The sequence below is a fragment of the Eschrichtius robustus genome, chromosome 17 (genome assembly GCF_028021215.1).
Source record: "Eschrichtius robustus isolate mEscRob2 chromosome 17, mEscRob2.pri, whole genome shotgun sequence".
NCBI classification, from domain to species: Eukaryota; Metazoa; Chordata; class Mammalia; order Artiodactyla; family Eschrichtiidae; genus Eschrichtius; species Eschrichtius robustus.
This window is the reverse complement of record NC_090840.1, coordinates 28948529-29006315: the sequence shown is the minus strand read 5'-3', so window position 1 is coordinate 29006315 and position 57787 is coordinate 28948529. Positions and strand designations below refer to the sequence as shown.

The 57787-nt window shown below is 38.6% G+C and overlaps 2 protein-coding genes across 9 annotated transcripts; one reads left to right on the top strand and one right to left on the bottom strand.

The window, feature by feature from the left end:
• Window positions 1-23077: 23077 nt before the first annotated feature.
• RBIS (ribosomal biogenesis factor) lies at window positions 23078-28204 on the top strand. 8 transcript variants are annotated; one of them, XM_068525777.1, is made up of 5 exons: window positions 23078-23190; window positions 23805-23913; window positions 25364-25480; window positions 27670-27786; window positions 28075-28204. In XM_068525777.1, exons 2-5 carry the CDS (start codon window positions 23905-23907, stop codon window positions 28144-28146), a joined length of 315 nt encoding a protein of 104 aa, XP_068381878.1. In that variant the 5' UTR covers window positions 23078-23190; window positions 23805-23904; the 3' UTR covers window positions 28147-28204. The 8 variants fall into 8 exon arrangements, with proteins under 8 accessions (XP_068381878.1, XP_068381876.1, XP_068381879.1 ...); XM_068525775.1 differs by having other exon boundaries at window positions 23802-23913; XM_068525778.1 differs by having other exon boundaries at window positions 23078-23197.
• E2F5 (E2F transcription factor 5) lies at window positions 28201-57165 on the bottom strand. Its single transcript, XM_068525774.1, has 8 exons — window positions 56701-57165; window positions 36979-37088; window positions 35926-36087; window positions 34577-34620; window positions 33255-33319; window positions 31896-32163; window positions 29978-30025; window positions 28201-28961 (listed from the first exon to the last, which is right to left on the bottom strand). Exons 1-8 carry the CDS (start codon window positions 56932-56934, stop codon window positions 28852-28854), a joined length of 1041 nt encoding a protein of 346 aa, XP_068381875.1. The 5' UTR covers window positions 56935-57165; the 3' UTR covers window positions 28201-28851.
• Window positions 57166-57787: the final 622 nt, after the last annotated feature.

The window sequence follows — 57787 nt, the reverse complement described above, 5'->3', positions numbered from 1 at the left end:
TACTTGGAGCCTAGAGGTCCCTCTTAAAGAGGAACCGATCTCCGCCCGCCCATTCTTGCTGCCCCCTTCCCGTAACGCTCACCCTCTGCGGGCCTGTGGCTTGGGGAGTGAGGGACCCAAGCCTGGTTACTGATACTCGGCCCTGAAATTCTGTTGCCCTTTTGACCCTGCAGGGATGCTTGGTAGGCTTTCTGCCCTAGATGGACGACGGAACTGACTGCAGAGCCTTGAATTTCTGTCCTTGTGTGGGTGTTCTGGGCTCCCAATGAAAAATAAACTGTGTGACCTGCCAGGATTATAATTACTGTTCCAGCCGTGTACAGGTTTGGGTTAGATCTATGTGAACTTTCAAATTGAATTGTGCAGTGTTACTTATAGACAAACTAATGCAAAGAGCTTCTTAATTGGCATGAGCCTTCCATAAAAGACTTAAGAGTGGCTGTTTAAATATCTTTCATTTTCTCTTGCCATCCACATTGCAGCTGCATAATGTGGTAGTTGCAAGTCCCAGGAAGTCCCTCTTTGGGTAACCACTGCATTGTTCAGGGACCACTAAATAAGGATCAATTTGACTATTCTTCTTTAGACCTGACCTAAATACCCCACAGTGAGCCTGTAGCTCCTTCTGCTTATATAGATCTTAATGAGGTTAGAATGAAACAGAAGAAATGCTGCACTTCATATAGCATTAAATACAATAAACTTTATGCTTCTCTTGCACCTAGGAGAAGGCCTAGGCTTCCATATTCCACATTCTGTGGCACAACTGGGTTCATTTATGCCAAGAATATAATAGGAACCAAACTTTTAAGAGTAAGGTCTGATCTATATTCATTTTCACCACAGAAGACAATATGCATATATATATTTATATGCACACACACATATGGGTGTATATAAAATATATAAATACAATACATGTAAGATACATAAGACATATATAAGTATCTTAAATTTATTTAAGAATGTTATCTTGAAAAGTTAAGTCTGGGTTACTTAGCTAAGCACCCTTATTCTCCACTAAGTCTATAGATATAGTTGGGGATACATGTATGCACTGTATGAATGCAGTGAAAGAGATCGCGAAAGCTCAGAATTCCATGAGCCATTTTCTCACGGTGCCCTTGTCTCAGATCAACTGTCTCATATTTTATAAACCCAAGGAACCTCTCTGTAAGGAGCTTAGTACACCCATTTTCAGTAACTCAGATGATTAGCACATCAAAGTGGATAATGCTCTAAGTAAATGTCAGTTCCTAATGCTCAAGAATAGTTCTTGAAGGAATGAATAAATGAATGAATGGACCAAAACTGTTAAAGAAGTTCCAATTAGTGGGTTTCAAATCCTTCCCAAATTGTTACTTTTACTGCTTGGGTACACAATTTCCTCTGGCTTGAATGTATTGTATAGTCTATCCAATTTTCCAAAAGAGCAACCTAACTATTGGAAACAATCAAATAACCATTTATAGAAACTGTATAGAAACTGTATAGAAACTGTTAGATAATCTGTAGAGCATCCACACAATGGGCTACTAACAAGATTTGAAAAGAATGAAGAAAATCTCCATGAACAGAGATGGGGTGAGTCCTGCGACAGATTTGGTGGAAAAAAAGGGGAAAAAAAAGCAAAGGTGCAAAAGAGTGTATATAATATGCTACATTTTTTATAATTTTAAAAAAGAAAAATAAGAATTTGTATACATACTTGCAGATTTTCTCCAAAAAAATTATGGAGGATAAACCACAAGTTAACAAAAATGGTTCCTTACAGAGGATGGTTGGGGATGGGGTCTATAGGGATGAAAGTGAGATTTCTCAGTATTTCTTTTTAATTTTCTAATCATAAATGTTTTATATTTTCAAAAAAATTAAAGATGATTTAAAAAACACTAAAATTTAATTTAGGCAGAAACAAATGAACTTAACTGTATATTAATGTGATAATATAACCACACAGAAAAAAAAATATGTTTTGAATAGAGTACTCTGGCTATATATCCTTAATAGAGTATATTACATATTAAGAAGAACTGCAAAACAATCTTGAACTTTACTGCTAGATTTAATTTTGGTAGTAATATCAGTGTTGTCATTGTGAAACCATTTTTGTGTATACTTCTTATATTAAGAAAGAACAATGAGTAAATATATTGATAACCTCTGGAACCAATGATTTTCACTCTGGTTTATACAAATATGAAATGGCAAAAGCTAAGATGAACACTGTCGTACTAGATTTGAATATTCTGTTCACTGAAAGATGCTAAAAGCAGTAACACCCCAATGCCAGTGAAGCTAAAAACACAAACTTTATGGCTCCTCACTTATGGACTTCTTATAAGGCCCTATACCTAATTTTATATTTGTAATTTTGTATTCCTCTTTAAAAAAAAAAAGACAATTCCAAAATTATATTAGCTTCAGGCTCCACAAATCTGCATCTACCTCTTGCTGTGGGACACCTGGCCCCCAGATTTTGATTTCTGAACTCCTTTACCCTTTACAAGGAATCAGAGCCCCTTGGAGAAGTGGCTGGTTTCAGAAATGGAACAAGGAAAGATCAAGGTGAGAGCCTAGAACATATTTTTTATGCCAGAAAGCTAGAAAGTGATCAAAAACTAATGAATCAAGAGAATGAGACACAAGCCACAGAATGGGAGAAAACGCTTTCAAAAGACACATATAATAAAGGGCTGTTATACAGCCTTTATACAAAATACTCTTAACCTTAACAATAAGAAAATAACTTGATTTTTAAAAATGTGCCAAAGAACTTAACAGGCACCTCACCAAAGAAGATATACAGATGGCAAATAAGCATATAAAAGATGTTCCACATCATATGTCATCAGGGAAATGCAGATTAAAATGAGATACCACCTATTCAGAATTGGTGAAAATCCAGAACACTGACAACACCAAATGCTGGCAACAATCTAGAGCAATAAGAACTCTCATTTACTGTGGTGGGGATGCAAAATGGTAAGAAGACAGTTTGGCAATTTCTTACAAAACTAAGCATACTCTTACCGTACGATCCAGCTATTACACTACTTGGGATTTACCCAAATGAGTGGAAAACTTGTGTCCACACAAAAACCTGCACATGGATGTTTATTGCAGCTTGATTTATAATTGCCAAAACTTGGAAGCAACCAAGATGTCTCCTTCAGTAGGTGAATAGATAATTAAATTGTGGTATATCCAGACAACAGGATATTATTATTATTAAAAAGAAATGAGCTATCATCATGAAAAGACGTGGAGGTAACTTAACTGCATATTTCTAAGTGAAAGGAGCCTATCTGAAATGGCTACACAGCGTATGATTCCAACTATATGACATTCTGAAAATGACAAAACTATGGAGACAGTAAAAAGATCAATGGTTGCTAAGGGGGTGCTGAGACGAACAGGCAGAGCACAGAGGATTTTCAGGGCAGTGAAACTATTCTGTATGATACTATTATGATGAATAAATGTTATTATAAATTTGTTCAAATCCATAGAATGTAAAACACCAAGAATGGACCCTAATGTAAACTATGGACGTTGGGTGATTATGATGTGTCAATGTAGGTTCATCATTGGTAGCAAAGGTACCCTCTGGTGGGAGAATGTTGATAACGGTTGAGGCTATGCATGTGCGCTGGTAGCGGGTATTTGGAAACTCTCTGTACCTTCCTCTCAATTTTGCTGTGAACCTAAAACTGCCACCCCAAAATAAATTATATTAAAAAAAAACAGACCCATAAAATAGACCCATAAAAAAACTAATGGGGTCACGTAAAACACATACACACACACACCTCCCACAGGAGCTAGCTTACAGGAAGTCCCACTGCCAGATTTGGGACAATTTGGCCACCAGAAAGAATAATGATAATAATACATTAATCCTCTCCCTCAAATATCTATGAGTCCATAGTGGTACAGAATGAGAGAGAGAGTGAACTTCTTTATGAGAGAATACAGATGAAATGACAGAATTTTAAACAACCATTTTTGCAAGGACAGTATTTCAGGCAAGAATCCGTAATGGGCGCTAAAACTTCTGGGTGAAAGGTTTGGCTATTAGTGAATAAAATATTCACACAGTCTAGGATTAAGAGACAAAAGATACATAACAACAAAACATAATGTGTGACCCTCAATTAGATCCTAGATTGGGGGAAAAGCTGTAATAGATGCTTTGGGGACAATTGGAGAAATATAAGCATGGACAGTATGTGGTATTATTGAAATGATGTTAATTTTCATAGGTGCGATGATGGTACTGAGAATACTTTAGGAGATGAATGTTAAAGCTATAAGGCCGAAGTACCTTGATGTCTGCAACTGATTCTCAAATGTCTCAGTCAATAACTGGTGACGCTAGTTGAGGCATGTTTGGGGGCTCATGATGCCATTCTTAGAATTTTTCTGTGGGTTTTCGTTTTTTCAAAAGAATTTGGGGGGCCAAATCAATGAACCCTCAAATCAATGGACCTATTAACTTGCTAAGTAACCTTTTATAACTTTGTGTGGACTTTCTCCTTAACAAGGAGCCTCTGACTCTGGGATCATAGCCATCAAGTGTAAACAAGTAAAGTGAGATTAACACTGGCCAGAGAACCCAGGATATGGTCATCAACTCCATTTCACTCTTGAACCAGTTAGATCCAGTACAAGCTTCCTTCGCAGAAAAACATGCTTAGGTCACCTCTCCTCAATGAATCAGATACTGTATGTATGAGAGGCACTTGTAAATTACAACCCTAGCCATACAAATATTCAATTAAGTATAGTAACATATTAAAAAAATATCAAGGTATGAATTAAAATTCTTTTGTTAGGGGACATATGCAGATTCTTCCTCAGAAATACACTTTTTTTTTCCCCCAGGGACTCTTTTTACAAATTCTATATGTGAACTGAAGTGGCTGTTTTCATCTGACTTTTACCCAGCAGGAAACTGACATGAGCAAGGTTCCTCATTCCTCAGTTACCTAGAGAAGCAAGCCTCACTGTCAGGAACACGGCCCCCGTCTGCAGAGTCCCACGTCCGAGGTGCTCTCACTTTGTACCCATTTCCTTCATTCATCAAGTACTGTGATTTGCACAGCTGGGACTGATTAACCACAAGACTTGTCATTTGATTCATTTGATGTCTTGTGGAGAGTGTTAATTTTATGGAGCTGATACTATATGTGGTTTCAATTTCTTTAATTTCCCATTGCTAAGGTTATGCTGGGTTAGAATTGAACAAGGCAAGCTCTCCAGATTACAATGAGGCCCAAAGGGGCTTAAAGGTCTTGCTCAAGGGACAGAGGTTTCACGCTAGGATGAGAATTCTCGTACCAGAATTGGAAAGGTGACTAAAAGGAATCACGTCTTAAGTCACTTCTCAGATTATAACTTTCAGAAACTAGAGCAAAACATTTTGTCCCATATTGTCAGACAAGAGCACATTGCTAAAACCCTGCCTGCTATATTTTTGTTCTTTTGTTTAATCTCACACTGTTTTCTACAGTAACAGAAATGTATCCATACCCTATTTTATAGTACTTTGTGTCTTATTTGAACATATTATAAGAGTAGATAAAGTGTGAAAAAGGAGAGAGCTAAGATTACTTAAAAGAAAATGAAGCTGTATAAACATCAGAACAGTGTTGAAAAGTCCAGATAATTCATGCCAAAATAATAATTCAAAATAATCAACTAAAAGAATTTAGTTAATTGTTCCTTGGTTTGGAATGAACAAGTCAATGTCACTCTATTCCTGCCAACTCTCTGAAATATAATGACAGAGAGAAATTAGGGTGCTGACAGACATTCTGTCATCAGCTCTTCTAAAGTTTATTTATCCTTTTCTGTCCTCTAGGAAAGGACAGTCTATTCTATCAAGAACGATTCCCATATCCCCATCTCAGCAACAAGGAAGGTTTCATACATCCTCACTCCAATAAGTTCCCTACCTGGATCCCACCATTCCGCCACTGAAAGCTTGATGCACTAGCCTTGGACACCTAGCAAAACCTCCCACTCCCATCAAAAACATACCATTATATCCTTTATTAACCTACGCTACCAACTCCACTCCTTCTTTGTCATTGCCATCAGCATACTAATGTGTTCTAGAATTTTCTCTCTTTAGGAAAAAGTTTCTTGCAGAACATACATACAGCTCCCATTTGCTACCCACCTTTCCTCTCTGGTGTTCCTTGAGTTTTTCTCTCTATACTCAACTGTATTAGTAAGGTTTCTCCAGAGACATAGGACCACACACCGTGCACGCACTTGTGTGTGTGTGTGTGTGTGTGTGTATGTTATAAAGATATTTATTATAAGGAACTGGCTCACACAATTATGGAAGCTGACAAGTCCCAAAATCTGCAGGATGAGCCAGCAAGCTGGGGACCCTGGAGTGTCAATGGTGCAGATCCAGCCTGAAGGCCAACAGGCTAGAGACCCAGGAAGAGCCAGTGTTTCAGTTCCAGTCCGAGGGCCATAAAAAGTTAATGTCACAGTTCATAGGCAGTCGGGCAGGAGGAATTCTGTCTTACTTGGGAAAGGGTCAGCCTTTTTGTTTTATTCGGGTCTTCAGTTGAAGGATGAGACCCACACACATTAAGAAGGACAATCTGCTTCACTCAGTCTACTGATTTCAATGTCAATTTTATTCAAAAACACCCTTGCAGAAAAGATCCAGGATAATGTTTGACCAAATATCCTGGCACCCTGTGGCCCAGTCGAGTTGAGACATGAAATTAACCATCACACAAACCTTTAAATTTGGGGGCTTGGGGCTTTCCACTAGGATCTCTCCTCTCTCTACACTCTCTTCCTAGGTACTTCTATCACTTTCTAGGATGTAATCTACATAGTTCAGCTATCTCTTCCAGCATTATCCAAGTTTTACATATTCAACTATTTACATTAAAAAAAAAAAAAAGTAGGAATTCCCTGGTGGTGCAGTGGTTAAGAATCTGCCTGCCAATGCAGGGGACACGGGTTCGAGCCCTGGTCCGGGAAGATCCCACATGCCGCAGAGCAACTAAGTCCATGTGCCACAACTACTGAGCCTGCGCTCTAGAGCCCGGGAGACACAATTACTTAAGCCCACGTGCCTAGAGCACATGCTCCGCAAAGAAGAGAAGCCACTGCAATGCGAAGCCCATGCGCAGCAACGCGGCCAAAAATTAATTAATTAATTTTTTTTTAAAGTAAAAAGAAAAGTGAAATTTGTTTAAATCATGTATCTTATTTAACCCGACATATCCAAAATATTGTTTCAACATGAATTAATAGAAAAAAATTAATGAGTGTGCCAATTATCAATTTATAATTAAATTGAGTAATATTGAATTAAATATCATTATGAAATTCAGCATTAATTACTGCTCTGTGATAAAGGAGCGTTAAGAATTTCTTTGCAGCAAGCACAATGTTAATGTTTTTTCAGTAGAGGGACATTGCAGGAAGGGAGACTGTTTTCCTGGTTCTGGCGTGCTACATTTTTTGTTTTCTTCTTGCTCCTCTTGGGCTGCTGGCAGGAACACATGTGGGTGGACTTGCAGGGGCACCCTGGTCCAGCCTCACACCCAGAGTGTGCAGTCCCTTGGCAAGCTCACAGCCTCAGCCCCAGCCCAGTGACAGTCTCACTGCACTGCCTGAAGCAGGCACCACATACCCCAGCTCTCATGCCACCCTGCTGGCAAGCAGATGCCCCAGCTCCCTGTGCACACCAGCCCACCAGCCTCAGGCAGCCTGCACCATGACGGTGTCTGCCGTGGTGCTCTTGACCCAGACCTGTGCATTCTAGGCTGTGCATCACCCTGCCAGAGAGTTGGTGCCCCATGCTCGGAGTCCCTTTGCAACCTGCATGCCAGACTTATCCCACTGTACCCTGGAGGGGCGTTTTCTGCTTGCCTGGCAACCCTGGACCAGCTCCTATCTGGGCCACCCTTTAAACTCCTCTGCCATCTAGTGGGCTGCAACCACACTTCTCCAGAGAGATGAAATCCTAACCTTGGAAAGGAGGCCAACTACCAAGTTTGTCCTTCCTTCAGAACTCTCCCTTAGCCTAAGGGTATTCCTTAGCATTCTCCTTTACATCTTATTCCCTGTTAGAGTTAATAATTCTTTACAGTAAACTTTTCTTGTACAAGTTATTGTGTGATTTCTGTCTCTTGGTTGGACCTTAACTGACACAGTATATCTTTTACATTCTTTTATTCTTACTAAGTGTTCTAAATCTAGTTTGTATTTTACTGTTACAGAATATCTCAATTCTGGCCAGCCCCTTACAAGTGACTGATGGCTGTATGTGGTCAATGGCTACTACACTGGGCAGCACAGTTCTAGATCTCCCGAACTGATTCAACTTCTGCAACTTCAGGTGTCCAGAATGGAATTATTTATTCCTCTCCCCATCCCAATCTCCTTCTCAAAAATTTTCCTATCTCATTAAATGGCACCACCACACACTTGGTTGCACAAGTCAGAAGCTTAATACTCATACTTCCTGTTGGTCTTTTTCTCCCCTCACCTCTAAATTTTGTTGATTTTGACTCCTAAACAATCAGTTAATATGACAAAACCAGAAAAGAAAGAAAACTATACTTTAAGCATTAAATCCAAATCCAAAAGATGTATAATTTTATAAAAGTTCTTATGCCATTCCTTCCTAATCAAAGTTTCAGTTTCTTAAAAAGTATCAACATTCCATATTAATTAGGATGCAGTGAAATAGGCATGTTCATACTCTGTTGGTAGAAACGTAAAATATATAATATTTCTGGAAACAAGTTGGTAACTTAAATCAAGTATTTTAAGTATTTGTAATCTTAGATCTTATTTCTAGTCATTTTCCAAGAAAATATTAGGAGATTGCTCAAAGGTTTATGGAGAGGGATGTTCATCACAGTGTATTTATAACAGAAGAAATCAAGAAACAATGGAAATGCTAATGATAAGAAGAGAGTTGAAATAACATCGAACATCAAAAAGGTGTAACTTTAGAAAGATATTAAATATATTTTTAAATATACTTAGTATATATGTTTACATTTATAGATTATACACTTTTATCTAAAGAAAAATTCCAATTTTTAATAAACAACAGAGTATATTTGCTTAGAAAAAAAGGTTGCCAAGAAATGTATTTTAAAAAATCTAAGTGGTGGAATTTATTCATTGTTCAAAAATATTTGTCAGGTTCCCTCTATGTGCCAGACACTGTTTTAGGTACAGGGGATATAGCAGCTGCACTAGCCAGCTTCCAAGATAGTCTTCAATGATCCTCATCTGGTATTCAGCTCCTTTTGTAGCCTCCTTCTTCACTGAATAGGACCAGCACGTGTGATTTTAAAAATACAGTGGGGGACTTCCCTGGTGGCGCAGTGGTTAAGAATCCACCTGCCAATGCAGGGGACACGGGTTTGAGCCCTGGTCCAGGAAGATCCCACATGCTGCGGAGCAACTAAGCCCATGTGCCACAACTACTGAGCCTGCGCTCTAAAGCCTGCGAGCCACAACTACTGAGCCCATGAGCCACAACTAATGAGCCCGTGTGCCACAACTACTGAAGCCCACATGCCTTGAGCCCGTGCTCCGCAACAAGAGAAGCCACCACAATGAGAAGCTCATGCACCACAGCGAAGAGTAGCCCCTGCTCACCACAATTAGAGAAAGCCCGCGCGTAGCAACAAAGACCCAATGCAGCCAAAAATAAATAAATTTTTAGAAAAATAAATAAAAAAATAAAAATACAGTGGAAGCGATAGTGTGTAACTTCTGAGTCTAGAGCATAAAAGACACAGTTTCTCCCTTGATTTCTTGGATCATTCAGTTTGGGGGTAGCCAGCTTCCACAGCTGAGGATACTCAAATAGCCCTGTGAAGAGACTGTCCTGGAGAGGATTTGGGGTATCCTGGCCATAGCCAGCACCCACCTGCAGCCACGTGAGTTGCTTTGCAAGAAAACCCTCCAGCCCCAGGCAAGCCTTCAGATGACTGCAGCCTCGGTCAACATTTAACTGAATCTCATGAAAGACCCTGAGCCAGAACCATCAAGTCAAGCCACTCACAAATTCCATACCCACTGAAATCATGAGAAAATAAATGATGAGTGTTATTTGGAGCAAATAAATTTGGGGGTGAGTTGTTATGCATTAGAGAACAAATATAGCAGCAAACAAAACCAGATAAAAATGCTCTGCTTCTATGGAACCTACATTCCAGCAGGAGGAGACAGATAATAAGCAAAGTAAATACAGATATGGGATGCTATATGGTGATAATGGGATAGCGGAGAAGGAGGGCAGGGATGTAGGAGGACTTGGAATTTTACAGAGGTAGTCGTGGAAGCCCCCCACTGAAAAAAAAATGGCATTTGAGAGAAGACCTGAAAGAGGTAAGGGAGGAGCTTTGCAGCTATTTACGGGGAGAGTGCTCCAAAAGAAGGGTCGAGAAGCAAGAGCACGCCTGGCATGATTACAGAAAAGTAAGAAAGCAGTGGGGGCGGTGGCGAGGGTTGTCAAATAGGGCTTTGCAGGCCATTGTAAGTACTTTGGCTTTATTCTGAGTGATGTGGGAAACACTGGAGGTTTTGAGCTGAGGAATGACATAATCTGATTAACATCTTAGCAGGATTCCTCCCGCTGCTGGGTTGAGTAGAGATTAAAGCAGGGGAACAAGTTAGGAAGCTATTACAGTAAATACAAATGAAAGAAAGACGGTGATGAGTTAAATCAAAATGCAATAATTGCTGGTTGTTCACATCCTTCTTTATACTTTTCTGAATTTTCCAAATTTCTACAATGACTCTTCATGACTTTTCTAATCCAAAAGAAAAACAATGTTCATGAAATACCTTACAGTCCTCAGTATTTTCTGTTGTATTTATCATAATATAGATGCCGATGTAATTCTTAGTAGGATTTCAATACAACGGAGTTGCTGTAAAACATCACAAAAAAAGAGAGTCAAAAACTGTCAGCTTTAGTCTGTATAGACTCTGAACATAGTATCAACTGAAAAACAACTCAAAATCATTTTTGAGCTTTAGACAACTTGAGTGTTTACATTATCAGCTAAACTTGATAATTACAAAGCACAGCAGCCTTTCATTTTTTTTTAAACACTGCTGAAACTTGGAGTGTCAAATGTTAATTTAATAGCTCACTGCCTCCTTTGCAGTTACCAATTTTCTGAGTTTTAAACATGCACCTGCTAAATATTTCCCAATTCCTATAATTTTTAACCACTACTTACATTTTAACCTAGCATCACAAAAAATGTGAAAGGACCTCATGCACTCTTTGAATATTTTTATTGCCTTTGTGATATGGATTTGACCGTTTTCACCTTCAGATATTTCATGTGTAAGCTGTCCTTTATGACTGTAATCAGTTCAGGTTCAGGATTTCTAGGCATTTGGCCAGATTACTCTGGATAAAATCTGCTTAATTAAATTAAAAACATATTTGCCAAGCATCTATCACTTCCAAGTAACAGTACTACAAGAAGATAAAAAGAAGTGTTCTTGTAGGTATTTTTCAGTCATGCTAAAGATGATAGAGATTTAAAGTCATTTTTACTGTATTGGCTACAATCTCTTCCTGCTTTTTATACTTCAAGGAATTTTATTTCATTCAGCAAATGTTTATGTCACACCTCTCATGCACTGGAAATATGGAATCCTGGATGGAAATAACAAAGGTGAGTAATGGATCCGGCCCCTGAAAAGTGCATGGACTAGTTGAGAGACCAGTAATATGATATTTGAATTTAAATTATAGAAAATAAATAATAAAAATATAAAGCCTGTGATCTACCTCCTACAGCTTTATAATAACCTGAGGAAGCGAGTCGTTTTTCCTACACTGCAAAGAGTTAATCATCTCTTTTCATTTACTGGTTCTATTTTCCAGATATTTCCAGGAATTTGACCTAAACAGAAAGGTTGAAGGTCCTGTCTGCTCTGCTCTGCTCTGCTTTACTATATAGAATATGTTATAGATGTTTATTCTTAGTCTGAAAATAAATGCTTCTGTCACTGAAGGGTTAAAGGAAGAAAAGAATCTCCATTTCTATAATCAATCATGAAAATTTTCATGATAATTGGCTCCTCACAAGAAATGCAGATTTCACTGAAGGGTAGCTTTACTATTTATTTGGCCCACAAAGAAACTATACAGAAAGGAAGAATGTATATCATTTTTACTGACTGTTCTTCAAGAATTGGATACACAAAGGAGCCATAGCAGGGACACCAACATCCCAGGTTCTCCATGTCTTCATTACCCCTCATCATTTATTTCCTGGACCATTGCCTCCCTGCCTAAAACCATCCCTTCTTCCGAACTATTTTTATGCTGCCAACTGAATTGGTTCCATACACAAAGCCATAAAACTCGCGTGTGTGTGTGTGTCTGTGTCTGTGTGTGTGTGTGTGTGTGTGTGTGTGTGTGTGTGTGTTGGGTGACACAGAGGAAAAGGGACTCCTTCAGTCCCCATAGAATAAAATCCCAAACTCTGTTATTTGCTTGTCTTCCTTTTTTCTCTTCCTTCCTCATTCCTTCCTTCAAAATTCAGTCTAAAAGACATTAGGTCTTAATAAAGGAGGGAAGGTGGCAGCAGGCTAGGGAAGGTCACAGCCTGAGCAGGGTGAGGAAGCCATATCTTCAGATGGCAGCAGCCAGAGCAAATTTTGCAAGCCCATTAGGAGTTAGGAGGGAACCTGCATAGGGTGGAGGTGGGGGGACTGGCAACAGTGAAGGAAGATTTGTTACAAGCAGGAAGATGAATCAAATGAGTACATATATTTAGAATAATAGGAGTCCGTTTTCTCATTGATGGAGAAAGAAATTACAAATATGGAAAGGTAGAAAACTAAAATAAATCCTATGGTATTCAACTGGAACTGGAATAATTGGAATTGGAAATATTGGCATGAACTCATGGTTTGCACATACAGAAATACATACAGTTGGTGAGGTGTGTGAATGTATATAGGTAGGTAGCTAGACAGACAAATGGTATAAACATACATGCATATATTGCCTAGCTCTGCCCACTGAGAAGACGTGGAAGCATCAACAACCCAGATTTTGGTTTCTAAATATTAATCTCCTCTAAAAGGAACCAGGGCTCCATGGAGATTTGACTGATTCTAGGACTAGAAAAGTGTAGGTCCTAGATGAACCTGGAATGCTTTGTTGTGCAAGAAAGTACAGAGGTAGTCAAGGAATGGTGGGGACAAGTAAAAAGGATATACATGAAGGAGCACTCACTTGTCAAATATGGGGCAATGTGAACATCAGAATAAATTATGAAAATAATATCCATTGAATAATATCCACTGAATAAAATAGCATCTCATGAGCCCATACTTAAATAAATAAATAAATAAATAAATAAATAAATAAAGGAGAAAGTTTTTACTTACAATGGAATGTCAACTGATGACTGTAGAAGGAATGATGGAAATAAAGAAATTATAATTTCACAGTCATCATAGTAATAATTAATTCATCCAAGAAACATCAATGTGTACCAAAACCAGCATATAAAACTTTGATGAGGAATGGGATACTTACATAATTCCAAATACCCCTCACAAAATACTTATTGATTAAAATGAGGAAAAGAGTAACTTTATAGTGAAGAAAGCTGGTGGGTATCATCTTAATTAAGTGACCAGAAGTTACATCCCCTATAATGGGACAAGTCAAAATCATGTACCACCTTATAGGATGCAATGAGAAGATCACAGTATCACTTCTGTGCTATTTCTCCCCCACCAAAAAAAAAAGTATGCATTCTGAATTTTATGATAAAGAAACAACAAAAAAAAAAACCAATTAAGAACATTCTACCTGGGGGAATTCCCTGGCAGTCCAGTGGTTAGGACTCCACACTCTCACTGCAGAGGGCCTGGCTTTGATCTCTGGTTGGGGAACAGGGATCCTGCGAGCCACACAGTGCAGCCAAAAAAAAAAAAAAAAAAAAAAAAAAATTCTGTCTAATAACTGGACTATTATTGTCAAAAGTGTCAAGCCAAGAGAACCGATGCAAGATTGAGGTGCTGTTCCAGATAAGAGTTGACTAAAGAAACATGGTAACTACCTGGCAAGGCTATCATTCAGATTTGATGGGGAGAGAAAGAGTTTTACTGACAAGCAAAAGCTAAAAGTGTTCAGCACCACTGAAACAGCTTTACAAGAAATGTTAAAAGGACTTCTCGGAGCAGAAAAGAAAAAGCCACAACTAGAAATATGAAAATTATGAGAGGAAAAATCTAATTGATAAAGGCAAATATACAGTAAAGGTAGTAGATCAACCACTTATAAAGATAGTAGGTAGATTAAAAGACAAAAGTAGAAAATCATGTTATATCCCCAATAAGTACTTAAGGGATACACAAAACAGAAGATGTAAAATATTATATCAAGAATGTTAAATGTGGTGGTGAGGGGAGTAAAAATGCAGGGCTGTTAAAATGAGTTGGAACTTAACAGATCATCAACTTAAAAATAATCATGTATATACATATGATATACATATGTATAAATATGTTATTTATATATATATATATATATATATATATATTGCCACATATAAACCTCATGATAACCAGCAACCAAAACTCTATGATAGATACACACACACACAAAAGAGAAAGGAATCCAAACAACACTAAAGACAGTCAACAAATCACAAGGAAAGAGAAAAAAAAAACTATAAAAACAACCAGTAAACAATTAACAAAATGGCAACAAGTACATGCTTATCAATAATTACTTTAAATGGAAATGGACTAAATTCTCCAATCAAAGGACACAGAGTGGCTGAATGGATACAAAAATAAGACCCATATATATGCTGTCTACAAGAGACTCACTTCAGATCTAAGGACACACACAGACTGGAAGTGAGGAGACAGAAAAAATATATTCCATGCAAATGGAAACAAAAAGAAAGCCAGGGTAGCAATACTTGTAACAGATAAAACAAACCTTAAAATAAAGACTGTAGCAAGAGACAAAGAAGGACATCATATAATGATAAAGGGATCAATCCCAACAAGAAGATTTAACAATTGTAAATACATAAGCACCCAACATAGGAGCACCTAAATGCATAAAGCAAATATCAACAAACATAAAGGGAGAAACTAACTATAAGAAAGAGAAATTAAGAAAAAATTCCATTTACCATTGTATCCAAAAGAATATCTATATTTCATTGTTAGTGTCTAGAAATGCAACAGATTTCCACATATTAATTTTGAATCCTACAACTTTACTGAATTCATTGATGAGTTCTAATAGTGCGGTGGCATTTTTAGGATTTTCTATATATAATATCATGTCATCTGAGAACAGTGACAGTTTTACTTCCTCTTTTTCCAATTTGGATGCATTTTATTTCTTTTTCTTATCTGATTGTTGTGGCTAAGACTTCCAATACTATGTTGAATAAATATGGAGAGAGTGGGCATCCTTGTCTTTCTCCTGATCTCAGAGGAAATGCTTTCAGCTTTTCACATTGAGTATGATGTTAGCTTTAGGCTTGTCACATATGGCCTTTATTATGTTGAGGTAGGGTCTCTCTATACCCACTTTGTTGAGAGTTTTTATCATAAATGGATGTCGAATTTTGTCAAAAGCTTTTTCTTTATCTACTAAAATGATCATATGATTTTTATTTTTCAATTTGTTAATGTGGTGTATCACATTGATTTGTGAATATTGACCCATCCTGCATCCTTGGGATAAGTCCCACTTGATCATGGTATATGATCCTTTTAATATATTGTTGAATTCGGTTTGCTAATATTTTGTTGAGGACTTTTGCATCTTTGTTCATCAGTGATAGTGACCTATAGTTTTTTTTTTTGTAGTGTCTTTGTCTGGTTTTGGTATCAGGGTGATGCTGGCCTCATAGAATGAGTTCAGAAACACTCTTTCCTCTGGAATTTTTGGAAATAGTTTAAGGATAGGCATTAACTCTTGTTTAAATGTTTGGTAGTATTCACCTGTGAAGCCATCTGTTCTTGAACTTTTGTTTGTATGGGAGGTTTCTTTTTTTTAAATTACTGATTCAATTTCATTGGTAATTGATCTGTTAATAATTTCTATTTCTTCCTGATTCAGTCTTAGGATATTGTACTTTTCTAGGAATTTTTTTATTTCTTCTAGGTTGTTCATTTTATTGGCATTGTTCATAGTAATTCTTTATGATCCTTTTAATTTCCGTGGTGTTGACTGTAACTTCTCCTTTTTCATTTCTGATTTGATTTATTTGGGACCTCTCTTTTTTTCTTTATCAGGCTAGTTTATCAATTCTGATTATCTTTTTAAAGAACAAACTCTTAGTTTTATGGATTTTTTTTGTTGTTTTTTCAGTCTCTATTTCATCATTTTTACTCTGATTCTTATTATTTGTTTTCTTCTACTAACTTTGAGTTTTTTGTTTGTTTGTTTCCTGAGGTAGGCTTGTATTGCTATACACTTCCCTCTTAAAATGGCTTTTGCTGCATCCCATAGATATTGGATCATATGTGTTTTTGTTTTCATTTGTCTCCAGGTATTTTTTGATTTCCTCTTGATTTCTTCAGTGACCCATTGGTTGTTTAGTAGCATATTGTTTAGCCTCCATGTGTTTTTGGTTTTTTGTATTTTTTTTTTTCTTGTGGTTGATTTCTAGTCTCATAGTGTTGTAGCCAGAAAAGATGCTTGATTATCATTCATAAATTTATTAAGACTTGTTTTGTGGCCTAGCATGTGGTCTATTCTGGAGAATATTCCATGTGCACCTGAAAAAAATGTGTATTCTGCTGATTTGGGTTGGAATATTCTATAGTCTATTAAGTCCATCTGGTCTAATGTATCATTTAGGGTCAGTGTTTCCTTATTGATTTTCTTATTGATATAAGTGGTGTGTTAAAATCCCCTACTGCTATTTTGTTACTGTTAGTTTCTCCCTTTTGGAGAGAATGTGGAGAAAGGGAAAACTTTGTGGACAGTTTCTGGGTATGTAAATTGGCACAGCTACAATAAAAAACAATATGGAGCTTCCTCAAAAAATTTAAAATAGAACTACCATATAATCCAGCCATTCCAATTCTGGGTATTTTTCCAAAGAAAACAAAAACAGTAATTCAAAAAGATATATGTACCCCAATGTTCATAGCAGCACTATTTACAACAGCCAAGATATAGAAGTAACCTAAGTATCCATCAATAGATGAATGGATAAAGAAGATGTGGCGCATACACACACACACACACACACACACACAATGGAATATCACTCAGCCATAAAAAAAAGAATGAAATTTTGCCATTTGTGACAACATGGATGGACCTAGAGGGTATTATAGTACGTGAAATAAGTCAGACAGAGAAAGACAAACACCATATGATTTCACTTATATGTAGAATCTAAAAAATAAAACAAATGAACAAACATAACAAAACAGAAACAGAGTTGTAGAGAAAAAACAAGTGGTTGCCAGAGGGGAGTGGGGGGGGATGAGTAAAATAGGTGAGGGAGAATTAAGACATACAAATAAATGAGCCATGAGCATGATATGTACAGCATGAAGAATATAGTCAATAATAATATAGTATCTTTGTATGGTGACAGATGGTAATTAGACTTATTGTGGTGATCATTTCTGTAATGTATAGAAATATGAAATCACTAAGTTGTGCACCAAGAAATAAATAGTGTTGTAGGTCAACTATACTTCAGTAAACAAACAAACTTATAGAAAAAGAGACCAGATGTGTGGTTACCAGAGGCAAGGTGGGGGAAGGGGGAATTGGATGAATGCGATGAAAAGGTACGCACTTCCAGTTATAAAATAAACAAGTACTAGGGATGTCATGTACAACTCGATTAATATAATTAACACTGCTGTACATTATATGAGCATTCTTAAGGGAGTAAATCCTGAGTTCTCATCACGGAAAAAAACTTTTTTTTTTTCATTTTCTTTTATTTTGTATACATTGAATACATGAGATGATGGATGTTCATTAAACTTATTGTGGTAATCATTTCATAATGTAAGTAAGATCACTTTGCTGTACCTCAAACTTATACAGCACTATAATGTCATATATCTGGATAAACTGAAAGAAAAAAAGGTATGATAACTAAATGTAACACTTTATCCTGAATAGGATCCTTTTACTATAAAAGACATTATAGGGATCATTGACAGTTTGAATGGTGACTGTGAAGTAGAAAGAATCAGTGTTCATGTCCTGATTTTTGATGGCTGTATTGTTATGTGGGAGAATATCCTTATTTGTAGGAAATACACACTAACGTATGTGGGGTAAAAGGTCCTCTTGTCAGTAACTTACTCTCAAATGGTTCAGAAAAAACCATTTGTGATTTGTCTGTAAGTTTGAAACTCTTCTAAAATAAAAAAAAAATAAACCTTTCCTGGTTGTCAAGGCCCTTCATTAGCTCATCTTACCAGCCTCATCTTCAACAGCATCTCCACACCCCCACTCCTCCATCCATATTGGACCTCTCCCACTCCTACAAGCATAGCATGTCCATTTCTGGGTCTCTGGCTTGCTCGTGTCATGCTCTATTCCTATAAGGCTTTATAGCTCCACTTTTGCCTGTTAAAATTCTAGAGTGTAAGAAATATCGTAACACATATTCTTGAATGCATACATAACAGAAATATCATAAAACTTAAATTTTTAAATCAAATTCAATCTGGCTCCAAATTTTCACTCTATAATTTGATGTAAAAATTTCTTCTCAGTCTCAAGTATACGGGAAGCGGGTGGCTTACCCCGCACACAGAAAAGAAAAACTTTCTCTAGTTTTCAGTTCATCACAATGGCTGCTGTAATGCTTAATATCAAAATCCACATTTCACTTGAAGGTGGAAAGCTCCATCCATTCTGTGACATTTGCTAGTGTAGGGATCTTATGTTACTACTCCCCAGGCCATGGTGGCATGTGCCACAGGGTCTTAAGTCTCAATCACTTGCAGAAAAACCCTCACCACCTTCTCCCCAACCACTTCCTTGGTCTCCAGAAGCTCATCTTTTCCCCAAGCATTAGGTTATTTCTTCTTTCCATTCCCTAAGGAAGACTCAGGTGGGAATGTCTTTATACCTGGAAACTTCCATTTCCAGCCTAGAAACATAAAAATCATCGATAACCATTAGAGGCAAGGAAAGTCAAACTCATTTTGTAAAGGTTTAGCTACCTTAGAATACTGGGAGGAAAAGTGGTTTCATCTTTAAGCCTCCTATTGCTTTGAGTATAAAACACGAATACTTCGACCAATTATACCACCACGCTGCTCATCCTCTAAGATGAGTTGGTAAAGTTTTTTAAAGTTTTATTAAGTTGGTAAAGGGCCAGATAGTAAATATTTTAGGCTTTGTAGGCTATGTGGTCTCTGTCTCAACTACTCAACTCTGCTGTTGTAGCATGAAAGCAGCCATAAATAGTATGTAAATGTGTGGCTGTGTTCCAATGAAACTGTGCTTACTGACACTGAAATGTGAATTTAATAAAATGTTCATGTGTCGCAACATATTGTCCCTATTTTGATTTTTTTTCCTCCATTTTAAAATGTAAAACCATTCGTAGCTCACGGGCTGTACAAAAATAAGCAGTGGGCTGAATCTGGCCTGTAGGCTGTAGTTTGCCGATTTCTTCTCTAAGACAATCAGATGAGAGCTTTTAACACGAATGTTTCCAGAATTCCGAATTATTTCCTTCCATAAATAGCTCATTTTTGTGCATTTGTCATAGTCCTTACCACTTTCTGTCAAAAAGGATCATTTCATATGCATACGTCTATCTCAAATGACTGTCCTCTTTACAAGAAAGTACTTCCTTTGAGGTCTCACAGAGCCTAGGTGTTCAAACTATTTCAGTTGAATGAAACTGAGTAGTGGGGCAAATAAGGTTGATGAATGAAACAAGTCTATCATGCAGCATCATCAACACAATGCTGGCTTTGTTCTGGGAGAGGGTTGAGTTTTGTTGCAGATGATTTGTAATTATTTTTGTGGGCTCTCATTTTCTTCTCCCTAATTATATTTGTTAACTTGCTGAATTGCTTCCAAGACCGTTCTTTGAGGACTGAACCTGTATAAAGGACTCTGCATTGCTGAGTCTCAACAGGAAAGCTAAGGTTTCCAAAAAAACGTTCCTTTATTTATGATTTTATTCATCTTTACGGTTTTTCGAAAAACTGGAAGTATGAGATTGGCATGAATTTCTAAAGATTAGAAATCTTGAAGCTATTTGGTTCATAGAAAATTAGAAAACTGTCTTTTAGAAAATTACGTGCTTCTTTCTTTTCTCTTAGTAATACCTTATGCTTTCACGTTTTGTATTTCACTGACTCTGCACAATAATCCTGTGAAGTAGGCTGAACAGGAGTAGAGTTAAGACTCTTCAAGGTACAAGTCGTTTAAAAAAAATAACTCAACAGGGACTTCCCTGGCAGTCCAGTGGTTAGGACTTCACCTTCCAATGAAGGGGGTATAGGTTTGATCTCTGGTCGGGGAGTTAAGATCCTACAGGCCTCGCAGCCAAAATACCAAAACATAAAACAGAAGCAATATTGTAATAAATTCAATAAAGACTTTAAAAATGGTCCACACCAAAAAAAAAAAAAAAAAAGTAAAAAAAGTAAATAATCCAATAATAAAAAAAAAAAGCAATGTTTTCGTTCAGATAATTGAGAAGACAAGGGATGGATCTTTCTTCCATCTATGGCTGAATCCAAGAACTCCAATGATATCACCAAGGTCCTGTGTTCTGTTGTTCAGCTCTGTGTTCTTTTGCATTGCTCTTATTCTTTCCCACTGCAGACAGGCTTCCCTCAAGTTGCTGGAGGAGATGGCAGCTAGCAGCCTCAATTTCACATCATCCCAGCAAAAGGATACTAAAAGCAAGAAGTGTCCCCACTAGCTCTGGCTGGAAAATCTTTAGAAGAGGACTGTAATTATTCATTCAACCAGGATCACTTAATGGGAGAAGAGTGGTTTCCCAGAAAGGGATGCTGAGCAGATAATGAATGTTCTCTGAAGTGCGTATTTACTGAGCGGCCATCTACATATGGGAAAGGGAGGCACAGAGAAATGAAGTAACTTTTCCACAGTCACACTGTTGGTAGGTAACAGAAGTAAACAGAAATCATGCCTTCTCACTCATACCTCATACAGTGCCTCTGCTCTTGCCTGTATAATCATGTTATTTCGGTGGTGTAAGTATCTCTATCTCACCATTTCGAAACGAAAGCTAGGCCCGTTAAGTTTTCATAAAGACTATAATGTCATTCCATTGCATCTATTTCTTTGTCTTCTGCATCTACATCAATAACTTCACATTCAAGGAACCATAATTATACTCACCTTATTAGCTTCAGTGTTCCTGGGAAACTCTGGCCTTGTGAAAGAATCTAACGGTTTTCTGTCGCTTTGATGTTACTTTGGTCTTGCCGCCACACATTATGGGCATTTTATAATGCATTATTTATTTATTTATTTATTTATTTATTTATTTATTTATTTATTTATTTTTGCTTTGTTGGGTCTTCGTTTCTGTGCGAGGGCTTTCTCTAGTTGCGGCGAGTGGGGGCCACTCTTCATCGCGGTGCGCGGGCCTCTCACTATCGCGGCCTCTGTTGTTGCGGAGCACAGGCTCCAGACGCGCAGGCTCAGTAGTTTTGGCTCACGGGCCCAGTTGCTCCGCGGCATGTGGGATCTTCCCAGACCAGGGCTCGAACCCGTGTCCCCTGCATTAGCAGGCAGACTCTCAACCACTGCGCCACCAGGGAAGCCCTATAATGCATTTTAAGGTGCTTTTAAAAGTCACTCTTTAGAAAAAATACAGTTTTAATAAAATTACATTGACAAGTAATTATTCCTCATTCCTTAACGTATTCCCTAATTCTTTGTGATGGACATAAACAATAAAATGATTTACTGTAAACGTGGTTCATATTTCTATAAGCAGGCAAGTGGCTGATTTGGCGGGAAGAGGACTTGACCGAGGGCCAGCCCACGTGGATTCTAGTTTGGCTTTGTCAATTACTAGTTGTGTGGATACCGAAAATGGCTTAGACTCTGAGCCTCAGCATTCTCACTTGCAAAAGGGGAATGGTACTTTGGCCTTATTTTGATACTTAGAGCAGAACTCATGTACCGTTACAAAAATGATATAAAAATGTCAGTACTTCTACATTTGTTTAAAAGCTGGCTTTCCCTAAGGCCGTAACAAAATAAGGAGGGAACAAGTGAAAACTGTTACCTTAGTGGAAAGATCCTCTTGGAAGAAGTGATTCGATTTTCTAGAAAACTCAACCCAGAACACCTTAACTGGGAAATATACACACACAGACATAAAACTGGAAGGCAAAAATGTTTCTTCTAAGATTTTCTAAGTTCCCTGATTCTTGTTTTACAACTTACTGGTATTTTCTTGTGCCTCTGCTGTGCTGTCAGAAATTCTCATTTTGAAGCAAGGAAACTTCAATGAGAAAAGCATTTCAACTTTTGGCTCACTACAAATTTTCCCTCGGGAGATTATAGTTCTAGATCTGTTCCAGACATTAGGTTCTTTGTTCCTCCAACCAAACCTGGGACGCCACTCAGAGGTGCGCAGCGCCACCTCCTGGGAGCGCGGACAGAGCCAGCCAGCAGTAAGCGGCTGAGGGCCGACTACCTGTGTTACGGTCTGTGTGGCTCTGGTGACTCAGACACTTCGGGTGGTTTCTGTACACATACCCCCGCGAGGAACTCGAGACTTTGCCGCGTCTTCGACGCCTCAGCTGAGTAGAGGTTCTTAACCCAGCGAAGGGCAAGGGAAGTGAACAGGGAGGGTCCTGTGTTTAGGGAAAGGTGCTCCGCGGCTGACATGGTTCTATGGACAGGACTACGTTAGGTGGGTGGGAACCAGACCGTGGGCGGAACGACGCTCGGTGGGCGGAACGACGCACGGTGGGCGGGGCTTATCTCCGTCAGGACCAAGCTCACGGGACAGCACTCCGCCCTGTGGGCGGAGTTTCGCTCGGTGGGCGGAACTACGACCTGAGAGAGGACCCTTGACTGGCTCCTTCATCCCGGAACTTCCTGGATCCTGCGCGTGCAGATGGCGTTACCTGGAGCTTAAACCGCTGCAAGAGGGTATCGGAGGACTGGTGAGAGGTTAATAGAAAAATTTTCCGCCGCGCTGGCGTGAAGTTTCCGAGGGTTGAGACAGGATTGGCCGTCCGCGGGCTGCTGCCGTCTGGCGGCTCCGTTCCGTCGTCGCTCGCTGCCTTAGGCAGTCCTACTCGGCCGCAGGCCTGCTGGCTCAGGCCTGAAACCCCCATGCCTGCTGGGCCTTCAGCCCACGGCAGGGTACCAGTTTTGGGTTGTTCTGTTGTCACCAGTTTCCACGTGGTTGTTAGAGAAAATCCCTATCCCCCTACCCCGCCCCCCCCAACTAGGCTATCAGCTTCTCCACCAACCTTCCTTAAGTCCCCAACTCTATTGGATCTTTCCCTTTTGTGACTCCACTCGTATGCTGTCAATTACAGCACCTATCTTTGTTTCTTGCGTTTGTATATGTTTCATATGTATGTATATAGGTTCTGTACCACGCTTGGTACATAGTAATTGATTAATGAATACTAGATGAATGGTTGGATTTTGGTTACTTATTGGAAGGATTTTAGATTATTTAATTTGGGGGTGGTTTATGTGTATTTTCTGCTTCTATAATAGTCATGTATTTTCTACTGTGTTCATTTTTTTTTTTTTTTTTTAGAAGGAGTTCTGTTGGGGTTCGGAAACATTGCTGTCTCTGTTGTTCCTGAGGCTACACATTGAAGGAGGAGAGATACAATGTGAGCAAAGGGAAGAAAGGAAGAATGTGCAAGGTGTCTTCAGAGAGTAATTAGTAGACTAGAGTGGGTATAGAGAAATAGCAGGAGATACCTTTGACAGATTTATGCTAGAGTCAGGTTTCCAGCAATATGTCAGGACAAAGAATATTGCTCCTTGTGGGTTGGAGGAGCCACTGAAGGATTTTAACATTGGGACGGTTCATTTTATACCACTATGCAGAATAGACTTGAATGCATGTCGCTTAAGCCAGGGGTTGACAGTCTTTCTGTAAAGGGCCAAATAGTAAATAGTTTAGGCTTTGCGAGCCACAGTTGTCGCAGGAAAGCAGCCACAGACAAAACATACATAATCGAATGGACATAGCTGCGTTCTAATAAAACGTCATTTACAAAGACAGGTGCCTGACCTGATTGGGTCCATGGGTATAGTTTGTCCCAACCCAGAGTCTAACCAAATAGTCCTAGGGACTAAAGCAGTAACCCAGTCCTGAACTAGGCAGTACTAAATCATGTTTTTGTACTGCATTTTTATTTATATACGAGAGGCCACATCACATAATGAGAGCTCAGGATCTAGTCTGCTTGGCTTTGAATCTTGGCATTCTCTGACTACTAATAGTGCGACAATGGGCAGATTAACTTCTCTTTGCATCAGTTTTTTTTTTTTTAATCTATAAAATGAGGATAAAATAGTACCTCCTACAAAGTGTTGTAAGGAGTAAATTAGTTAAAACACATAAAATGTTAGCATAGTGCTGTACATGTAGTAAAAGCTTAATAAATCTTAACTATTAATATTTTTTAAATTGTTCCTCACGTGCCTTGTTAAAGAGAGGTTTGAGAGATGTTTCTCAAGTAGAATTTATAGGCTTAGTGTGTTTAGCTATAAAACAAAGATAATACCTACAGTTTTTAGACAAGAGCCATTCACAGAGGTGATGTGGAAGTCATGAAAGTAATTTAACGCGGGGGTTAGGAAGTGTAAGATTAAGTACTGGTTTTGAGGAGGTGCACGCAGGAGTGAAAATGGGGCAAGTAAAAAGGAATGAAAGAAGGAAGGAGAAGGGAGTCAGTCCTAGAGTATGAAAGGAACCAGAATGGAATAGCAGTATGTAAACTAGCAGAAGGATGGATGGTGATGGTAAGCATTGTCAGATGCTGCAGAGAGCTGAAAAAAAAAACAATTGCTGTGTTGAGAATATTAATTAATGAATCTAACTGGCAGAAATTAATGTGGAGCCTCTCATGGGCCAGGTGCTGGAGATGCAGAAAAGAATTAGCTACACACTCTGCACTGAAACAGAAAAATCTAGTAGGACCAAAAGGACATAGAGATAATTTTAATACAAGCAGCAATTTTAAAAATAATCAGGAGTAAGGTGGAATTTCTTAGATTTAATTGGTACCTTTACTTCCAAAACTTAAATTGATTTAGTTTATAAACGTGGGCAACTTAATTGAGCTCCTTTTCTTTCTTTCCTAGACAATGGCCAAGAACAAACTAAGAGGACGGAAGTCCACGAATGTATTCCACATAGCCAGCCAAAAAAGCTTTAAGGTTAAAAATAAAGCAAAACCAGTTACCACTAATCTGAAGAAGGTTAGTATCACTTAAGCACTCTGACTTTATTGTTTACAAGCAAAGCATAATTGTAAAGCTACTGAAAAACTGAATGCTAATATTTAAAACAGGTTCTTAGCCTTTCCTACAAAAGCAAGATGATTTTAAACATTTGTTTTAAAAAAGAAAAAAAAGATGAAGAAAAATAACCTCCCTTTCTTGAATCCAAATGTGCAAAAAGAAGAAAGCATTTAACTGCAAATGTATGAGGCTCCAAGTAACAGTTTTAATAGCTTTCTCAGAGCATAGAAATCATAAAAAACCATGGTATGGAAAAGTTATCTCTAAACTAATATATATTCAAGAAGCTTTCAACAGAGCCAAGACATGGAATGTCAGTCAACACCCATTCTTTTTCTCCTCGGTAATTCTTATTTCTCTGAAGATATCTAGAACTCAGATAAAAGCCTAAAAATAGAAAATAAAATATTTTGTTTCTTAAAATACAAAATTTGAAAAGAAAGGAGTTGCTCTATCTTTATTTCAGAATATTTGGGGAATGGGAAATTTCTTCAAATTTCTTCAAGATTAAGACTCCTTAAGAAGATTATTCAAGAAAATGTTTTCAAGCTTAAGTAGTAGGTGGAGTCACCTCTAGAGGACTTAGTAATTATCATAATGGTCCATAGAAATGTAACATTTTATCTTTCAGTCTTCATGAACTAGCTGAGTTAAACTTTTTGGTGGAGCAATTTCATGACTTTGGAAATGCTAAAAAGGAAATAAAGCTGGGTGATATGACTGGGGTTTGGGGGTGACAGTTTTAGATATAATTGTCTTCAGGGTTGACACTGAAGCCAAGACCTGACTCATAGGAGCCAGTGATGCAAACTGCTGGGAAGTGTTGGGAGCAGCATGTTCTAGGCAGAAAGAATAGTGAGTGCAAAGACCCCCAGCTGGATGAAGGCTTGGTGTATTTGAGGAAAATTATTTTGTTTGGATAGGAAGTCCTAGAAGCTTTATGGATGCTAATGGAAAAGATCTGTGGGTAGGCAGCCTGGTTGGAGAAAGTATCGAACACTTTTATGAGAAAGCAGCCTAACTTAGGGGGAGGTCGTACGATTGCCAGGCACTGTATAAATGGTAAATTGAAGTTGGTGGCCATGAACTTAAAGTGAAGCCAGTCAGCCAGTTATGCTTTTCTACAGCTTCAGTTTGGGGCTCAGAAAAGGCTGATACTTGAATTTAGCTAGGTCGCCAGGCAAGTCTGATCGAGGGAGAGAAGAGAAGGAGAGTTAAGAGGGTGTGAAGGAGTGACTGATTAGTGGTCATGGAATCTGTGCAGGCTAAAGGAAAAAGTGGGGATATGAAAATGTGAACAATAGTGAACTTGGTAGGAAAAGATTTCAGTGAGATTTAAGAATTATTAATAAAATAAGTGAATAGAAGGATAGGAGGTGGTGCGGTAACAGGTAATGATGCAGCCTAAGGTGATGCATGGGAGTGATGGCAAGGTAGGTCGTGGAAAAGACCCCTGGAGATGAGGACCTGAAGAGATTAAGAAGCCACAGGATAGGTTTTTGTTGTAGCCACTAAGCAGCGACGCCAGGCGTGAGAGGGGTCAGTGAGCCATGGTTTGAGATCTTTCACAAAGGAGCAAGTAATCATGGTGTTGGTAGGTGACAATAATGAGGAGAGGGGTGTCAGAATGTCCTGATGCATAAAATGCAAAAGAGCCAAAAGTTTTGAAGGAAAAAGAGTTGGGGAGCAGCTGTGAAGAACAAGAATACCACCCCCACCTTTAAGATTCAAGCGAGGAAGGCTACAGGGGCCGCTCTCCTCAGGAGACTGCCAGGCACTTCCATCAAGGAAGGATTCAGAGACGTATCGTTAGAAGGACCCTGGAAGCATGCCATCCAGGTTCCTCATTTTACAGATGAGAGACGATAGCACCGTAGCTTAGAAAGATCGTGGTCACATATTTTGGCCTGCTTATACCAGGAAAGTCAAGGTATGAGGTATATCCACACAATTCTTATTTTTAAGAACCTTTTGTCTAAAATGTCCCAATAAGACTGTAAGAATTTTAGTGTAAATTGTCTCCACAAATTGGTAGGATTGATAAGAGTTTATAGATTTGGGGGGTAACAAGATTAAATTAAGGTTGCCTGTATTTTTATCCTTAATGGTTGTGAGATCACGGATTAAGGCTCTCTTTTTTTTTAAAGATAAACATCATGAACGATGAAAAAGTTAACAGAGTGAATAAAGCTTTTGTAGATATACAAAAGGAACTTGCACACTTCTTAAAAGGCCTTTCCCTTGAACCTCTGCAGAAACAGCTGGTGAGTGGAAATCACTTCCTTTTGTTCTGGCTAATAAACTGAAGGCTAATAAATTAAACTCCAAATTTTCAAAGCCTGTATTGATTGTAATTTTTAGTATTTGGCTCTGTATTATGTATAGCTTATTCAGACTTTAAAACATTGAGTCTAAAATATGGGAATTTATTGTTCTATTTCCAAAAGTACAACTAGAAGAAATTATATTGAATAATAGATTATATGTCAGTAGATTATGTCATTTTTGTTTGCTATTGTTATCTAAATTTTTAAATGTAATTTTCTCTCCAGATTCCTCAGCAGTGTCCTGAAAACGAACCAGTTAATGTTGATGAAGCTACAAGATTAATGGCTCAGTTGTAATACACTGGTGATGCATCAAATTCCCCAAAAAGACCAATAAATTAAATGCTTTATACAATTTTATTTTTAAAAATCTTGTTAATGTACAGGCATTGGCACATTTTAAAAACAAACTACATAAACAGATCTTTCCTATAACCTAGGAAAGTGGAATGTCAGAAGTCAACAAAATGTGATAAACTTAAAGTGCTAAAACAGAAGGCACTTCACAAAATCTGTTCACTGAAACAGTTAATATATCCTAGTTTACACCCTTCACTTTATAAGTGGCAGTGAATGTCTGGATCAGAGGATACACAGAAATATGGACAGTCTCGTGGCAGTAAAAATGTAAGACAAACAAATGATGAGCCCTTGGCCAACTTTTTTGTTTTTGATGACCTTAAGTCTACTTTAACTTTCCTCTCATATAAGGAAAAAAACAGAAGGATTCGGAATGGGAGGAAAAGTTGAAATTCCAGAATGTAATTACTTGAGGGTAGGGAGTTGGTGGATATGAAATCACTTTTTCCCCTGAAGCAATCAGAATCCTTTGTTCTTATGGTTGAAGTTTTGTGAAGTAAAAAAGAAAGTATTAGGGAAGAACATTTCAGAATCAGTGAACTAAAAAGGTGTTACATTCATAATTTTAAATACTTAGGTTATTAAGACGTCTAAAATGTTACACAGTTAGAGGTAGATAACAGTCCCAAGTTTCCATGGAATCTAATAATTTAGTATCTGGACATCAAACAGATCACAAACTCCTTCATTATCATCTAAATTAAAGTTGTAGTCATCTGCCGGGGTCGGAGAAAGCCGTAAAAGCGGAAACACTGCAAGCAAAAAATACATTCAGTGTTAGAGATGGTTTCTACATACAGGTAATGATGTCTAACATAAAATACTATCAAAAACATCAAGCCAAATTATGTTTCCCATGTTGTACAGCAATTTTTTAAAAATATATAATAGGAAATGTAATGATCAAATTAATGACTTGTAATTTGTGTATATTTTGAAAGATTCTTCTTTAAAGACACTTTATGCATTGATTATAAGTGTTAGCTTGAGAAACAGAAGTTAATTTTTATTGGTTGAACTTGTCACTAAAATTTATGATTCAGAAACTCTGGTCGAAGTATTTTCTCTGATCTGCTAAATAAGCTACCACTTTGAAAACAGAGAAAGGAACTAGACATAAATTAATAAATATGCTGAAATTCTCTGCTTTTACAGAGGTGTTTGATAAATGTCTAAGTGGTTACTGTGCCATTGGCTAATTTAACAGCTGCCACTTCCTAGGTCTCGGCTATACGTATTTGTTAGGAACCAGGACTCTGAATCCAAGAACTTTTAGAAAGGTGAGGCCCAGAGAGTAATTGTTAAAGTAACTACCGTATTATAGCTAGTTGACTTTTAAGAATTATTTTAGATTAGACGATGATGTGGCTAATCTTAGTGGCAATACTTCACATTGGCAGCTTGAAATTGGCCATGGTAGGAGTGTTTACAAAACTATGTTTTCAGATTTCCTGTTGACTCAGATACACTGTTTTACTCTTCTTGGCCAAATTCTTCAGGTGTAAAAAGGGCTAGTATGCCAACAATTTAGAAGTTTATTCAGTAAAGGTGATAAGTATCCCCTTATGAATTCTTTTTCTTCAAAATGCAGGCAAAAAATTCTGAAGGATGCCTATAACTTACTATAAATTTCATGAATCATCATAGTACATTAAGCAGTTAAAAAATATAGGTTCTTCATTTCTTTTAAATCATGTGCCACTCATAAATTCTAGAAAAGCATTATTGATGTATAAGGTTATATTTATTAAATTTTTTAACTACTTACCATCAGAAGACATTAACTCATCAATGATATCTCCACTAATAGATCCCGCTGGAAAGAGAATTGTGATAAAGTTTTTTTACACTTCTCTTTATTAACAGCAAAAAGGCAGTTATATTTAAACAGCATATATTTAAACACAGTATATATTAAGCAGTTATATTTAACATCAGCATCTTGATTAAAAGTACGAAATTAAAGTACTAGAACTTTATGGAAACAGAATTTTCATGACACCTAATCTGTACTTGGCATTACTTTTAAACTTCTGAACTCAAGATTTAGCCCCAAAAACTCATCATTGTTTTCCCAAAACTGACTCCTCAGTTTTTAAAGTCAGTGTTACCATAATTCTCCCAATGACCCAACCTTAAAAGTGCAACATCACTTTACAGTCCTCCTGTTAACTTTATCTTCAGATCTCACACATCAAAGGTTACTTATTTTGCCTAAAGAGTATTTCTCAAATCTTCCTTATTTCTTTTTCCAATCCCATTGTCATCACCCCATTTTAGCCTCAGTGTTCTCTCACAGTTGCATAACTGCAAACATCTTATCTTCTGTCTTCATTGCCTCTAATATCTTCTTCCCAGGGCCAAAAGCCTCTTCTTTCCTAATCACGTTACTTCTGTGTTCACCAGTATACAGTTCTAAACGTGCCACTTCCCTGGTCACAAATCTTCATTGGTTTATAGGTCCAAGTCCTAACTCAGTCTGATATTCAAGGCCCTCTCTAATCTGGCCCCAAATTGTTTTCTTTACTATTTCCAAATACAAAATCATGTACAGAAATGAAATGCTCAAAAGTTTCTTTAATGCTTTGTGAAAGCCAATGTACTAATTGTGTCTGAGCTAAACCATAAGCCTGCCTACTTTATTCTTCCCAATTAGATTATAAGCTTTTGAAAGATGACGCTTTCTGTTGTGCATCCCTATGGCCTATGGTGTGGAAATACTTATAGGGGAAGGATATGGGCAACAAGAAGCTGAAAAATATTCTGTGTCCAGTTAGATCTTTTTAGTCTCACTCTTACCTATTGTGAACTCAAAGAGTAGACCACATCCCAAAAGGATAAAGGTAAAAATAAACAAATTGGAATATATACAATATAGTTTTTAAATTATCTGCAATACTACGTCTAGATTGCGTGGCAGTCATTCATTCAGCAACCATGGGTCCTTTATTTGGAACCACTAAGGAGTTGGTAAATACCTAGCCATGTAATAACCAAGGGAAAAGGACTGGATGCTGAGGAAATTTTATAAATTTAAGAAATGTGGCCCCTATTCCTGATGCCCAGTTTTTAGCTATTTATCATTTCACAGATCAAACAACTTAGGAAGGCAAAATTTCCTAAATAATTGGAGTTGAGACCACTTATCAACTCTATAAAACTAAGCTTTCCAAATAAAAAGTGTAACAATAGAGAATACAGAGAAACAGGAGACATAAGTCACTATAGTCATCCCTAGTATGATTTTTATTAAACGTAGAACAAATTTCAATTATATATACTAGAGTTACTAAGAGATAAAAGAACCTTACAAAATAAATCTCAGATAAAAAGCTGACATGTAAATAGTAAAAGGGGGGTGGGGGAACAAATTTGGTTTAATTCCAAAAATGGAATCCTAAGGAAAACTGCAAATACATATATTTACACAGTTTATGAAACAAGTAGTAGTAGTATAATTATAGACAGGATCTGTTTTTTAAATTTTCCTCATAATACATGTTCCAGTGCTGGGCACACAGAAGACACAAAATTAATACTTGTTGATCAGGTTTACTATTTTGCCTCCTATACTAGATAATAGAATAACATCACAATTGAGAAATTCAGAAAAGCTCTCCAACTTGTTCAACACAGTATTCATATTTTCCCCTCTCTACTTTTTAAAACAAAGGCTCTGAACCCACCTGAAGATAACTCTGTGGCTGGAGTCTGCTGAAGATTCTGGCTTCTTTCGGAGACATGTTGCTCAGGCAGGTTCTGAGTTGCCATGTTGGATTTCTGTGGAGGCACTGGAGTTGAGGGCTGAGAGGAAGGCTGTGTGAGGTCATCAGGTGGGGGAACAGGAAAAACCACGGGCTTAGAGGAGCTGGACTCTTTATTTATAAGCAGCACGTGGATAGGTCCTGAATGACTCTTTAGATTGATCTGGTATTTCTTTTGTCCATTCTGACCCTTTGAAGTTATTGGGCATAAACAAATGAATAAAGGTCAATATTTCTAGGTAAGCTGAAACATTAAAAATAAGACAGGCAAAGCTATAGGGACTGACTAAATGTGACAAAATTAAGTCGTTAAGTCAAAACAGAGAGACCAAGAGTAGAATGGGATATTGAGTGCTATAAACCACTTGCCCCTAAAAGTAAGCTTTTCTTAAATACTGGGCATCAAAAACTCCCAGTTGTAGAATTCTGGAAACCATCTATTTGTGTGTAATTATACATGTCAGTGTGCAGCAGCTCTCCAAGCATTCTCCACATGTATGGAACTCCATCCCCTGGCATTGGCCGCCATTGATGTGGTCATCTCAATGTGCGGTCTTAAACGGCAGCTATTTCACAGGTTGAAACTTTTTTTCATTCAGCAAAGCACAAAGACAACTGAGTTTTCCTATAGAGATATAAATGTAAAGTCCCTCCATTTCAAAAAGGTAATTTGTATCCCGAGGCTTCAGAAACCAGTAATGTAAACGCCTAAATACAAAGTTCTAGAATAGCTGGGAGAAGAGAGGGAGGTGATAACAGTAATTTTTTCTACCTCTTTTTTGATTGTTATAGTTTTCAAATCAGTTTGTTTCAGGAAATTTGAATCTGAAAACTAAAATCATGAAATTTATATTAGCATAGAGTCAACAAATATCTCTGACTCAATAAGCCAGAAAATGTTTTTTTAAAGACCTAATTTAAAGCAATATATTATTGTTGATATTTAAAGTGAACTTTTTCCTCAGGATTGTTATGTTGGTTATAGATATAGTCAAACTGATGTTTTAAGATTATTGACTATATCATTACTCATTCCTTGATGTCTTCTAGCTCAAATAAAATCAAATTTTAAAAAAAGTAAAATGTTAAATGATTCATTCAGTCACTTCCATAATTTTACCAAAGTACTGAAGACATCTAAATTCAGATATCAGTACTTTCAAACAGACAACTTAAAAGCAGTAACTTGAAAGTGTTTGCAATTAGCTCATGTTCAGCTAAAGAAAATATATTTGTCCCTCTTGTAGATCCATTTTAACAAAAGTTATCCTACATACATACCATTTCTGGAATAGGTACCTCCAGCTGTGTACCAGAAGGTGCTTGAATGGCCAAAAGTGTATCACCTGGTCAAAAAAATTAAGAAATAAAGATTTTTACATTTTAGAAAATACTACTGATCCTGTAATACAGTGGCCAAGAGTGTGGGGTGGCCAAGAGTGTGGGCTGTGGAGTCAGAATGCTTGGATTTGAATCCCAAGCTAGGTAACCTTGGGCTTTTGTTCTTAATTCTGTAAAATGGAGGCAATATAACTTACTGCATAGGGTTTTTTTGGAGGATTAAATGAGGCAATATATGTGTTAGACCTTAGAACAGGTTAAATGTGTTAGCTCTATTCTCATAAACAAATTGCTTTCACCCAATCTCATGTCAAGTCTGAGATTCTCGAAAACTTTTAGCCTTAGTTAAGTAACACTGTTTAGTTGAAGTATTTATACTACTTAAATGACTGGAGATACTAGAGATTAGGTATGATATAGTGAAATCTTAAGCTTAAGTGAACTTACTTTTGAAGCCAAATTCTACAGCAGTCTCTGCTGAGTTGAAGATTAAAAATACTTCCCCAAACTTTCTTTGAAAACTTGGGAAATACGGTGGCAAAGTAGAGCAATAAGCCCACATATATTACCAGCGTAGTCTTAGATGAAAGTCAGATTCCACTTGGCAAGGTGTTCGGCAGATTATTTTTTGTATGTGCATGATACAAGACTGTCCTTTTTTAATAGGTCATGCACAATTAAATCTGTATGCAAAATTTCATTTTACTTGTATTATATATATTATGGAAATACAGCCCCCACCCCCCATTTTAGTTACTAATACATTGTCATCTTAAGGGGAAAACATGGAGGCTGGGGATGGAATAGGGTGAGGAATAATTTTCCTGATTATAAAATGGATAAACCTTACTCTGCCCTCATGCTTTCTTTGGGTTCCATTTGTGACCAGCACACTTGCTACATATATTTTCATAAACAGTGCCAATGAGAACCGTGTTCTAGTTCAAGTTTAGTCATTGACTGTGATTCTGTGACTTTGAGACTGTTGCTTAATCCCTCTCTGACTTAGGTGCCTCTCCCACACATAGTTTATACCTACCGATGTGGGCAATGAAGTGAAAGCTGGGAAAATCAGTTATTGGCATGGGAACAGAAATGAAAGCAGCCTATCAATACATGGCACTGTAGAGTGAGACCCAAAAATGTCCACAAGTCCTGAAAATAATGACTTAGGGTGAGTGCATGGAAAATTTTGAATCACGTTACACTAAATAGGTTGATCAAAGGAAGAATGTAAGAAAAAATTTACTAACAGTACTTACCATTAAAGCAATTACAGATGTCTTCATGAGTTACATAGGAAAATGTACTGTCATAGAGTTAAGGAAACAACATTTATATCAAGGTCTAGACATTTAAATTAAGATAATAAATCTGAAGGCCAAAATAAACAAAATGACCAAATGCATGAAGGGACTGTCACATATGGTCAGATGAAAAAGAACACAAGTCTTTAGTCTGAAAAGGCAAAGACAATCACATAAAGGTCCATAAGAGAAGTGTCCAACCTTTGCTCTAAGAAGAAGCCACTTTTGATTTCTCTGTCATTGAGAACTCTTGGGAGAGAGATGGAAAACACATTCCTCATGGAGACAGGAGCTTCAGGGGGAAGGATATTGATGGGAAAAAGGATGCTCTCAGTGGGAGTGAAGAGCAACTATACAAGCCTCTGCATCGAGAATCTTCTTGGGTCATGGTTTGGGGAATTGGGAGTGGCCACAATCTTGGAAAGCAGTGCAGCAAAGTGCATGATCAACTAGTTCAATGCTTTTTGAATCTTGGGGTTCCACAAGGCACAGTTGAAGACCCCCATTATTATCAAACTGTTAAGGAGTTCTGATCATAGAAAGGAAATAACAAATGAGATCATGGACTTGTTCACCAAAGACAAGACAACACGAAAAATAAATTGTATACATTAGTCAAAAGTTCATAAGAGGTGGTACAAGATAAATGTAGTTAAAATGTTCCATATGACTACAGGTAAGTTCACAAATCAAGAGAGTCACGGATATCTAAGAGAACACAATGACTGTAAGAAACACATGGAGTATATCACTAATGGTTTTTCCCCCCAATACAACAGATACACCAGCCTTGGAACCCCACCCTCCAGTAAATACTGTCTTTGGGTTAATATTAGGCGGAATGTATCCTGGACTGATTGCAGGCCTGTAATATTTCATTTTCAAACCAAAATTAATTTTTCAAAACTTTGAGAGTTGCTGAATTTTTACTACTTCAGAACACTGAATGATTTAAGTACAGAACAATGATTTAAGTATGTCTATGCACTTAACAATGACTTCCAAATTCACAGACCCCCTAAGCACACTTTAGCTAGATGTTACATCCTATCAGTGGGTAGACTGAATGTAGGTGAATTTGTTTTTCTCAATGCAACACAGTAATGGTGCTAACTGATGCACTGTAAACTTAAAAAGGTAAAAATTTTTAAATATTAGTATAAATCATTAGAAGGATTATAAAATTAAAATGTTATATTCACTTGCAAAACTGAACTCTAAAAACACTAGAATAAAGTAACTCATCTTCAGACTGAAAGAATATATAGATATTATGTATACATATAGCTTATTTAAAAGGATATCTATTATTAATGGAGTCGTCCATCACATTTTTGATGCTTTGCTGTAGCCACAACTTCTGCTGATCAAGTTCTCTTTCCTTCAGTTCTAGATCTTCAATTTCGGCTTTAAGATATCTTAATCTATCTATGACTTCTTTAGTATTACAGCCAGCACCTACACCTCTTAAAAACATATGAGAATTAATATCCCCAGTATCAGACCCAGGTAAACATCACTTAATTTTTGTAGTAGTAAAACTCACTGAATATATTCAAGACAAAAATCTTTACACGCTTCTAAAAACCAAGCATTAAAATCCTTAGAAAATTTAAGCACCATATACCTCTGAACATGTTTGCTTAGACAATTTATTGCCAAGAACAACCAAAACACAAAAATTCTCAACATGTTCTAGTGTGCTTTTTGTCTTCTAGAAGGTCAGGCTGGTGACTGAGGCACCAGAGGATGTCAAAGTCAAATCGTCACACTGGAAGTCTCACTATATAGACTGAGATGCTGGTAAAACACATTACAACCTCTTAATATATTTTGGTGGGATTTTTGGCTAAGATAAACCAAAAAATTAAGGCTAAAGGGGACAAATTTGTGGAACAGAAAGTGTTTATCACACTCAAACATACAACAGTTAACAAATGACAACATGCATTTCAACTAACCATTATTTACAAAGTACATATTCCTGTGTATAAGACACAGTTCCTGTTTTCAAGGAGTTTATACTAGGTGGGCAGATAAATACTTAGGCAGAGAGGAATTAATAATACAAAGCAGTATGCAGTGTGTACCAAATGAGTAGCTTGAGGGAGAATGTAAGATTTTAATTTTAAGAGTGTAAATTAAACAGTGGAGTGAGCAAGGGACATCCCAACATAGAAGTGACACATACAGAAGCCCAAAGAGGTGTGTCCAGGGACACAGGTGGGCCTGGTGTGACTAGAGTAGATGGCTGAAAGAGAGGCCTTCAGAGAGGCAAATGGTAGAAAGGTCAGATCTTACAGAGCACTGAGAAGAAAAACAAAGGTTTTAGAACAGAGTACTGGTTTGTAACTTACTTCCATTGTATACTATTTTTTGACTTTTTTTCAATTAGGTCAATTCCTTCCAAGACATTGGTGATATCATAAATTCTTCTCTTTTGCCTCACTGCCAAAGTATCTGCAGCCTGTTTAAAAAAAAAAAAAAAAGGAAAGAACAATGAAATAAAGTACATTTTGTATTTTAAGGCCAAAAAGGCTTTGGTTATTAAGGTCACAGCATGAGAGCCCAATCCTAAATCTGACCCAGTCAGTTGCTTGAGTATGTGCAAATCAACCCTCAAACACTGAAAATACCAAAGAAATTATTCCATTTAAAAGCCAGCAGATGTTGGAATGGAAAAAAAAATGAAGAGGTCATGACACGAAGCCCACAAAAATTAAAGAACACAATAAAAATACTTTATATCACCTTATGGGCTAATCCTGAAAAGGCACTGCTAATTGTCACTTCCTATCTTACTTCTCCGTTCATAAGCAGTCTTGTCTAAAGACAGCCTTAATTACTTTTTAAAACTTTGAAAAATTATACGTCAGCAGCTTTTAAATAATGAAGTCAAGATACTTGGGGGAAAATTCTGAATTATACACACATTGTAATACCTTGAAATACACAATCTGCATTTTTTAAACTCACAGTGAAAAGAGAGGAATGAATCATGCCATCCCAACACAAAGCATAAAATCTACAAGAAATCAAAATCTATAGCACAAGGTTGTGGTACTAGCAAACACAAAAGCTTGGTAGTTTCACTCACATTAGGTAAGACCAACGAAAATAATTAATGCTATCATGTCATGAATGAATTGAGGAATGCTGGACAGTTCCTCTAACTAGTTCTCACTCACATGTCTGACATTTGTTCCCCAATAGTACAAACAGAACCTCTAAGACGAGGTTACCTTATAGCTTCTTTTTTCAGAATGGATTAGACAACAGACTATCTTGAATGTGGAGTCACATTTTAAGATTCATGGTAGTAATGAAAAAACACATTTCTGTCCTTACTGACAATATTCAGTACATATGTACAAGATTTCGTTTCATATAGTTAGTTACCAACTACCCCAGGGCATCACTACCTTCTTGAGTCTGTAAAAAAGCACCTCCTACAAAAACCCAGGACAGCATTTTGTTTCCTTCCACAGGGGGCATGTGCAACCACCAGCAACTGTTCACTTCACAGGCATGCGGAACCTGTAAGTGAAATGTCGGTTCTATCAATCTAGTTGTTGTGTTACCCAAAATACCAGGTTACTGTTGTCCAATCACACAGGTCTTCGGGAAGGGGATTCATGCCTCAAACAGTGGACCTGGAGGGTAAGTAGGAAGTGGAAGAGAGAAGGAAGAACCAGAGCGTGAGGCTGTTTGAATCCCCAAATCTGACTAGAGTTTGGCTCCATCTCTTCTAGAAAACGAGAAAATGAAAAAGAGGACTAGGCACTGTTTCATGGATATCCTCTTCCTTGTACTTAGCAATTTCCTCTCTGTTTCACCTACCATCGTAGAGTTTCTGTCCTTGAGTGTGAGGCTGTCTTTCTGAAGAGCAGTCATCTACTGCAAAGCTAACTGTAAAATCTTAAGTTGTGAATTCATGTCTCACTTCCCTCTTGAGAAGTAGCCCGCAGCACTCCAAGCCAGCTCTGTGTTATCCGTAGCTACGGACTCACACACAAAAGCCGTCACAACCACAGCAATAGCTCACCAGGTAGGGTATTAAAATATGTTTGTATGAACCAGATCGCAGAGCTATTCCAGGTCACTGGGCAAAGAGCCATGAGATCTCACTTTTAGCTCAAAATTTGTAAAAAAGTATCTCATTTATAATTTATTATTGCTTAACAATTATAAAATTAAATACTTTATTTCCAAAACTAAGCATTATTTCTTAAATATCTTCCTATTTAAATATATAAACATATACATGACCAACATTAAAAAGGATCTCCAGGAAGCTTTTATTTTAGCAGCTGCATAATCCTTCTGAAGTCAGGTTCTGGAGCTAGGCACACCACGATCCAACCTCAGCCCTGCCACTTCCTGTCTTCAGTTGGCTTCAAACTCATTAAACCTCACTTCCTTTTTGGAAAATGGGATGACAACACATGCTGAATTGTGGGGATTAAACTGGATCATCTTAGCACAGTGTCTGCTGCATAATTTAAATATTGGTAAGTAACTGCCTCATCATCAAATACAGGTTGAAACAAGATTGTGGGTAAGTTAGAGTTTGCATGTATACAAACCTATCATATTTTATGTAGTGTTTTTAAAAGTTGCGTGTGAATTCTTAAAGTTTTATTAAGCAATCCAAGACCTTTGTACTTAATAAAATCATACAATGAATCACCACCACCTTCATTCATCCATTCAGCACCCACGGGGTGCCAGGCTCGTCTGGGCCTTAAGGATACAGTGGTGACAGAACGAAGTCCCTGACCTCAAAAGAGGGAGAGGAGTTAATAATGTACAAATAATTATGTTAGGAGGAATGCATGTAGGAAGGTGCTATATTTAATAGGATTTTCAGAGAAGAGCTCCCTGATAAGGTGACATTTGAACTGAATGAAGTGACCCCTGGGAATATCTGGCAGTAAGTGCAAAGGCTCTGAAGTGGGAGATGCTTAGGTCCTTCAAGGAAAGGCGGGCAGGCCAGTGTGGCCAGAATAGTGATTGAGAGGGAGAATGGGAAGGGGGTGTGTAACGAGAGGAGGAAGAAAGGGGAGGGGGAAGAGAGAGACACAGAGACAGGGAGACAAAGATGATAACATGGAAGAGGTAGCAAGGGGCCAGATCGCTGGGGTCTTGCAGACCACTGTAAAGACTTCAGCTTTTACCCCCAGTAAAAGAGAAAGTCACTGGAAGGCTCTGAGCACACAATGATTTGGCTCCACATTTTAAAAGGTTCTCTCGGGCTGCTCTGGGTGAAAGAAAAGAAGCCAGTGAGAAAGCAATGGCAATAATCCATTCAAGAGATAGCCGTGGCTTGGGTGAGGGGGTAGCTGTAGAGGTTGTGAGAAATGGTGAGATTCAGGATCTATTTTTTTTTATAGCTTTTTAAAACTGTTTTTATTTTTTTACAGCTTTATTGGATTATAATTGCTTTACAACGTTGTGTTAGTTTCTGCTGTACAACAAAGTGAATCAGCTATATGTAGACACATATCCCCCCACTCTTGAGCCTCCCTCCCACCCTCCCCATCCCACCCCTCGAGGTCGTCTCAAAGCACCGAGCTAATCTCCCTGTGCTATACAGCAGCTTCCCACTAGCTATCTGTTTTACACATGATAGTGTACATATGTCAATGCTACTCTCTCAATTCGTCCCAGCCTCCCCTTCCCCCACTGTGTCCACAAGTCGGTTCTCTACGTCAGTGTCTCTGTTCCTGCCCTGCCACTAGGTTCATCAGTACCATTTTTCTAGATTCCATATATATGCGTTAATATACGGTAATTAGGATCTATTTTGAAGGTACAGCAAGCAGGCGATCCTGAGAAAGGAATCAAGAGTAACTCTCCAGTTTTTGACATGAGCAACTGGAGATGAGGAAGGTTGCAAGAGGAATAGGTTTGGGGCACTGAAAATCAGGAACTCGGCTTTGGACAAGTTGACTTCCAGGGGGGAGAGATCAAGAAGGCCACTGGACATTGGGAGTGTGTGGGTTAGGGGAGAAGTCCAAGCTAGAGATACAAATTCAGAAGCCATCAGTAAAGAAGACATTTTAGGACACCGGATAGAACCTACTGGATCCACCTAGGAGGTGAGCATAGAAGGAGAAGATGTCTAAGGGCCAACCCCGGGGTTCGCCAGTGTTTAAGATCCGAGAAATGAGGGGCAACCTGCCACTGATGTAAGAGAAGTAGGAAGAGTGGGGTCTTGGAAGCCAAGGGAAGAGTGTAAGAAAGAGTGACCATGTTAAGTATCGCTGGCAGGGAGACCTGATTCACTGAGACCTGATGCATGGATTAGACTTTGGAAAGATCACGAGTGACCTTGGTCGGCGCCATTTTGACAGAGTGGTGGAGTAGAAAGCCTTCATGGAGAGATGCCAGGACAGAGTGGAAGGAAAGCTGGAGTGGACAGCTCTTTTGAAGATTTCTGCTGCAAAGAGGAACAGAAATGGGGCAGTAGCTATAGGGAATTGTGGGGTTTCCCCAGGAAGTTTTTTTTTTCCCTTCATTTCTCTTTTCTTTTAAAGATGGAGCAATTTCAACATGCGAGTATGCTGATAGGAATGAGCCAGTAAAGGGGGAAGAGGGATAATTCATGATGCAGGAGAGAGAAGGGGCAACCACTAAAGAAACAGCAGTAACTAGGCAAGGGGGGATGTGAATCAGACTAGCTGAGGATCAGCCTTACATAATAAGAGGGCATATTAATAACTGAAGCTCATCAGAGTGCCCAAGTGCAGCTGTGGGTACGATAGTAGATAAGGTAAGGGGAGAAGTTAGACACTTCCTTCTGGTTGCTTTTTTTTTTCTCATCAGTGGAGGTGGGAGTGGAGGAGTGAAGGGGGAGGGGGTGGTTAGTGGTTGAGAGAGGAGAAGTGTGAAATCCTCATCTAGGAAAGCCAGAGAATAAGTCATGTAGAAGGAATGCTGGACCCCACTATGGTCCTGTTCAAGTTAGCGGCCCTGAATTTAAAGTGAGAGCCATCAGAATCACTGTGCATTTTCCTGAGGCCCTGCAGAAAGGCTGGGGTGTTGTCAAGGGACAGGCAGAGAACAAAATGGGTGCATCCTCATCCCATGCTGGCACTGTGTCTGTTGAATGCACATGAGTACGCATCAAATTTACTTTAAAAGTTTACATTTACTATTCTAGGACCTGACCTATATAGCCATAGGGAAGCATCTATTAGATGCTCATTTTTTCAGGAAAAACAAACATAACCCTCTGAAAGACATAGATCTCCCCTCCAAATATTAAATTCTTTTCTAAAAATATGTCACCAATGGTGAACAAACTGATATCCACAGGTGGAACAAAATTAAAGCTTGTGATGATTTTAAGAGGTGGACAAGTCAAATAAAACCTAAGAGCTCATTGTGCGTCTGGAGCCTGTGCTCCGCAACAAGAGAGGCCGCGATAGTGAGAGGCCCGCGCACTGTGATGAAGAGTGGCCCCCACTTGCCACAACTGGAGAAAGCCCTTGCACAGAAACGAAGACCCAACACAGCCATAAATAAATAAATAAATAAAATTTAAAAGAATAAGGCTTTAAAAAAAAAAAAAAAACCTAAGAGCTCAGAGAGATCACATATAAGTGCTAAAAAGGGCTTTAAGAATTTTCTGGCCCCACCCCTTCACTTGAACAAATGAGTCCACTAAGACCAGTGTTAATTCTGGGAGGGAGAGAGATTATGCGGTAGCTTTATTTGGGTTAGGATTAGTTGCGGCTCATTTGCTCAAGGATGTTCTTCCGATGCAGCCCGATGCTTCATTTAAAAGGGCTGACATAAACACAGTAACTCTGGAAACATCCTGTCTTTCAGGTTCTCCATCTGTAAAGCAGGTACTTTACTCTCTTCCAGGACAACAACTGTTGACACACGTGCACTCAATGTCTTAGCTACTGTGCTACAGAGACTAACATTACAGCGAGGAGGGCCACATCCAAAAATCAAAACTGTGCAATACAAACACTACAAGGGACTTTCCTGGTGGTCCAGTGGTTAACACTCTGAGCTTCCACTGCAGGGGGCACAGGTTTGATCCCTGGTCGGGGAACTAAGATCCTGCATGCTGCACGGCACGGTCAAAAAAAAAAAAAAAACCACTACAAAACATCAGTTATATACACATGCATACAGATGTGCCCAAGTGATGGGATCCTGAATATAAGGTGGAAGGGCCCCAGGTAATACACCAAGATTGCCTATGAAATATTTTAATGAGAATTTTAAAAAAACTGTGCTCGATGGTATGTTGCTTTATCTCATGGTAAGATTACTAGCTAATTTCAAACACTGTTAAAGATAATTGAGATGTAGAATGTTTGATTTCAACCCACAGTTAAGAAGAACCATTTATAAGCCAGTAATTGGGTAATTGTGTAATAGGATCTTTCACAGATGTTATCTAACTTAATGCTCACAACTGCTTTGTAAAGTAGGTATCATTCTCCCTGTTTTATAGGAAACAGACTCAGAAGGCTAATGAATAATCAGGTGGAATCTGGCATTAATTATATATTCATGAAATAAATTTGTGCAAAACATTTTCAAATGGGCTTCTATTATTTTAAAAGACTGGTGGACAGTCATAAGTTCCCAAGCTATACAAATGCCCTGAGTAGCAATTCGAGTACCACTAGTCTGCAGGTGGTTCCATCTAGAGTGTATAAAATGGTCTGAAAAGGCAGAAAGATCTTCATTTCCACTTATTTATTTATTCAAAAATAATAACCAGTAACAAAAAAACTGTAAACATATCTAAGTCTTTGGGACCATGGCTAACACCTGGCAGAATGAGGATGAAAAAATGAAACAGTCCTGTAAAGTAGAGACAAAGTGTTATAAGAGACTGAAAAAAGAGATTACTGCAGGTGGCGGCAAAAAAGGAAAGAGTTCCTGGAGGAGGCTGCTGTGTGCTTTCAATGCATCTGTAGAGGATGTTACATCAGTAAGGAAATTAAATACCCAAAAAATAAATAACTTACTTTAAGGCTACAAAGGGCTTCCTCCAGAAGCAGCGCTAAGCACGCAAGTGTTTTAATGAGCAAACCTCCCCCAAAGAAATCTCTCCTAAAAAAATCTGCAGTGCTTTCACTACCTCTAACTACTACTCTATATGGTATTTTTAAGTGCATAAGCTTTAAATTTGTTCTAATTCTTAAATTTTTTTAATAAACTCTGCATAAGCTTTTGAAAACAAACTTCATTTGTACTGCCTTACTCAAGTCACCAAAGATCTCTCAAAAGAAAAAAGAAGATACTTGATAATATATCTATTTAAGTAGGAAAAGCCTGCTGAAACTCAGCTCTAGAGACTGCTTGCCTAAGTCCCCAACTGCATGCTTTGTAATTCTCATATGTGTTAAGTTTCTAAAACAGGAGCAAAATTAAGCATGCATCTGCTATTCTACCACTGGGATTTGTATCTGCACATTTTCTATCATCCTGATGGTTAGAAATTAGGAACCAAAGAAGTGGCATAGAAGTTAGGAACACGGGCTAGCCTGTAAGATAACAGTTAAGATATTGTTGTTGTGAAGATTAAATGAGTATATTTGAAACACTTAGGAGAGTGCCTCGTACATCACGAGTATTACATTCGTGTTAGCCATTATCACTATTATAGATCCAATTTGTCACCTATAGTAAGAAAACATTGTCCTTTGAAAAGTGTATCATGGAACGTAACAGACCACATTTACTTACTTATCTGGTGTAACTCTCTAACTGTAACACTTCAGAACACAGTCAAGCACAATGAAGTAGGAAAAAGGGCTTCTGCAGAAGCAAAAATAGATACAAAAAGGTATGTTTTATTACGCAAATAGTTCACCCCATTTGGATCCTATTTACTCCTTCTTTTCTATGATTCCTAACAGTGGGGCTATTTAATTTCAACGTCCACAAGAGAACTGGAAGTACCATCTGGGACACTGGCAAGGTACCTAAGCAGCAATCAAGAGATGTGGCAGAAATTATAGAAAGGATAAAAAACTCACTAAGCAGACAAAGCTGAGGTCACTGGACATGGCAGTAATCCAACATACTTAGAAAAGCTTTGAGGTTATCACCTCCAAAGGATACAAAAAATAATATTCATCATGACTATCCCAAGTTACCAAAAAAGTAAAATCAAGCACAAAGACATGTGTAATGCAATTTGGAAATTTTTCAAACCAAAATGGTTAAATGTTCTTTTATAAGAAATAATGTTATTAATAGACATAAACCCTTAGGTAATCAGAAAACTCAGCTATGGACAAAATCTCATTATCTAAAGGATAAACAATGGTTTCAGAATACCTGGACTTGTCATTATCAAGAAGAATATACTAGTCAGATGTGGATTTTAAAATAAATCCAAAAATCTCAAAGGGATTACAGTGAATGTGACCAATGACTGAGTTAAACTCAATTTTCATGTCAGCTTCCTTCATAACTGTGACCAGCAGCCTATTCTGAAAACTGATTAACCCCCCCCCAAATAACTGGGGCATCTCTGTCTCAAACACACATACACACACCCACACAGACACGCATATGTATATACATCAAAATGTCACAAATTTCCTTCACCAAGAACTTCTAAACGTCAAATCTATAGAAGAAATAAAAATGAAAAGATAAAGATTTGACTATCTCAATAATTAAAACTCACATAAAAGAAAGCATGAAGACCACGAATTAAAACATGGACAAAAGATACATTTCATACCAAAAATTTGTTAACATTCTTGAAAAAGTTTTCAAACTTTTAATGAGTTAGCAAAAGAATAATAAAGAAATGCAAACTGAAACAATGAGAATATACGTCTACACAGAGAATTGTACCAGAATATTCATAAAAGCCCAAAATTGGGAGCAGCAGGTGAATGGATAAGCAAAGTGTGCTATATCCACAAAACGAAATACCAGTCAGGGACAGAAAGGAATAAACTATTGGTACAGGTAACAATGGGCGTGAATCTCCAAAACATCATGCTGAGTGAAAGAAGCTAAACCCAGAGCACATACTGTATGAGTGCATTACCATGAAGCTCTAGCAAAGGTCGTTTTAATCCATGGAAAAGAAAACAGAACAATGGTTGCTTGGCGGGGTGGGGAGGTTGGAGTTTGGCTGGGAGAAGGCAAAAGGGAGCTAGCTGTTTTGGGCGATGGAAATGTTACACATCTGGTTGTGGTGGTGGTTACAGGTACAAGCATTTGTCAATACTCACTGAACTGTACACTTAAAATGGGAGCATTTAATGGGTGGAAATTATACCTTTACAAAGTTGACTTAAAAAACAGAGATACTATTATTCATCATCTTTCAAATTTGTAGAATATGAAAACATCAGAATACCCAATATTGATTCATTCTATCCATCACTTGTCTAACAAACACCTGGAAACAGCACTTACAATGTGCCGGGCACTGTTTAAGTGTTTTAAAAGTAAAAACTCACTTTAGCCATTCCTATAATGATAATCACATGAGATAGATACTATTATTGTCACCATTTTTGCAAAAGAGGAAAGTGAAGCTCAGTAACTTGCCCAAGGCCACTGAAATGGTATGGTAAAGTCAGGATGTGAACCCAGGGTGTATACTTTTAGCCATTGCAAAATGCTATTTCTGATGTGGTGAGGTGGCTGGTCATGATTATATGCTGCTAGTGGAGTATAAGTACTATCTTTTTGTAAAGCAATTAGGCAACATCCATCAAAGGTTTTACATTTTTATTATCCTTTGATGTAGTAATTCTTTAGAATAGATTATCAGAAGCAGAAATAATTCAAAAATGTCTAAATGCCAAAAATGTTTCCTGGACCTCTGGTGCTAAATCCAGTGGACACTACAAAGTCTTGTATCCTCTGCAGCACTTGACTCTGGTTCTCTCCTTCCTAAAGCACTGTTCCCTGGCCTTGCTGTCACCACAACCCATAGGTTTTTCCTCCTCAGTCTCGGGCTGTTTCTTCTCAAGTCTCGTTTTTCTCTGTTGCTCCTGAACTATGAGTGTTTGCCCAAGTTCCATTCTTATTCCTCTTTCCACTCTAAACCTTCTCCCTTACATACCTCATAAACCAATCATTTCCAGATCAAACTGGTAGCCCTGGTCTTCTTCTTGGGCTCCAGATTCATAATTCCCACAGGTTGCCAAATATCTACTCAAGGATGGCCTATAGGCATTTCATACATGCCCAGAACTGGACTTCCCTTTCCTCCAAATTCCTTTCCTCTTTTCATAATTTCTAAGTGAAAACCACCACCATCCACTCAGCTGACCACGCCATGACCTGGCAGTCATCCATGATTCCTTTTCCTATAGACTCAGCATCCAAGTTCTGTCACTTCTACAATGAAACATCTCATCTCCCCACTTCTTTATATTTCCACTGCTCTACCTTAGTTCAAGCCTGTAATCTTGCCTAAATTACAACCATATTCTCTAAATTCAACAGTCATCTGATTTATAACTTTGCAAATGTACCATTTCTTTCTCTGGCCTCGTGGCTCTGGCACTTGCTGTCTTGCTGGGAATGCCTTTTCACCTAATTCAAATCTGATCACATCCATTCTATTTGTTGAAAGCTTACAACAGACTGGCTGGATCAGTACTGGTAACACACAAGACACAGCCCCTCGCCTCACAGAGCACTTGGTCTAGAAGGGAACACAGGCAAATAAATAAATGAAGAAACAATCCCATCTTGTGATGAGGGGTATTAAGGAAAAGAACAGGTAACGGAGAAACAGAATAAATGGGAATCAACTTCAGCCACTTTAGATTAAGGGGAAGAGTCAGGAGATGCACCTGCATCAGTTTCCTATGGCTGCTGTCAAAATTACCACAAATTTAGTGACTTAAAACAACACAAATTTAATATCTTATAGTTCGGTAAATCAGAAGTCCAAAACAAGTCTCACTGAGCTTGGATCAAGGTAAGGCTGTGTTCCTTCTGGATGCTCCAGCTTCTAGAGTCTGCAGCATTCCTTGGCTAGTGGCTCCTTTCCTCCAGCAATGGCTGGGCCAAGTCCTTCCATACTGCCATCTCTCTGGCTCTCTCTCTTCTGCTTCCCTCTTCCACTTTTAAAGACCCTTATAATTACCAATGGGCTCGGATTCATAATTCAGAAAAATCTCCCCATCTTAACGTCAGCTGATTAGCAACTTTAACCTTAATTCCCCTTAACTGAACAGATTTATAGGTCCCCGGAATTAGGCCATGGGTATCTTTCGGGAGTCATATTCTACCTACCAAGCATCTAAGACAAGGAAACATTTAAACTGAGACCAGAGGGTTTAGAGAAATGGCCAGTCAAATAAGGGAGTGTGTGTGTGTGTGTGTGTGTGTGTGTGTGTGTGTAAATGTGCTCCAGGCAGAAGGAAAGGCCTGTGCAGCAGCCATAAGGTGGAGAGCAGAGGGTGTGTGAAGCATTAGAAGAACTGGAGCCATGGAAGGGGCGAGTGTGCTAGAAGAAGGGAAGGACTCCCAGAAGAGATAGGGGTCCTGTAGGCACTGGATGTTGTTCTAAGTAGAGGAGCAACATGAACTTAAATTTTACATATATCAATGTCACCTGACTTTTTGAGTCCCTTAGTCCCAGCTCCACTCTCACTGCTCCCTGGAGCCGTCAATGGCTCCCACATCACAGGTCTCCAGGGCTCAGCAGGGGCTTCCATACCCCCTTACGGTGTGAAAGTGTCCAACTCCCATTTCCCTCACTTTTCCCCATAACCATAAGCTGTAAGCTACTAAAGGAAGGGGCTAGGGCACACATTGGTTAACTTATATTTATTGAATGAGATAGAACAAAACCTAAAAACAACTAATATATTACCAACCTAAAAGAATGGTGAATTCTGGATAATATGATAGATCTAAGTTGAGGCCCTCACAATTTATGTTTATAATTTGGGAAAATAAAAGTTTGACCTCAGCTATGAAAAGGTGTAACAAATTGGGGAAATACTGAAAATTGAAAATAGTGGCTCTCTTGGGGTGGTGGCATACTGGGTAATTTTTATTCTGGACTATATTAATTTTTTCTAAGTTTTCTATTTGTATGCTATTTCAACAGATATATTTTAAGTTTAAAAAGGTAAATCAGAAAAAATACCCTCCCTTGTACAAACATATTAAGTTTAAGATATAAAGGGAGACCCATGGACTAATAATTGGGGAAAGTTAGCCTTAAATGGCAAAATCTAAAAGAAATGTATTTATAAGAAATATTTACCATGCCAATACTTACCATACTAAAGAAATGGCATAACATAATACACACATCCAGACAAATGTATGTGTGATTCACACTGAGAGGCACTATTTAAACACTGACTTTTATGATTCATCCTTAGATTATGATCTCATTCTTAAAAATATCACTGATATTTATATATCAGTGATTTATACCACTGATAATAAAAATATCAGTTTATACCATTGAGTGCACTTGATATTAAGGTAGACATTCTCTGGAAATTAGTACTTTTACTCCTGATTTCTTTCTCTTCCCCTTTGCCTGGATACCTCAATTTAAAATTTTTGAGTCCTTTTCTTTCTTGGTGCTTTTCTTGTACAGAATGGATGCCTGAATTTTTTTCATCTAAACAACTTTACTAAAAAGAAAAAGGAATTGGATACATTCACATACTGGAGAAACTAGCAGGTTTCAATTATTACTCATTTGATGTTTCCTGTATATTACGCTTTAATGCTTTTACCTTTTCATCCTTTTTTACGGATTTGTTAAGCTTTCTGTGTTATGTTTTCCCTTTGTAAGATAGCAATTCAAAGTGTATTTCTAGTCTATTAAGTTACCTTTAAAATTTTAATAACATATTTATAAAAAGAAAATGATGCATAAAATCAGCCAAAGCTCAACTAAAATACTTGGGCACTCTGCTAATGAAATCTCTCAGTTACCTGAGGGTCTCAACTAGACACTCCTTACTCTTATCCTTGTGACAATCTTCCTAAAATGTCTACAGTCCTGCCTACACATACTCTCCATTCAAGGAAAGATTCTTTCCCAGTGATGGAGGCCCTCGCATCATTTGAGCATCATCTCATTCACTGCTCAGTCCCCTGGAACACAAATGATGAAGATTAGCTACAGCTGCACTGATCTTGCTCTTTTTAAAAATTAAATCCAAAATTTAAAAATTTTATAATTTTCCTATTCCCCTGTAAGTAAAACAGAATTTTACTGTAAAAGTGGATTTTAATTTATTCCATTATAGAAATGACTCTCAAAGCTTACTCATTTCCACTAGAAATTAGGTCCCTTAATTAGTAATCTAAGATTCGAATGCCGTAATATGCTGCCATTCAGACAGGAGCAGAGACTATTCCAGAGCAATTAAATGGGGCATTTCTTCCATCCCTAGCCTCCAACATTTTCCCAAGAGTAGCTCTCATCAATCTTAGTGAACTCCTAAAGGGTCAACTGTTTGACATTAATTCCTTCTACTACCAGAACAGTTCTTTTTGATTCGTGAATAATATGATTGAAAAAGAAGAAGCAGTAGAGCTCATTCCATGGTTCTCAGATGTCAGTAGGTATCAAAACCACCTGGGGTATGTATTTAAAATGCAGATTCTTAGGCTCCTCCCCTGGCCCTACAGAGCCTGATTTCCCAGGTCTGACATTAGAATCTTTTTTTTTTTTTTAAAGATCCAGAAGATGCTGACATATTTGACCATTGGTCTACACATTGAGAAAGCTGGTGGAATCCCTTTCAGGCCACAACCTTTCTTTAAGTGTGAGGGTAGAGAGACTGTACAGCTTAGCACAAAAATAAAATCTGCCTGGGGCTTCTCGGTTCACAACTACTGCCACCACTTATGGTGGCTCATCCCTTCTTCTTCCTTCCACTTTAATGATAAGATATACAGGATGTGGAACATGCCCAAGACACACTGCTGATAAGTGGCAGAATCAAGACCAAGAACTCACTAGTACTGTCCATTTATCCCATTTATCCTGTCCAGAACTGGAAAACGAGATGGCTGGCTTTTTTTTTTTTTACTTTCTTGTTCTCTAGAAAAGTTGTTCTTCACATTATACCAAAACTTCAGAGGTAGGTACACTTTGCTTAGCATGGCATCAATTCTGACATCAGACTATCTGGGCTCTTATCTCCTTTACCGTGGATATTGGCTGTAACCAGATAACCTCATTAAGCCCCAATTTCCTAATCAGCAAAATGGAGATATAATATGTCCCTTATAGTTTTGTTACAAGGATTAAATGCGCTAATACAAGTAAAGCATCTGGCATAGTGCCAGTCACTTAGTATTAGCTACTAGTAATCATTTTTATTAGTGTTGTAGAGCTTTAGTCTCCTAAGAATTTTCTTTTGCCATTTGGTCGTGCATCTTGTATTTAACAGATGTTTAATAATTAGACCCTGGAATAGATGTATCCAGTGAAGCTTTATATATGCATCTTTAATATATTTTATTTTTTAGAGTAGCTTGAGGTTCACAGCAAAACTGAGTAAAAAATAGAGATTTTTCCATAAATCTCCTGCCCCCACACATGCACAGCCTCCCCCACTATCAACATCCCTCACCAAAGTGATACATTCATTACAACTGATGAACCTACACTGACACATCATAATCACCCAAAGTCCATAGCTTACATTAGGGTTCACTGTTAGTGTTGTACATTCTGTGGGTTTTAATAAATGTATAATGACATGTATCCACCATTGTAGTATTGTACAGAGTAGTTTCACTGCCCTAAAAATCCTGTGTTCCACTTGTTCATCTTACTCCCCTAACCCCTGATCTTTTCCTGTCTCCATTGTTTTGTGATTTCCAGAATGCTATATAGTAGGAGTTATATAGGATGTAGCCTTTTCAGACTGGCTTCTCTCACTTAGTAATATGCATTTAAGGTTCCTCCATGTCTTTTCATGGTAATGACTCATTTATTTCAGCACTGAGTACTATTCCATTGTCTGGATGTACCATAGTTTATTCATTCGTTCACGTACGGAGGGACATCTTGGTTGCTTCCAAGTTTTGGCAATTATGAATCAAGCTGCTATAAATATCCATGTGCAGGTTTTTGTCTGAACATAAGTTTTCAACTCCTTTGGGTAAATACCAAGTAGTGTGACAGCTGGATCATACAGTAAAAGTATGTTCAGTTTTTTAAGAAACTTCTGTAACATTTTGCATTCCCACCAATAGTGAACGACAGTTCCTGTTGCTCCACATTCTTGCCAACATTTGGTGTTGTTAGTGTTTTGGATTTTTGCCATTCTATTAGGTATGTAGTGGTACTGCAGTATTGTTTTACCTATTTTTTTAAATTGCAGTAAAATACACATAATATAAAATTGGCATCGTAACCATTTTTTAAGTGTACAATTCAGTAGTTTTAAGTACCTTCACATTGTTGTGCAACCAATCTCCAGAACTCTTCTACTCTTGCAAAACTGAAACTATACACACAGTATTAGTTTGCTAGGGCTGCATAATAAAAATACCACAGACTGGGTGGTTCAAACAACAGAAATTTATTCTGTCACAGTTTTGGAGGCCTGAAGTCCAAGATCAAGGTGTTGGCGAGTTTGATTTCTTCTGAAGCCTCTCTCCTTGGCTTACAGATGGTCTCCCTCGCTGTGTCCTCACATGGGCTCCCCTCTGTGCAAGGAATCCCTGGTGTCTGTGGGTCCAAATTTCCTCTTCTTACAAGGACACCAGTCAGATTGGCTTAGTGCTTACCCTAGTGGCCTCATTTTAACTTAATCATCTCTTTGAAGGCCCTATCTCCAAATACAATCACACTCTGACTACTGGGGGTTACGACTTCAACATATGGATTTTGAGGGAACGCAATTCAGCCCCAAACACCCAAGAAGCAACAACTTCCCATTCCCTCCTCCCCCAGCAACCACTCCTCTACCTTCTGTCTCTATGAACTTGACTACTCCAGTTACTTCAGAAAGTGGAATCATACAGCATTGTCTTTTTGTGACTAGCTTAATGTATTCAAGGTTCATCTATGTTATGTATCAGAAATTCCTTCTTGGAGCTTCCTTGGTGGCGCAGTGGTTGAGAATCTGCCTGCCAATGCAGGGGACACGGGTTCGAGCCCTGGTCTGGGAGGACCCCACATGCCGTGGAGCAGCTAAGCCCGTGAGCCACAACTACTGAGCCTGCGCGTCTGGAGCCTGTGCCCCGCAACAAGAGAGGCCGCGACAGTAAAAGGCCCACGCACCGCCATGAAGAGTGGCCCCCGCTTGCCACAACTAGAGAAAGCCCTCGCACAGAAACGAAGACCCGACACAACCAAAAATAAATAAATAAATAAATAATTTTTAAAAAAAAATTCCTTCTTTTTCAGGCTGCATAATCTTCCATTATATGTATATACCACATTTTGCTTATCTACTCATTTGTTGATGGACCCTTGGGTTGTGTCCACATTTTAGCTATTGTGAATAATGCTGCTATGAACATAGGTATACAAATATCTGTTCAAGACCCTGTTTTCAATTCTTTGGAGTATATACTCAGAAGTGAAATTGTGCTGAGAATTTTTAAGCATGCACTAAAGTTCTGGCTCTCCTACCCATATCTCTCTCCTTAGGATAATCCTTGCTTTATTCTGTGACATCACAAACTAAGACCTTAGATTATTTATTTCTTCCACGGTGTGTATTAATCAGCTAATCATAAATGAGTATGAGTCAGGGACCTGTGAGATAAGAAACACCATAAGTATTTTATCATATTAATCCAGGTATCGTTCAGGCAATTGATAACTTGAACAATTATAATAAATGAGATAAGCAATCTTGAGCATACTTTAAAAAGTTGAAGATGGCATCAAAATGGCAAATACAGAAACTCAGTTATAAATTAATAGGACTTTTCAAAACAACATATATAGACAGTCATGACTATCTTAACTTACTTAAATTTTTAGTTCTATAAAAATAGAACCCTAGTTTAATTTGTGAAGTAATATGAATTTGTCATCAATATCCTCATTTTCAATGCAGAAGCTCAATACCTTCTCTTCTATCATGAGTAGAGGTATAAAAATAATCATGCATTTTTCTTTACAAGAAGGATTCCATGCCCTTACACAGATGAAAAATTTAAGAAATTAATTTTTTTTTAGGAATACTGAAAGTCGGTATAGCACAGAGAATAAGAAAATATTGTTTAGTTTCAAGTCATAGCTGTGACTTTCTACTGTGTGACATTGGGCAAGTTACTTAACCTATCAGTTTTCTCATCTGTGAAATGGGGATGATAAGTCCAAATTTCAACTGTTAGGATGATAAAATTAGTTAATATATGTTAAATGCCTGGCACATACTAAGCTCTCAATAAATGTCAGCTACTAACAGCATAAATTGGCAAACCACATAACTGGAAAGGACCATGACATAACTTGTCATCTCACTAGAATAAAGAGAGAGTAACAACCCCACTCCCACTATTGTAAATGAGGTTATATCGTGGTGGTATAAGAGAAAGATATTGAATAAAAATTTCTCAAACCAGCTCCAAGGTGTTTCCATTCCCTCCTAACTGTTAAATTATACTAGAACAGCTTTATTAGAATTTGTTTGTTTTGTTAAGCTATGTCCTCAATTAGTTAAATTACTAAGAAGAAGTGCATCACTAAGATACAGCATTATGTTCTTATTCTTCAGTAGTATATGCTACAAGTTAGAAAAGAAATAGCATCTAAGTGGTTTGGATATTTTATGGATATCTAAGATATTTGGATGTGATGGTTGATATTTTTTATATTCATGATATTCACAAAAATGATGTTTCATTAATTGCTTCTTAAAAAATATCAAGTGTATAATGCAAAAGTGCCAATAACTTATGTTGAAATACACCACCCCCAAGTAAGAATATAAGAAAAATATGTGATTTTATAATTTCAAATTAGAGAAACTTTATAATTGTCAGTGTTAATTCATCTTCAATATGTCAGAAAAAGTCTTTATGATCTTTTACTATGGTGTACAATAAGAAACATCAATGGAAAGATTTCAGTGTAAGATTTTTATAATATAAGATTTTACACATATATACAAGTAAACATATGTAAATAAATGAAATATATATATCCATATATATGTGAAAAAGAATGATACTCAAACTGTTCTCTACAACTAAAAAGTCGTTAATATAATGAGACCTAATGTCACTGCAGAAACCCTTGAACTTTTAAGAAAGTTCCAGGATGGATGAAACAATGTTGTTATGACATATTAAACTCCATTTCCTACTCATTGCCTCTGTGATTTCTGGACAGCAAAATGTGGCCACAGATGAAGCAGGAAGAAGCCAAAGAATTCAGGGGAAAGCAAGGGCAAAGTTCCACCATATTCCAAGGCAAGTTGCAGAAGCCCTCACAGTCAGCCCTCAGAGTTCAGTTTCATCTGGAAAATCCCAAACTTTCCTGATTCCTTACTGAAGTCACAGGCTACAACTGAACTTCTAGATTTTGAATAGTAGTTTGCAAGCTATGCTTTGTAACATCCCTGGCTTTCACTGATGACCTCATGACTTCCTGTGAAATTCTTTAAACAGAATCCAATTTAGTTCACAACAATTTAAATACTATATATGCCATAAAGCACTTTCAGGGAGGGAGGTATGGAGGAAAGAGCTGGTGGGGAAAAAAAGAGAACAAGAATTTCCAAGGGTGTGGGAAAATTCTAGGAGTAACACTTCAAAAAGAAGAGAGTAGAAACTACTTCCGAAAATGCAAAATATGTGCATCGTGCCTCATTTGTATAAACTAGAACAATTCAGATAATTCAACAATCACATACTGAACACGTACTACACCCAGGGAAAGGAGATGGCATTCAAAGACATACCTCACCTCCTGCACTACACTGAGAGGAGGGCCCCTAGCAGAGGCCATCAAGTTGGCCTTTGTGAGTTCAGGTCAGGAAGAACTAGAAGATGCTCTCCTGCTCAGATGCTGCTTCTGTTACTCTAGGCACAGCCCTGATGATTGCAGTCACACTCTCAAGCTAGGAAAGGTGGCCCTCCCCTAGGTGCTGGGACCAATCTTCTGCAGTGATTACTGACTCGTTAGTAATTTTTGTTTGTTTTTAATGCTTTACTTCTTACTTAAACTGCCTGTGCTGGCTGAATTTTAATTCAAGTGTGATCACAGCGCTGTTCCTCAGCGCTGTGGAATCCTTCCAAGTCCTGCCTGGAACGGTTAAGTCATTTTGTTTAACAGAACAGCTTTTGATGCATGTTGCTGTTTGAAAATTCAAAACTGTAGTAAAAGAAAAGCACACGGTCTCGTGAAATAGGAAAGAGTTTACTGAGCGCTTCCATCTTTTGGGGTGAAAATTATAAAACACCCCCTTTTCGTGTGATGGCAAATCTCGCTTTTAGAAATTTATATCAGATACCAAATTAAGTCACAAGTCAATATCCCTCTTAATCATCAGGATGATGAAAAGAAGTGCACAAGGAACAGGTTTCTTAAATTACTATCATTGTTTTAACGGGGAGGGCTGAGGAGTTCACCTTTTTGTGTGTGTGTCATCCAGAAGAGGTGGCAAAATCGGGTTTTGCTTGCTTGCTCGTTTTAAACAACCGAAACACGGACTCAGCAAGAATTGCCTATTAAAACCATCAATTCCCGACAGCAAAATCAATCCCAAGGGTGCCTCGGGGCAAAACGCCCGGGTACCGCCTGCGCCTCTGCCACAGGTGGACGCGGAGCAACAAGGACACTCGGTCTCCCTCGGGTCCCTACGCCCAGAGCCTGAAGCCACGCGGGCGCGCCCGAGCTCCTGGGCTCTTTGTCGAGAGCCCGGCACAGCGCCGGGCCCCATTGGTTAACGCGGTCGGTCCGGGCCATCCTGGTCCCGCGTCCCTCCCCCATCCCGGCGTCCAAGGCCTGCGCGCCGGCCACGTGGCCCCTGCTCGCGGGTTTCCCGGTCCCCGGGAGGCGCGTCCACGCCGCGCCGCCCAACCCACGCGACAAGGGGGTGGTCTTCTCCCTGGACCGCGGGGTCGGAAGTCCGCCCCTCCCCGCCTCCCGCACTCACCGCTTTGAGATCCAGGACGCCGTCCTTGGCCTCCTGAAGTAGCGACACGAACTTGGTGGTGAGCAGTCCCAGGCTCTTCTCGTGCCTGCTGCTGCCGCCCCCGCCGCCCCCGAGAGGCGGCGGCGGCGGCGGCGGCGGGGGCTGCGCCTGGGACTGCGGCGGCTGCGGCCGCTGGCCCTGCCCCTGGCCCTGCGGCGCCGGCTGCCCGGAGCCCGCGGGCTCGGCCGCCGCCATCGCGTCCCAGCGCCGCGGTGGTGCAGCCCCCGCGCTCGGCCACCTGCCGGGTCGGCTCCGCGGCGGCCGCTGCCGTCTCCGCCCGCCGAGGGCGGGACGAAGGGTCGCGGGCTCCTGAAAACAACAGGTGCGCGGCGCCCACCCGCCTGGGGGCCGCTCGGCGCGCCGGGCCTCCGCCCCCTCCCCGAGCCTGGCGACGCGAGAAGGAAGCCCACGATCGAGGGGAGGGGGAGTGGAAGCGAGAAGAAGGGGCGGCTAGGGGTGGGGACCCGAGTTTAAATGGCAGGAAGTGACGCCGCGGCCCGCCGTTGCTTGGAAACGCATTTTTCTGTAGGAAGGAGGGGCGAGGGGGGAGGAGGGCAGCGTCGGTGACTGGGTTTCACACTTGCCTCCCTGCTGTTGGCGAGCCGCCGCCGGGAGCGGCGACCTCCCGCAGCAACGCCGGGAGGAAAAAAGGGCTTCAGGGCAGGAAAAAACCCTGCCGGGTGGCCATCAATTTCTGAGCCGCTGGGTCCGTGGAGCCACACGAGATTAGCCTTCCTTCACTTACCTTCATTGGGCTGTTTCTGCTGTCTGCTCTTTTCGAGCTTTAGGAAAGCTCGAAAAACATTTGCAAATATTTCAGTGACTCGGACCAAGTGCAGGGTTATATTCCATAGATTATCTTTTTGGATTCGAAATACAGGAAAAACACAATCATGGAGTCACAGGTAGAGATACTGGGGTGTGGAGGGAGAGGTCCTTAATTGCTCAGACTCGCCGCTGGACTCCAGATCTCCTGCATTTAGAACAGTGTTCTTAATACCTTACTGGAACCAAATTATATTGTGTTATTTAGAATATTAGGCACCCA

Excerpts from the sequence above, each read along its gene's own strand:
- RBIS (XM_068525777.1), top strand. Across the intron at positions 25,481-27,669 it reads TTACCACTAATCTGAAGAAG|ATAAACATCATGAACGATGA; the intron begins GTTAGTATCACT and ends TTTTTTTTAAAG. Across the intron at positions 27,787-28,074 it reads AACCTCTGCAGAAACAGCTG|ATTCCTCAGCAGTGTCCTGA; the intron begins GTGAGTGGAAAT and ends TTTTCTCTCCAG.
- E2F5 (XM_068525774.1), bottom strand. The coding sequence starts at position 56,934 with ATGGCGGCGGCCGAGCCCGCGGGCTCCGGGCAGCCGGCGCCGCAGGGC. Across the intron at positions 37,089-56,700 it reads GCGTCCTGGATCTCAAAGCG|GCTGCAGATACTTTGGCAGT; the intron begins GTGAGTGCGGGA and ends TTTTTTAAACAG. Across the intron at positions 34,621-35,925 it reads GACGACTCCATTAATAATAG|ATTTTCCTATGTAACTCATG; the intron begins ATATCCTTTTAA and ends CTATGACAGTAC.